We start from the raw sequence: 57,761 nt of genomic DNA, 5'->3' as shown, positions 1-57,761 counted from the left end.
GACACCCTGTGAGGTAGATGAAGATACTGGATTTATATCCCGCCCTCCACTCCGGAGAGTCTCAGAGCGGCTCACAATCTCCTTTATCTCCCTCCCCCACAACAGACACCCTGTGAGGTGGGTGGGGCTGAGAGAGCTCTCACAGCAGCTGCCCTTTCAAGGACAACCTCTGCCAGAGCTCTGGCTGACCCAAGGCCAATCCCAGCAGCTGCAAGTGGAAGAGTGGGGAATCAAACCGGGTTCTCCCAGATAAGAGTCTGCACACTTAACCACTACACCAAACTGGCTCAAATTACGCATTCAACATAAAACACAATTCAATAATTAAAACAGTTAAGAACAAGATATTAGTTTGGAACTATTTCAGTGGCGACGGCATTTCTTCCACTTCCGTGAATACAGATGCTGTGTCAATTAAACGCCAGCTGGAATAGGACAGTCTTGCAGGCCCTGAGGAATTGCACAAGGTTCCGCAGGGCCCTCACTTCCTCTGGCAGTTGATTCCACCACAGGGGGCTGCAACCGAGAAGGCCCTGTCTCTGGTGGATTTTAATTTGGCCTCCTTCGGCCTGGGGATTACTAGTACCCTCTGGTGAACATGTGGGGAGAGAACAGGTTGGGGGTCCTGAAAAGACAGGCCAGGGTCTGCAGCAAGCTGGTCTTCTTGCTTCCCACCGGCAGCTGGCTGCAAGAGGCATGGCAAGCCCCTGCCTTTGCAGGGCTGAGTGGGAGGGGAGAGAGAGGCGGGCCCAGCGGGAGCCCTAAGGGGAGCTCCTGGAGGGGGGGGCAGGGCCCCCAGAAGTCCCCCCCCACCTCGAAAGTCACAGGCATTTTAAATTGGTTCCTGTGGGTCAGCACATCGGTCTGCAGTAAGAGAACCAAGTGGCCTCAGCAGCAAAGTAAGACCAGCCAAGTTTTCTTCTAAGCGTTTGCGTGCAAAGCTTCTATTAAAAAAAATAGTGACTTTCAGCGGGTCTGCCTCCTCCGAGGCGTCTGACAGCCCCATGGGGCGGGGGGGGGGGATGCATCTGTCAACCGGGCAGGGGCAGCAGCAGGAGCGGGGCTCGCCGGGGGTGGCGCCGTTGCCGCAGCGCGCAGGGCGAGGGCTGCCGCCGAAGCTCAGCTAGGCTCCCCGTGGCCAGGGCGGCGGCTGCAGAGGGGCGGGGCGTCGGGGCGTCGGGCGGCTGCTGCTTGCGGCGGGCGGGAGCGCACGTGGGGCCGCGGGCAGGCGGCGGGGCGCACGGAGAGCGCGGCGGCTGCAGCATGGGAGGCCGCCTGCTGTGCTCTGCCCGGGCGCCGCTGCTGCTGCTGCAAGGCTGCCTCCTCCTCCTGCGCGCCGCGGACTGCAGCTTCTTCAGGCGTGAGTGTCCCGCCGCTGCATTGCGGCACCGCCCGCCCTGGGCCCCGGGGAGAGGGGGGGGGGAGATGCGGCGGGCAGGGCGCGGCGGGGCGGCTGCGCTGCAGTGGGGAGCGGGGGGGACGGGAGGAGGCATCGGGACCCTCGGCCCGAGTGGGGCGCTGGCTGCAGCCGGCGGTGACCTTCAGGAGGGACATATGAACCTCTGAAGCTGCCTTCTACTGAATCAGACCCTCTTTGGTCCATCCAAGTCAGCATTGTCTACTCAAACTGGCAGCGGCTCTCCAGGGTCTCCAGCTGAGGTTCTTCACGCCTATTTGCCTGGACCCCTTTTTAGTGGAGATGCCGGGGATTGAACCTGGGGCCTCCTGCTTCCCAAGCAGATGCTCTGCCCCTGAGCCACAGCCCCATTCATGGCTCTCCAGGGTCTCCAGCTGAGGTTTTTCACGCCAATTTGCCTGGACCCTTTTTTAGTGGAGATGCCGGGGATTGAACCTGGGGCCTCCTGCTTGCCAAGCAGATGCTCTGCCCCTGAGCCACAGCCCCATTCATGGCTCTCCAGGGTCTCCAGCTGAGGTTCTTCATGCCTATTTGCCTGGCCCTTTTTTGGAGATGACGGGGATTGAACCTGGGCCTCCTGCTTCCCAAGCAGATGCTCTGCCACTGAGCCACAGCCCCATTCATGGCTCTCCAGGGTCTCAAGCTGAGGTTTTTCACGCCTATTTGCCTGGACCCTTTTTAGTGGAGATGCCAGGGAGTGAACCTGGGGCCTCCTGCTTGCCAAGCAGATGCTCTACCCCTGAGCCACAGCCCCATTCATGGCTCTCCAGGGTCTCCAGCTGAGGTTTTCACGCCTACTTGCCTGGACCCTTTTCAGTTGGAGATGCCGGGGATTGAACCTGGGGCCTTCTGCTTCCCAAGCAGATGCTCTGCCACTGGGGGGGGGGGGGCGGCGCCTGTGGGACCAGACAAGGGGGGATCTGCAGGGTGGTGGCAGGTGGCGTCCAGGGCCAGGCTGTCAAGAGGGGACGGGCGCTGAAGGGTTTCCCTCTCCCGGCTGTCCAAATAAGAGATTTGCTTCCCTGCAGAGATGTGTCTTTCGTAGCGGCTTCGTGTTGAAGTTCCGAAAGGAAGGTTTGCCAAGATGGGCAAGGCAGCCCTTGGCTGAGGCTCTGACCGACCCTGAAGGGGAGGGGAGGGGGCCCTCGTTGGAACTGCCTCTGTCAGTGCTAAAAGGCTCTCCAGACGCCGGGGCGGCTGGCAGTTCCCCTCTGCTGTGCTCTGCCTGCCTGCCTGGAAGCCCAGCCTTCACTAAGGGGAGGGTTTGGGGAGGAGGTGCACCTGCCCACTAGTCACTGGGGCCCCCTCAGTTGTGTGAGGGAAGGAGAGGGACTGGCTCTCCCCACAGCAGAGCTGGTAGAGCCTGAGAGGGCCCGTATGCCCCCTCAGCCCCCTTAGGCTCTGCACAGGGAAGGGTTGATTTGGAGCTTCTGCACCTTCAGCCCCTAATCCCAACTGTTGGGAGAGAGAAGAACAGAGGCTGGTCTGCTTAGTTGTTGGTCTTGTAAAGACATTGTGAGCATGCTCAGAGACTCACACGCCTTTGTACAAGTGTGCAGTATTGTATGGTCTCTATGGCTCAAAAGCTCTCCTGTGGCAATTCCAGTGCTGCAGGGCGGGGAGGAAATAGTACTGAGTACAGCTTCTGTTCAGCACTTGTCACTTGAAGGAGGCAAAGGTGTCAACGAGAGAAGAAAATATGGTCATGGAGAGATCAGAGCATGTGGGGCGGGGAAGCAAGTCTTTTGGCGCCTCAGAGGTTGGTAGATTATTGGAGCAGAAATGTCGGTGAGCTGGGGGCGGGCCTGGGTGAGTTCAGCCCCAGAGAAGTGGGGACAAAAGCCAGCTTCAGAGCAGCCTCTCAGCTGCCCATGTGCCCCCCCCGCCCCCCCTTGCCCAGTTTGCACATTTGCACAGATGGTTCTTCGTGTAGCTTTCCATGGTGCTGAGAATGCCTCTGTGTCCAGTGGAGCATCCAGCATGGAAGTTTTCTTGGCACTTCCCTTCTCCCATCCCTCCATGGCTGCTGTCCCCTCTCTGCCCATAGCAGGCTTTTCGCAGGCTCTTTAGTTTTTAACCCATAATACCTATAGCCCTGTAATGTCATGACTTTATAATTATTTCAACATTGTTCTAGTTTCCAGCTTTCATATTATAAGAAAAGGGATTGCTAGTTTTTCTGGTTGAAGAGTTATAAGGAGAAATGAGTAGCCTGAACCTTTTCCGTATAGCACTCCAATGGAAAGGGCTAGTAATTTCCAACTTTGATTTTGTAAACAAAGTATGTTGTTGCATTAGAGAGCCAGTTTGCTGTAGTAGTTAAGTGCACAGGCTCTTATCTGGGAGAACCGGGTTTGATTCCCCACTCCTCCACTTGCAGCTGCTGGAATGGCCTTGGGTCAGCCATAGCTCTCGCAGGAGTAGTCCTTGAAAGGGCAGCTCCTGGGAGAGCTCTCTCAGCCCCACCTACCTCACAGGGTGTCTGTTGTAGGGGGAGGAGAAGGTAAAGGAGAGTGTGACTGCTCTTAGATTCAGAGTTTAGGGCGGGATATAAATCTAGTATTTTCTTCATCTAGATTGTTGTCATGTTACAGAGTACAGAACGTTTGCATTCTGTGAGGCAAGGGTTGTTATGGATTCCCTCCTTCCAATGTGTCACCCTGAGGAAGACTGAGTCCTCTTGGTCCACCTGCATTTATTTTAGTCATTGGGGCCTTTTCCTATGTGCTAGCTAAGAAGAGAGAAATATAACACAATACCCCTTCCAGATGTAAATGACTGAAGCAGTTCATTTTTACAGCTGAACTGCATCACAGTCTGGATTTATGGGGGGACGGACCATGCAAGAAAGATGCTGAGTGTTGGCTCCACCTCTTCCTGTCTGTGGTGGAAGCAGCAGTTGGAGATCTATGTTGCAGGGTCACTCTCTCCTGCATAGATTATTTTTCCCCCTTCCTGTTTACGTATGAAATGGATTCATGCTCTACAGCATTGTCCTGGGACTCGCCATTTATATTGCTGTCTGTTCTTCTTTGTTAACTGTTGAAATACTTACTTTGGCTAAAATTTAACTTAAAATATTTTCGATTTGCGTAATGCCTCTTCTTGCTACTTCCCAAGTTCTGTTCCAATGAACAGTAAGGTGGGGGAGATTGCCTGGCTCAGGGTTCCTCTCTGGCACCCACTGAGGCTGGAGGGAAGGCTGGCTTATGGCAGGCAGAGCCAACTTGTTGTATCTGCTGAACATGCCTCCAGATTCTTGTCCCAGCGGGTATGCAGTAGCGTTGAAGCATCCTTGATACCAAGTTCAGGCTCCATGTACAAGAATGAAAGCTCTTTCTTCAGTTTGTCTTTCTGCAGCTTTGGATAGACCTCCATTGTTTTGTGCAGTGCTTTTTGTGGGAACCTCATCTTGTGTGCTTCAAACAAGCTCCTGTGTGCCATCAACACCACACTTATTAGATGTCGGGTGAACTCATGCCATACTTTGGCATGTGAAATAATGATGTCAACATCTTCTGTTACTGGTTGATCCATGATTTCCTTGCTTTCCAACTGATCTCCAACTGCTGCTTCCACCACAGACAGGAAGAGGTGGAGCCAACACTCAGCATCTTTCTTGCATGGTCCGTCCCCCATAAATCCAGACTGTGATGCAATTCAGCTGTAAAAATGAACTGCTTCAGTCATTTACATCTGGAAGGGGTATTGTGTTATATTTCTCTCTTCTTAGCTAGGACACAGCTTCTGCCAGCTGTGACTCCTCAGGTAAGTCAGAACAAGCCTTTTACGAGCAGCGCCAGCTCGTGGACAAATAGCGCCCTAGGCAGGCGCCCCCCGGGCACACTCCGCTCTCCCCCCCCCCGCTGCCGTGGCCACCACCAGCCTCCTCCGGCTCACCGCCACACTTTGCTCGCTCCCCCTCCCCAGTTCGCCGTGACTGAAACAGCCCTACAGGCTTCTTGTAGCCTGCACCTGCACGTTTAACCAAGTAGGGCTGTAGTTGCGGTGAGTGGGGGGGGGGGCAAGCGAGCAGAGTGCATCGGTGGGGGGCAAGCGGAGCACATCAGTGGCGGTGGGCCGGAGGAGGCTGGCAGTAGCCGCGGCTGCGGGGGAGGAGTGGGAGGCAAACTAGCTAGTTGTCATGGGCGCCCCCTGCCTCTCGGTGCCCTGGGCAACCACCTAGTTTGCCTGTTTATGAGGTCTCTAACTGAGAGCATGCTCTCCTAATTGCTGCCAAGTTAATGACTCTTACCTGAAATTGACTGCAGAGAATATCCACATTAGGCATTATTTTCTGGAACAAGGACGAAAAACAGAGGAACTTCCCATCATCTTCTTTGAGTAGTTGAATACATCCCTGGCCTTACACACAGCACTGTGATAAAAACATCAGAATCCTATTTCCTTAAAGTCTTCAGTGCATGCCTGTCTTTCCTTCTTGAACACTTCTGGATGCTGAAGTTCCAAGGTGCCTGAGACAATCTGGGGAGTCATCTTTTCACAACTGCCTCCAGGGCTCCGTCTGTTTTGCTGAATGTGGAAAGAACATCGGGAACCTTGAATACCTTCACATCCTTGACTTGGGATGCAGCTTCTTGCATTATTAAGTCCAGTTGTTGTGCATAGCCATTAAGATATTGGACATCAAATCTTTTCTGGACTCCTCATTGCTATCCATGCATCATGCTTAAGTTTATCAACCTCTAGGAAGCACCTGGAGATCTCCTGCTATTACAGTTGATCTCTAGACAACCGAGATCATTTTCCACTTTGGAGGATGGCCTATGTAACATTGCAGCCTGCTGAGGTCCTTCTCGGTGCCCTGGGCAACCACCTAGTTTGCCTAGTGGACGAGCCGGCCCTGTTTATGAGGTCTCTAACTGAGAGCATGCTCTCCTAATTGCTGCCAAGTTAATGACTCTTACCTGAAATTGATTGCAGAGAATATCCACATTAGGCATTATTTTCTGGAACAAAGACAAAAAACAGAGGAGCTTCTCATCATCTTCTTTGAGTAGTTGAATAAATCCCTGGCCTTACGCACAGCACTGTGATAAAAACATCAGAATCCTATTTCCTTAAGGGAACCCCTGCCCTCCCCAAGGCCCACCCCCCAAATCTCCAGGTATTTCCCAGCCTAGAAGTGGCAACCATAAACAAATGCTTGTTCCTTTGGTACTCTGAGCAATGAGTTTCTGCTTTTTAGTCTTCTCAGAGAAAAAAATCATCCAGATGTTTGTGGAAACTCATGGCAGTTTCCTCAGCATGAGAATCCATCACAGAAGAGTTCCACTCTGAAGTCTTCACCTCTGATGGTGTGGCAAATCAGTGTGAGAGTACCTCTTCATCCTCAGTGGCTGTGAACTGAGTGCGTTTCAACTATGGTGTGAACTCCTGGTCAGTGTGAGCTTTGCAGTCAAGAAGTCCACTCTGAAAGACTTTATCGGAACACAGTGGCACTCTTCATGTGAAGTCCCCCCCCCTCGTGCTAAGCGAGAAGCCTTTGTTGTGCTGCAAACCTGTGAATGTTCTTTACTAGCAGAAAATGGTTGCCTCCTCTGGGGTCTGTTGAGTGAAAGGGGCAGGTGTAAAGCATGGGGTTGCCAGCTCTGGGTTGGAAAATACCTGGAGATTTTTTGTGGGTGGAGCTTGGGGAAGTCAGCGTTTGGAAAGGGGAGAGGTCTTAGTAAGCAGGGTGTATAGCTATAAAGCCCTTCAAAGCAGCTGTTTTCTCCAGGTGAACTGATAACTGGAGATTGGTTGTAATACTGGAAGATCACCCGTCTCCACCTGGAGGTTGGCAACCCTAATTGAAACGATGCTCTAGGATTTCTACAAAACTCTATGGTTTACTAGTTTCTTTTGGAGAAACAGAGTAACGGTTTTGGGATCTAACGTGTAGAGTTCCACAAGTGTTCATTTTGTCTCCAATGCACTTGAACAGTTTTTGTGTGAGGTTGCTGTAGCTTTGGAGTTTAGAGTTGTCAGTATGTTGATGATACCCAGTTCTGTGTTTGTCTAAGCTTCCAGGCTCTTATGCGATTGCTCAGGGCCTGTGGCTTTGAAGATATGGTGCTTCATTTGATGTTGTGGGATATAGCTGGCTGGAATTGTAAAATGCAAGTTCCTGATTTTATTAAATATTAACAATTTTTGACTGTATTCTTTTATAGGAAACGTGTTCTCCTAATGATGTTAATACTAGCGTATAAAACTCGTGCTAAAGGTTGATTTAAATACAAAAAGACAGGTTCTGGTGTAGAATTAAAGTGAGACAACAATGAATCACCAGAAAATATATAACTCCCACTCGGCAGAGTTTGTCCCTTCCAAGCTTAAGCCTCAGCACCTGCCCTTGGAAACAAATCTTAGTAAAAGGGTGTTGGTTCTTGCCTGACCTAAGCACTGACTTCTTCGCACTCTCCCTCTCACCCTTTGGCAGGGTATTGCTCGGATGAACTGGTTGGCCCCCTCTATGCTTGGAATCTTGGTGCCTCCTCTCGATCCAGCATCTTCCGTGCTGCCACTTTTGCTCGGCTGTATGGTGAGTTCAGCGTGCCCAGAGCCCAGGGAGAAGTAGACATCCCAGATCCTCCGTTTCTTCAATGTAATAGCATAAGCCTTACAGAATACAACAGGAGCTGATCTGAGTTTGACAGGAGTCTCCTAAAATTGACTTAATGCACAAAGGAGAGAGCATGTTGGTGGCGTTCATGCTCTAGACTTAACGGTGGCTGTATTTGCAATCAGATAGGTGGTCTCTAACCACTGGGTTATACATTTCGTTATCACTGCTAAGCAGTGCTAGATGGTTGAATTTCTGCCCTGAGTTCTTACTGCACAATGGTTGGCTACAGATGGCATGGCTATTTTTATCTGATCCTTCTAAAATGCCTCTGTGCGAGCCATCCTCTCCGGTGAGAGAGATTTTTAGACTAATTTCTTTTGTGCAAGGCAGTCCTTCCTTTTTTGATTTGATACTATTAGTATGGTGCAAAGTTGTCTTAATCCAGATCCTGCCCAAGGTCATCATTTCAAAGTTTGTTTTAAACTCGGGGTGGGGTGGAGGGCTAAGGGATGTTGTTTCGTGTCTGTGGGGTAGAGTCGGTGCCCAAAGGACACGTGGCTGAGGTCTGGGGCGAGGATGTCAAGCATGCATGTTTCTGCAGTGAGAGAGAGATGTGTGCCATGCTTCTGCCCTCCCTGCTTTCCCTCTTGTGTAGGGGTTGGCGGCTGGTCACCTGACCCCAACGACAAGCATCCTTGGCTCCAGATTGACCTGACCAAGAAGTGCCGCATCAATGCCATTGCCACACAGGGGACCTTCAACTCCTACAATTGGGTGACCCGCTACATCGTCTTCTATGGTGACCATCCCAATAACTGGAAGCCTTATTTCCAACAGGGGAGCAACTGGGTGAGAGAGTGGAGGCCTCGTCTGCCCTCTAGCAGCAATGCATGGGGCTTGAGGGTATTTCCCCCTCTGGGTGCTTGTCTCCATCCCTCAGGCTTCAGCAGGACACAGCATGTGCATGTACATGTGATGTGATGTGTTCCATGCTTCTGCAGTTGTGCCTCTCAAGGACTGGTTTTTAATATGGTATGTAGACATCCATGAATTCCTACAAAAATTATTCCATTTGGCAGTCACATGAGACGACGTGGAGACATACATCCACAATAACATGGTCAAAATATGCAAAAAATGCAGCTTTTAAATATAATTTTTTACTTAAAATAGTTGAAGTTGATTGCAGTATCCATTTATTTTTCTTAAAATAAAACTAATCCTATATAAAAGCATTCAAGAACTAAAGTTCAAAAAAACAAAAATCAGAATGGCTACTTAAGTGCAGAGGGATAGCCTCTAGCAAAGTGAAGATTTTAAGGAAAACAAAAATGCGAAGTAAGAAATGCATTCTAATTAAAGGGGGGGACCTCAAGTCCTCTGTCCATTAATTTGTTAATTTCATCTGTGGCTGTGCATTTTTTACAAAGACTGTTAAGTGTGCCTTGTGACTCTTCCAGACTAACTTTGAACCGTCTTTAGCAAGGAGGCTCACCCAAGACTCTCAAAGGATACTTTTCTTTGTGACTGTAGGCCAAGAATGTGGCACTACTTTCAGCCTTAGCAACTTGCTGTATTTCAATGTGGGATGGTGTGAACAGGCATTTTTCAAGCAGTAATGTGCAGTGTTTCCTTTTGGAGATATATAGCCACTACCAAAGTCAGTTCTTGCCACAGAGTTTCTTTATACAGAAACCTTTTAAGATTTTTCATTTTCCAAATTCCCTTTGCACAAGGATGGCAGAATTTTCTACCTAATTTGAGTCAGCAACTGCTAACATTGTGTTAATTCAAATAAGTGTCTATTTGCAGAGGCATGAGATTGCCAATGATTTCTTTTCTGGTAGAAAAAAACAGTTGTCTTTCTGTTTGTATCACATCCTTCCTACGGACAGAGTACAGGAAGGTTCTGGGTCTTGGTTCTTGCAGGATTCCTTGGCCTACTGGCAGCTTTTTCAGAGAAGCATGTACAGACAAAGAGAACTATTATAATAACTAGTGTAAAGAAATAGAACAACAAAAATGAAAGAACAAGAGCTCTCTTCCTGAAGATCTAAGAAATCAAAGGAAAATTTAAAGTGTGATTAGACATACTGAAAGATCAGCATGGGGAAACATTAACTGAACAGGACAAAATAAAGAAAAGATGGGAACAATACATTGAAGAACAATACAGAAAAGATGAAAGGATGATAAATTCCTTTCAAGAATAATCTTTTGAAGAAAAACCTACAGTTTTAGAAAGTGAAGTGAGAACTGCACTGAGAGCAATTGAGAGCAAATCACCAGGAGTCGATGGGATATCAATAGAGCTATTCCAAGCCACATAAACAAAGTCCATCAAAATCCTTAACAAGAATATGTCAATCAATATGGAAAACAAAACAATGGCCCAAAGACTGGAAACAATCTACATACATTCCAATTCTGAAAAAGGAGACAGCAAAGACTGCAGCAACTATGGCACCATCACATTAATTTCTCACTCATGTAATGTTACAACAACAAAAGCTGCTACCATATAAGGAATGTCGGATGTTCAAGCTGGATTCAGAGAAGGAACAGGCCAGGCACTAGAGATTGCAATTTACATTGGTTAACTAGAGTGTATGAGAGAATTTCAGAAGAAAATCAGCTTGTGTTTCATAGACTATAGCAAAGCTTTTGACTGTGTGGATCATGAAAAGTTATGGTTTGTTTTAAAAGAAATAGGTGTGCCACAGCATCTGATAGTTTTATTTATTTCTGCACATTTATATCCTTCTCCTGAAACAGCTTGGAGCGGCTGTTTTGATGCGCAGTCTGTACTTCAGACAAGAGGCTACTGTTAGGATAGAATATGGAGAAAGAGAATGATTTCCAGTTGGCAAAGGGGTCAGACAATATTGTGTTTTATCTCCCTGTCTTTTAAATTGATATGCAGAACATGTAATAAGGAGAGCTGGATTAGATTTAGATGAAAGTTTACATTGTAAACTTTATTCTGGATAGACATCAGTTAATATTTGCATTACTCTCTAAATTTAAACCTCTGGATAATTATCTGAAATTTGCAGATGTTGTACTACTGAAATATTTATTGGAAGATAATAAGAAGTCTGTAACTCAGGCAGTAGCAAAATACTGGGTTTTAGCCATAAATAAGCTGAAGTTTATAACAAAGTAGAAATGGTGAATAGTGCTATTTTAAGGTTTAACTTTGGTAGAGTTTGAATATGAATTTTATGTAGTCAGAAGTTGTGGTCTGTGACTACGAGATTTTGTATATTGTTATTGCTGGCCAGTTGACCCTAATAAATTGAAATCGAAATTGATATAGATGAAAGTGGAGCAAAAATTGGTGGGTTACTTTTGGCCCCACCAGCCAAAAGCAACCCGATACAAGAAAGGAGAGCCCTGGGCAAGTGAGGCCTGCTTGGGCTTGCTAGAGATCCAGCCAGCCCAGCCAGGCCTCACTCTCCTTGGCCGCCCCCCCTCCTTAGTCAAAAGGCCACCTGCCACCCAAAATCACATAAGGTAGTGTGAGCTTCTCCAGGGGTTAATGAGGGTGTTGGCAAAGCCCCTGGTGCCTGGCTGGCTGGTTGCTCTCCTAATCCAGGGATTGTTATGCAGCTGCATCTACTATTCAATGGACAAGGTAGGTGGGGAGGAGAGGGGGAACCCTCAGAAAGGTTCTGTGAGCTCCTGCTGAATTCAAGGCTTGCTTGCATCCATCATCAACAAAAAGGAAGACTGCAGCCAAGAAATCAGAAGGTGATTGAGATACCATCCTGCTGACAACTGGTTTCCAATAGCAACCCTTTGGGTCCAACCCACAAAACATTTGAACCAGTTCAAGGCATACCCACTTCTGCCTCCATGTGTCTCAACAAGATTAAATAATCACCTGAATAAAAGCCTGCAGATAAATCCAATAAGAGCATGGCCTTGTGTACACATAGAGTTCATCAACTAAAGATAGCAGAGCTGCTTCAGTCCTGCAGCTCAGCAGACTGTAGAGGTCTAGAGCAGATGAATTATCCAAGAAGACCTGGAGTTGGTCAGCTACTGCTCTTTCCATCATTTTCCCAGAAAGATTAGAGATAGGTTCTTGTAGTTCTTACCACTGGAGCTGTGTTGTGGAAATTTGAAGACATTCACCTAATTTAGTGTTTACACTTTCTGGGATTCTTTTGTAGGCATTGTTTTTGCTGTTAAATATCCTCTCACCTGGGAAGTGTTAGGACTGCTCTTGCCATGTTTTCATCCTTCTACTCCTTTTCATCCTTCTACTGATTGTTTATTTAAATGTCCTGTTGTATACTTTAAGAACATTTCCAGCACCCTTTGCTCAGGGTTTGTAGATATCATGTTTCTACATGAGAAATACCACTGACCTACAAGAGACCTGTTGTTGTTTTGTTTGCTTTTAGCCCTGGTTTAACCCTGAGATTTCATAATCTTTGCAAAAGTTTTTGAGGGACTTGAGGGGAACATTTTCTTCATGGGTAAATCAGGGAAATTAGGGTCACTTTGTGTCTGTGGTCAATACTGACGTTTTGCTGGCAAAAAGAAGCCTTTTCACATCTTACTTTTTGTCTTTTCCTCCCATATAGACATTCTTTGGCAATGTGAACGAGAGTGGTGTGATCCGCCATAACCTGCATCACCCAATCTTGGCTCGCTATCTCCGCATCGTTCCTGTGGCTTGGAATCCTCATGGTTCCATTGGCCTGCGGGTGGGCCTTTATGGCTGCTACTACCGTGAGTGATGCAGCTGCTGCATATATCAGGTTGCAATGCTTCTTTTGAAAAACTGCCACAACACAAAAATGTAAACACTTGGGGAGCTGCTGTGGGTGCATGGGGCATAAAATACCGGTTGGTTTCTTTTTTCCTCAGCAGAAAAAGGGAATCTGGGGAGAGTGGAAACATTTGTACCTTATTTTTAATTATCCATACCAAATCTGATTATTTGCTTTGGACTCTGACGTAGTACATTAAAAAGATCTCATCTGTCGTCATCATTCAGGTACAGAAGAAAGCTGGTTTTAGGGAAGCAGTTTGAGGAATTAATATGTTTTGCCCTTTCTTACAAAGGAGAAACATCTGATGCATCTGATTGATGCATTTCTGCCTAGATAAATAAATGAGCGGTCTTGATCTCAGTAATGAGGCAGTTATGCTGCAGATGATGTTGTTGGCCCATCTCCTGTAAAGGCAGCTGCTTAGTCCAGAACTTGCCATTGGTCAGGTTTTGACTGAAGTTCTGCAAATAACTGATGTGGTGTTTTCATAAAGCTCATTCCTTTGCCTGGGGCCTGTGAGGGCCTCTGGACTGCACACAGGACAAAAGGAAATTTTAAAAGGCCTCTGATCTTCATGTCCCCTCCTCCCAATCTCACTTTCCCCCAATTGTAAGTATGTATGTTGCAGCCTGACTGTTACCACACTGAAAGTGGATGCAGCCAAGGAGGGTAAAGGACTATACTTTTTTCCCCAACAGACACCAAACATATTTAAGTATTGATGTGTTCTGCATATCAAAACCTTAGTAATTAATCTAGAGAGTCCAAAGATACAGCAAAAAAAATTGCAGATCACTTACCTTTTGCAATATCCAGTGTCCTCCTTCAGCCCTCTAGGCCGGCCAGATGAAAGGATAAAATAACCACCTTTTCGTAGATCTTGGGTGAGGGATCTGTCCCTCCTGATCAAGTAGCCAAAGAGCTTCTGTTGCCTTATCCAGAAACATTATCAAAGTTCTTTCACCACCCCCTTGACGCAGGTCTGCTCAGGTCAAAACAGCTTTTCCCAGAGATAGTCTTCCTATTCACACATATATGTTTCCTAGGAGGGGAGAGAAGGGGGATGTTTATTTATCTATCCATTGTCTGCTCTGTAGCTCAATTAGCATTTGTAAGAAGGTGAAAAAGATACACCTCTGAGTCTCTGACTTCTTCTTGGCAGCCGAGAGGAAAACACACAGAGGAGAGCTTTACCCCTTCACATGCCTTTTAAAGAAGATCATTTCAAAGGAGTATTGCCTGGGGGGGGGGCTTAGCCCTCTCCGAAAAACTTCAGGGGGGGCTGCAGCCCCGGAGCCCCCCTTGTAATTTATGCCTATGGGGGGGTACCTCACAAGAAGAGGCGGTAGCAGTCTGATGGATCCAGCACCCCTGCAGGACAGTCTCCCTCCCACACCAGGCAGCAGCTGAGCATAGAAGCAGGGGCAGAAGGTTTGCCAGCCCAGGGCATTATGTACATACACACACACACACACCTTTATTGGCCAATCAACAATCACAACATAGATAAAACATCTTTTCATAAGCCTAGAGCATTAACTGGAGGCATGGGAGGACAGCAAGGGCTACTGGCTACCCCTATACAAACCCAGCTGTGGTCAAGCAAGGTAAGGAAGGGGTTAAGAGAGGAGCAAGGGCCCTGTGAGGAGGGAGGAACCATGCTGGGCTTGGCCTAGGGATTCAAAGTAGGGGATGAGGAGGGTTGGCTGAGCTGGCTGGCTAAGATGAAGTGGGGAAACCTCAAAGAGAAGATGGGGGCAAGATAAGGCTTGCAAACCGGAGGCAGTGGCACAGTTCAACCTCCTGAAGTTCTGAAGGGCCAGAAGCAGGTGGGTGGAGAGAACTGTGCTTCTGCTGTGTGGAGTTTGCTGAATCCAAATAAAAATGAGCAACACTGTGTCTGGTGAGTCTCTGCTCCCTGTGGAAATCAGATATGCTGTCTTGCTGCCCCCTGGGGGAGCCATAACCAGAAAGTGAAAAACAAAATAAAATACATAATCACATCTTAGACCAGTCCGCAGATAGTACTCCAAAATCGGTTACCTTCAGAAAGAAAGATGGCTGCCCAAGGCTGCCCATGTCTTTATGCAAGTTCAGCACTGGCCAGAGAGCCAGAGGAAACAGGCTTCGTTCTGGAGGTAGACCATCCTACTTGGGAGCTAGGAGACTGCTTGGAGCACCAGCTTTATTGGTAACAATATCTATTCTGTAGTTTGAAGCTTGAGTCCAGTGGCACCTTAACGACCAACAAAGTTTAACTCTGGACTCAAACTTTGCTCTGTTGCTTCAGATCGACGTGGCTACACACCAGAATGTTTGTGGTTTGTTCTCCCTGCAGAATCTGATGTCTTGTACTTTGATGGTGATGATGCAATTGCATACCAGTTCCGCACCAAAACTGTTCGCACAACCCAAGATATCCTTGGCTTCAACTTCAAGACAATGGAACGTGAAGGGGTCTTGATGTATGCGGAGGGGGCCCAGGGAGACTACATCAGCGTGGAGTTGCGGCAGGCCCGGCTGGTGCTTAACATGAGCCTAGGTGAGGATGTGGTGGTGGTGGGGTGACTCACTGCTAACCCAGTTACCAGGTTGGGGTGTGGGTTGTGGGGGAGGCAGCGTAATTGCCAATGCGAAAAACAGAAGGAGAAGCCTTGATTTGCTATAAGAGTAAAAGCAAGAAAAAACAGGGTTCTTTACTGATGTGCATGGACACCATTTATATTGTGATCTTCAGATCCCTGAGTTGTGAGAAGCATCCGCTTTGTGCCACAGGGCCTCATTCCCTTTGAATGAGTGAGAGCACTGAAATGTCTTTATAAAAACATAATCCATGCGTATTGGAATTAAATTTTAAAGCAGGCAGTGCATCTGTTATTTCAGTCTCTGATTCACTGCCACAGGAGGTGGTGGCGGCCACAAGCATGGCCGCCTTCCTTATAAGACCACATCGCAAAGCCGTGAGGGGAACTGGCGGGAGCCCCATGCCAAAATGTGCCCACAGAGCAACTGGTGGGAAATCAATTACGTGTGTGGGGGGGGGGGCAGAAGCCTGGGGGTGGAGCAAAGATATCGGTAATAGTTTTAAAGTAGAGAAGCACTGTTGCAATATGGTATTCCTGTTTAAAAGATAAGCAAATTTACCTCCTTCCTCAAGAAATGCTCCCTGTTTCTGTTCTCTTTCACTCATGACTTGGCCTGTCAACACAGAAAAGAGAAAGAACCAAAAGCAACTCTAGTTCCAGATTCTGTCACACAGGGAGAGACATCAGATCAGTCAACTAGGCCCTTCCAGGGTTTTGAACCTCTCTCTGTCTTTTCCTGGTTTTTCTAGGGACAGACTGAGGCACTTGTTAAAGCCACCAGTTAATCCATGCTTATTAATCCATGCTTATTTTCATGGGCGTCAAGGGTGTTGAGTGTCCTCCCCCATCATCTGTAGTGGGTCCCCTTAGCTACAGTTTCAGAAGGGTACTGCCTGGATCTCACCATCATGGCTGCCTCCGTGTGGTTAGGCAGTCCAACTGGAGCAGGGTGTTTTGGAGCATCTGCCCTATGTTGTCCCCTAACTGGCCACTGTCTGTGTTTTCATCTGCTTTGTTGAGTTGAATCTATGAATCTATGAAACTGCCTTATACTGAATCAGACCTTTGGTCCATCAAAGTCAGTATTGTCTTCTCAGACTGGCAGCGGCTCTCCAGGGTCTCAAGCTGAGGTTTTCCATACCTATTTGCCTGGACCCTTTTTTGGAGATGCCAGGGATTGAACCTGGGACCTTCTGCTTCCCAAGCAGATGCTCTACCACTGAGCCACCGTCCCTCCCCGTTCTTTGCCAGACCTGGTTTGATCCCTGGAATTTCCAGTTAAGGATCTGGCAGTAGGTGATTTGAAAAACATTTCTCTGCCTGAGAATCTGGAAAGCTGCTGTCAGTCTGAGTAGAGAAACACTGACTTTGATGAACCAAGGGTCTGATTGAGTTCAAGGCAGCTGTGTGTGTGTGCATTAGTCTTTTTGTGATCGCAAATGCATTTCAAGTTCCTTTACACCCAGGAATAGATGTGCTCCATGGGGAGCCAGCACCTGGATAAATGGTGTTCCTGCAATTTCTACTATGCTGGAATTTTTATCTTGGTCAATCCAGAGAAGATCTGGATCTGGTTGCAATAACGACAACACCTCCACATTTCTCTCCCCCACAGTCAACACATTGGGTGGGTTTGAGGATAAGTAAGAAGAAATTTGCCTGTACTTTTTTTGTACAGAAGATCTTCTGTGTGTGGTTGTTTTGTCGTTTTCAAAGGAGAGTAGGAATCAGATGGTCTGCCTTTGTTTTTTCTTCTCTGTTGTTGTTGGAAAACTGCAGAACTAATTAGTCAAATTACTCTTGAGTTGCCATGTTATCAGAGGTTGGGTGTTCAGCCAATAATTGAGTATAAGAATAAGCTCAAACTGTTCCAAATCAGCTAAGAGTCCAAATACTTTCGTTAGAGCCAGTTAAAATTATTTTTGGAGAATGCAAACGGGTAAAATCACAGAGCATCTAAATAGCAGTGTTACCTCATTGCCATCTTGTCCCCCCCCCGCCAAAAAAAAGCATTCTTTGTGATATCTCTCTCTGTCTCACAACACAGCTGGCTGTGCTTCTGGAATTGGCTTCTGTTCAGCTTTGTTTTCCTTGGCTGCAAAATCTACAGCTACATTTGGGGCACATACTTTGTTTTCCAGACCTGTAAACCTCACTGCTTGGCTACTACTGCTTAGCCACCATCTTGGAAGCAACACTGTGGACTACTAGTGCAGACTTTCTTGGCTGAGGAGAGTTCCGCTGGCCTAGTGGATGACCAAAGAGAAGGCCTGGCAGTGACATGTTGAGGGGACTCTCAGAGGCACCTCATAAGAACATAAGAGAAGCCATGTTGGATCAGGCCAATGGCCCATCCAGTCCAACACTCTGTGTCACAGAAAAACATAAGAGAAGCCATGTTGGATCAGGCCAGTGGCCCATCCAGTCCAACACTCTGTGTCACATAAGAACATAAGAGAAGCCATGTTGGATCAGGCCAGTGGCCCCTCCAGTCCAACACTCTGTGTCACATAAGAACATAAGAGAAGCCCTGTTGGATCAGGCCAATGGCCCATCCAGTCCAACACTCTGTGTCACAGAAAAACATAAGAGAAGCCATGTTGGATCAGGCCAGTGGCCCATCCAGTCCAACACTCTGTGTCACATAAGAACATAAGAGAAGCCATGTTGGATCAGGCCAGTGGCCCCTCCAGTCCAACACTCTGTGTCACATAAGAACATAAGAGAAGCCCTGTTGGATCAGGCCAATGGCCCATCCAGTCCAACACTCTGTGTCACATGAGAACATAAGAGAAGCCCTGTTGGATCAGGCCAATGGCCCATCCAGTCCAACACTCTGTGTCACATAAGAACATAAGAGAAGCCTAGTTGGATCAGGCCAATGGCCCATCCAGTCCAACACTGTGTCACAGAAGAACATAAGAGAAGCCCTGTTGGATCAGGCCAGTGGCCCATCCAGTCCAACACTCTGCGTCACATAAGAACATAAGAGAAGCCATGTTGGATCAGGCCAATGGCCCATCCAGTCCAACACTGTGTCACAGAAGAACATAAGAGAAGCCCTGTTGGATCAGGCCAGTGGCCCATCCAGTCCAACACTCTGCGTCACATAAGAACATAAGAGAAGCCATGTTGGATCAGGCCAATGGCCCATCCAGTCCAACACTGTGTCACAGAAGAACATAAGAGAAGCCATGTTGGATCAGGCCAATGGCCCATCCAGTCCAACACTCTGTGTCACATGAGAACATAAGAGAAGCCCTGTTGGATCAGGCCAGTGGCCCATCCAGTCCAACACTCTGCGTCACATAAGAACATAAGAGAAGCCATGTTGGATCAGGCCAATGGCCCATCCAGTCCAACACTGTGTCACAGAAGAACATAAGAGAAGCCCTGTTGGATCAGGCCAGTGGCCCATCCAGTCCAACACTCTGCGTCACATAAGAACATAAGAGAAGCCATGTTGGATCAGGCCAACGGCCCATCCAGTCCAACACTCTGTGTCACACAGTGGCAAAAAAAATTATATATACACACACACTGTGGCTAATAGCCACTGATGGACCTCTGCTCCATATCAATGGCCTCATCAGTGGCCAGTCTCTGCTTTCCTGTTCACACCATCACTTGTGTCGCACTGATCCCTGTCTCCCTCCCCTAGGCAACAGCCTACTCAACACCAGTGGAGGGGAGACTACAATGACTCTGGGGAGCCTCCTGGATGACCAGCACTGGCACCAGTTTCGCCTTGACCGCTACCGGCAATTTGTCAACTTCAGCCTAGATGGAGAAGTGCTGCGGTTCCGCCTCAATGGGGCATTTGAACAGCTTGACCTGGATACTGAGGTTGTGCTTGGGGCTGGGTGAGATGGTACCCCCGCCAGACCAGTAGCTCTTGTCTCCTGCCTCTCTGTTCTGGCCTGTTCTTGGACAGCTGCTCAAACTGTTTGGGCATGCATGATCTCAGGGAGCAAGGAGTCTGAAACAAGGTCAGCCCTTCCTTCTCCTGTGCCCTTTAATGTCCCCCTGACGTCTCCCAGCCCAGGAGACTTGGACCTCCTCTGGTCTGCTATTAGGGGGAGGCCTGTGCTGAACTGATCCACCATCTCTGTCCCCACTTGACCCCCAACTGAACTGAACCACCATCTCTCCCTCTGACTTTTGTGCAGATCTTCTTTGGAGGGGTGATTAATCATAAGAAACAACGTCTTGCCTATCGACCCAACTTCCGTGGCTGCATGGAAAACATTGCCTACAACTTGATCTTTATTAGTAACTTGGCATTGCGCCGCTGGCCTAACATCCATTTCGAGGTTAGGGCGAATGTGGGGTGGGGCTGGGGCAAAGGGCAATGGTGGGGTCAGGAGGGGCATCCCTGCAAGGTGTGCTGCAGAGCCCCCTGCCCCCCCCCAGATAGCACCAGCTCCCTGCTGCAAAGCAGCTGGCAGGAGTTCATGGAGCGGGGAGATGAAGATGTAGGGTAAAGCCTAATGCACCTGCATGGAGAAAAGTAGGAGTAGGGAAATCACCCAAATGCCACATTCCGTGACTAGAATAGCTGTCATGTGACGGCTTATTTTGCAGAACTTATCCTCATTCTGTTATGAGTTGGTGGGAAACGAGGCAATATTCAAGGACGGTCACAGCCACAACACTGGCTAAAAGCTGGCCTTTCCAAAAATTGCAGATTTGCAATATTTAGTCATAAATATAGGATAATAAATGGCACATTTGCCAAGCATATCACAGTTGTTGAAGCACCCGATGCAGTCTACCCTGCTTGCTCTGGCTGAAGAGCCTCTTGCTTTCTCCTCCCCTCTCACTGCTGACTCTTTCCTTGCAGGGTCGTGTGGGCAGTTATTGTCGAGACAACCTCTTGTTCCCCTTCACCTTTGCCGGGGTCAATAACTACCTGGAGGTGCCAGGCTATCCCCGGAGTAACTCCTTGTCCGTCAGATTTGATTTCCGCACGTGGGACTTCGTGGGACTGCTGCTTTACACGCCCTTTGCAGATGACATGGGCTGGCTTGAAATGGTGCTGAGTGACGGGCAAGTGAATGTCACCATTGCTCAGCCCAAATCCGAAACAAAAGCCAAGAAGCTGGAGTTTGCAGCAGGTATGAGGAAAGGAAAACGTTAAGGTAGCCCCATGAGACTTCCATGAGGGGTGTGATGGGATTGCCCAGAGCTGGGTACTGGTTGATTAGGAGAGGGGATGGTAATCTGAGTCCCATGTGGAGTGAGATATAGGATTTCTGGAATCTGTGCAGCCACTTAGATATATAAAGCCAGTTTGGTGCAGTGGTTAAGTGTGCGGACTCTTATCTGGGAGAACCGGGTTTGATTCCCCACTCCTCCACTTGAACCTGCTAGCATGGCCTTGGGTCAGCCATAGCCCTGGCAGAGGTTGTCCTTGAAAGGGCAGCTGCTGTGAGAGCCCTCTCCAGCCCCACCCACCTCACAGGGTGTCTGTTGTGGGGGAGTAAGGTAAAGGAGATTGTGAGCCGCTCTGAGACTCTTCGTAATGGAGGGCGGGATATAAATGCAATATCTACTTCTTCTTCTGTTGAAAGTGCCTTTTCATACTTTTACAGTCACCATTAACCCAGCTATTTCTCTTCAGGGAATGTCCTATCGAGATTCTTTTATTTTTTTTTGTATATATAAAATGAAGTTTAAACATCAAGAATTTAAAAGTAACGTAATGGAGGGCGGGATATAAATGCAATATCTACCTCACAGGGTGTCTGTTGTGGGGGAGGAAGGGAAAGGAGATTGTGAGCCGCTCTGAGACTCTTCAGAGTGGAGGGCGGGATATAAATCCAATATCTTCTTCTTCTTCTGTTGAAAGTGCCTTTTCATACTTTTACAGTCACCATTAACCCAGCTATTTCTCTTCAGGGAATGTCCTATCGAGATTCTTTTATTTTTTTTTGTATATATAAAATGAAGTTTAAACATCAAGAATTTAAAAGTAACTACAATAGGAGCGCTCCAAGAGTTGATGGAGCTAAAGAAAATGTACAAAGAAATGATTAAGACAGGGTCAGATGGCCCTTAACAAGGAATGGGGATATCTCATCTCAGCTCTCAATAATAATGACAGTAAGGCCTTCTGGTCTATCGTCAACGCTACTATAAACTCAGTGTCTAAAATCCCATGCTGTATTGCACCTTTGACGTGGAAAACCTATTTTGATGCTAATGGGCCTGGTACACCTGCTAATATTCCTCTTGACGCAACAGTGTTTTGGCCTAAGGTAGCGATTAAGGAAGGCATTTGCCTTATCAAGGGCTTAAAATTAGGAAAAGCTCCAGACTCTGATGTCATCCCTAACGAGCTATTCAAGGCTGATCCATTTTGGTGGGCCGCAGTCCTGGCCCCCCACTTCACTCAAATTAACATCAGTGGACAATACCAGATTCATGGAAACATTCCAAATTGTCCCAATATTTAAAAAAAGATCCAGAAGCGACCCATCCTGTTATTGACCAATTAGCCTTCTCTCTACTCTGGGAAAACTATATTCTCTCTTTTTTTTTCCTTCTTGAAGAAAAGCGAATTGCAATGCCCCTAAAGAATGCCTTAAAGGCATCCCAGATTATTTGCACAGGTGTGTCCTTATCCAAGTTCTTTTCGAAAAACATTTTAATTTCTTCTTTGGCTTCTTCTAGAAAGGCATCTTCTTTTAGAATTTGTAAGTTCAAAGTCCATCTAGGTCTTCCTACAAAATTTGTCAAGGTGATTTGTAATGGGCTTTGATCTGCAGGCCGCTGAAGTGGATGTTGTGCACTTGAGCGGGGGCACCGCTGAAGTGGATGCATGCCCAGCAGCTCGTACTATGAGTTCTGCGCCCCCCAGGGGAGGTATTCCTTGCATACATCAGGGGCCGGCAGCAGGGCAACACCAGGGGTGCTCTAGGGGGTGTCTTTCGGGCTTGGTCTGGCCGCTCCCAGACACACATTCCAGCCGCTGTCTAGGACAGCAAACTCCTGCAGTTGGCACTTCCTGCTCGTCTGCGCATGTCTCTGCCCACCTGCCTGCCATTGGCAGAGTCTCTGACAGTGGGAGGGAGTGGGAGGATTGACGGCCTCTTAGGAGTGGGCTTTCTGCCCTCTCACCCGATCACATGCAACGGGCTGGCCAATCCCGTGGTCGCGCACGAGCCTGCGCCTCCCCCACCCCCACCTCGGCAACGGGCTAATGGTGTGCGCCTGGGTGGAATCCCCATGGTGATGGGTTCTCTCTCGCTCGTCGGGCCACTGTTCCCCCTCCAAGCGTGGCATAATCTGCCCTTTGGAAGCCAATGAGCAGCGCCATAGATCCGCCCACACTCGAGTGGCCGGCCACCACATATGTCTGGATTGGGCTGCCTGTTCCAATCCCAGAGTGTTCAGAAGCTATGTAATATTGTCTTTTCTTCTTCCTGGTCTTCTTCCCACAAGTCTTTGCGTTTCTCCTCCGCTTCCTGCTTCTTCCCACAAGTCTCTGTGTATCAGCTTCGGATGTTAGCAAATTGCCATTTTATTCAGTGGAGAAGGGAAGCATTACTCGTGCTAAACCTCCAAGCCAAGCCAGACCCAGTCCACTCCAATTCTCACTCCGTCAAACCTCCACTGTAACACATCTCAGTCCACCCTCTGTCTCTCCATCTTCCCTGGACCCTCCAAAGCCCTTTCTTCAAAGGAGAGGCAGCCGCGTTATCGCTCAGAACTGCCTCTTCCTTCTTTGCCCTTCTAACCAAAATTGACGACTCTTTTCTCTCCGTTCCTGTCTCTTTAACCACTAGCTTTCTCCCTCTTTTGTTGCCTTCCTCTCTTTCCTCTCCACCACCTTCCTCCAATGTTTTCGCCCCACAGTTCTCCAGTCTTCCGATCTGCTTGCTCCCTCTACGAATTCTTTTTGGTAATAATTGGCCTTTCGTCTTTATTTGTTTACTAGATTTTCTGTCTTCCCGGTTATCAAATACTGCATTAAAGTCCCCAATTACACAGATGTTTTCGTAATCATACAGCTGTAGAGTTTGTTGTAATTTATTGTAAAAAGGTTCCTGATTTTCATTTGGTGCATATACATTTACAATTAGTATTTTTTGCTCATTTCTTTGTATTTCAACAAATAAGACCTCGCAGCTTCTGCCACATGAACACATCTCGATTTACATCTCTCATTTATATACCGTATTTGCCGGCGTACAAGACGACTGGGCGTATAAGACGACCCCCCCCCACTTGGTGGCATGTTTTTCAGGGCAAAAAAGTCATCTTATAGCCGGCAAATACGGTAAGTATCTCTGCAGAGCCTGCTGGGTTAACTCTCTGACCCGGATCTGTCCATCCTTACAGGGAACCACTATCCCTGTCTTGCCAAAATACACTCACTTTCATCTCATCGACCCTCCTTCTCCTCAGGTGCTTCCCCTCAGGCGGCGGCAAAAGCAGGAAGGGGGGAAAGAAAAGGCAGGGGGGGAGGAGAAAAAAGCCACACAGGCTGCGCTGAGGGGGCGCGAGAGCGGCAGTTGGTGCCCTCGCGCCTCTCCGGGGAGGGGAGAAGAACCCCGCCGCTCAATGCCCGCCCCCGTGGCGACGGCTTCGCCTCGTTCCCCGCGCCCCCTCTGCTGCTCCTTCGCCTTCTCCTCAGCCCTTGCGAACGCGCTGCCGCGCTGTGGGAAATCGGCGGAGGGGGCGGTGGGGAAGAGGAACGGAGGGAGGTGCTGAGAAGGGCCGAACAGGGCGGGTTGGTTTCCTCGCGGCCGCTCCAGGAGAGCCCAGCCCGGCTCTTAAAGGGGCCGCCGCCCCGCGAGGAACGCCTGGAGAGGGCAACGGCCGCCACTCCCCTCGCTCGCCTCCCGCCCGCCGTGGAGTTTTCTCTCTTCCTTATCCTCACCTCCAATAAACTAAATGGTGAAGTGCGGGGCTAAAAGAGGCCGGTGGTGAGCATGCTTGCTCAAAAGTCAGTGTTCCTGGAGGAGATTCAGCACAGACTGGCTCAAGAGCAGCAGGCGAGGCTGGTGGCACCTTTAAGACCAAGGAAGTTTGATTCTGCGCCCAAGTTTTCATGCGCAAGCACACTTGGGCAGATATTTGCCGGCGTACAAGACGACTGGGCGTATAAGATGACCCCCCCACTTGGAGGCATGTTTTTCAGGCCAAAAAAGTCGCCTTATACGCCGGCAAATACGGTACATAGCCACCCCTTTTTTTTCTTTTTAGAATCCAACGCCATGTATAGCTTTCCAAGCTTTTTATTTTCTAAAAGATGTTTTATCTTTTTCTCCAATATGGACTTCTTGGAGATATCAGCTTTCATGTTTGATATTTGCAAGAACGTTTTCCTTCTTTTCTGCGGTATATTGAGACCATTAATGTTCACCAAAAGTAATTTCAACTGGCTACTATCCATTATGTTTAATTTCTTTACTACCCTCTTTATACTGCTTCCTCTTCTTTTGCAATCTTGTCTCCATAGGTCTCCCTGCTTCCCCCCTCTTCCTCAGAGTTCTTTTCCTCTTCTGAGGTTTCTTCTGTAGAACATCTCTCTCCATTCTTATTACCTATTTTGCCCTTATTATGCACCTTTCTTCTTTGTTCTTGCTCTTTTTAATGTTGTTTCTCTCCATAAACTCTTCTAACTTGAATATAGAGTCAATTTTATATCTTCGTTCATGATATGTGAATAGTAACCCCTCCGGGAAGAGCTATCTATAAGGAATTGATTTCTCCTGTAAGAATTCTGATAGTCCTATCTTCTCTTTCTCACTTGCCATGGAATTTCTTGTAAAATTCTTATATTTTGGTCATCTATTTTTAGAGTTTGGTCTTTAAAGGCATTCCATACTGTTTCTTTAATCTGCCTTCTACTAAATTTCACATGGACCTTTCTAGGAAGGGAGGTCTCATGGATCTACACCTGAAGAGGAAGCTGGGAAGTGAGGGAGAAACTATGGTCATTCATAGTCTTCCCAAGTGTGCTGAATTTCTTCTGTTCCCCCTGCCCAGGGTATCGTCTTAATGATGGCTTCTGGCATTCGGTATCCTTGAAGGTGCATGAAACCTCAGCTGTCATAACCATTGATGACCAGAATGATGCCAGCTTCCGTGTTGACCGAAACATTCAGCTGCGCACAGGCAACCGCTACTTCTTTGGAGGTGAGAGAGCGCCATGTTGGGAAAATGAGGGTGGTGGGTATGCAAAGGCTGGTGGTGAGAATTGTTGTGAAGAGAGACTTAAAGAGTGGACTCTGGGGTGGTTCAGAGTGGTGGGGGAGTATCATGTTGCAGGCCCAATCAGGACTGGGCCACTGAAGCATTTCAGTGTCTTTAAAATGATAACATTCTTAAGGAAACCCCCATGTTAAATTGGGCCCTGAGACCACAGAGAAGTCCAGGGCACTGCCTAGTTCATGTATGGGTCATTTTAATCCATTTACTCAGATGGATTTTGACAAGATCTTGAGATCTAAGAAGGCTGCCACCTGTAGCATGAATCCCTTTTCATCTTGAAGAATTGATTAATACAACCAACTTCATTTAGTCCAGAAGATGGCTTCCTCTTAGGCTATGTGGATCCACGCCGTGATTACCTTGAGGCTAAGACTATTGTATGCTACTTGGGTCTGCCCTTAAAGACAAATCAGAAATGCCATTTGAATCAGAACACCCTAGCCTGGTTACTAACAGGCGTGACTAGGCAGAACATGCATGTAACTTCCATTCTGTAGTCACTCTATTAATTATGAATTAGTTACTGAGTTCAGTTCTAGGTTCTGGCTGTCACCTACAGAACAGTAAATGGCCTTGAACATACCCATCTGCAGGACGGAGATGCAACATTTCCAGAAATTTTGAAGCTGCGGGGGTGGGTGGAGATTTTTTTTAGGTGGGGGAATGGAAATGTATGCAATACTTAGACCAATTTTGCACTTCACATTTGCCTCACTTACCCTGCATGGCTGCGCTTTCCTGGTTGTTGCAACCCTTTTTGATTGATTTCGCATTTGAACATTTTCAGTGCCGCTGCTCGCAATCCGCCCTGCATATTACCACCCCATAGCAGCACCATGGGCATGCTTTCCTTCCATTCCCCCTCCCATCACTTCCTCTTTCCCCTCCCTCTTTTCCCTTTCCCCTCCAACACGAGTGGTTGCTAGCTATTGCATTGTAACGTGAAAGTGGAATTTAAAAAACAAAAAAGAACTGTGTAAAAAAGGGGGGGTAACACAAAAGGAACAACGCGAAACAACTCAGAGCAAAATAAACAGAGCATTCTATGTCATAGCAGAAGAAGAGAGTATATCCTGCCAGTGAACATGTATCGTCGGGAAAATGGAAGGCAGCACTGAAAAGATTGTGTCAAGCAGACGGATTCAATGACGAGTTGGATACAAAGACTACGTTTATTGATAGACCGTTACTTTGGCTCAAGCCTTTGCTTGAGAAGACTGAAGCTAGCTTATCAACTTCGACTCGTCATTGAATCCGTCCGCTTGACAATTTGAGAAGATTGAAGCTAATACATTGATACATAAGTTTTAAGGTACACTTCAAAGGAATTCCTAAGGCGAGGGGAAGCAGGGGAGCATTCACACATAGCCACAAAAGATACATTCCCAGGGTGTTTATCAGACATTTGGCCTTGTATTACCCAGATGGCTTTTCCTCCCTTAGGAGGATTCATGGGAAGGTGCTGATTACTTTGCTCTCAGTAATTACCAGTCATAAAGCAGAGAGGGGCCAGGGAAGGATAATAAACTAGCAGCATTTGGTTCATTATGATTTTACCCAGGCCTGTTTGTGACAGGCCAAGAACCCATCAGATTGCCCCACCTTAGGATTTCAGTTCTAATTCTAGCTATCACATTGTAACTTGAAAGTAGAATGTTAAAAATAAAGGCTGTGTTAAAAGGGGGGTGCAGGCTAGTATGGCACTGCCTCATCAGTAATTTATAACACAATCAGTAATTTTTTTGGAAAAAAACGGCAGCACTACCAACATTTTTGAGCATTGATGGCTGCTCAATTGCTATGTGCACTTATTGTTCTGAGATCAGCGAAGAATAGGGGTCCAGCAGCAGTGAGTGACATCAAGAGAGAGGCAGGAACATGGGTGGGTGAAGATGTGGACATTTCAAATCTTTACCCCTAGTCAAATGAGTTTCACACAGGAGAACACAGGCACAGCTATGAGGCAAAGGGAAACTTCTGGGAAAAACATGACCAGGAAGCCATGGAGGGAAAATGAGTAAGTTCTGGGTTAGAGAGCGGGCGTGTAGTAACTAGAGTGAAATTGACAAGGAGGTCCGGAGCAGATAGAAAACTGAGAGTGGAACAAGTGTTTATGCAAAATCGGTCTTAGTTTCCTCTCAAATCAAAATGCCTCAGGAAATGAGTTGTTTACAATTTAGCATATAAAATTGTACTATTTGGCATATTACTGTGCTTACTAAAAGCCAGCATAGGTTTCTCAAGAACAAATCATGTCAGACTAACCTTGTCTCTTTTTTTGAGAAAGTAACTACCTTGCTGAATTAGGGAATGCTGTAAACATCATTTATCTTGATTTCAGTAAGGCTTTTGATAAGGGTCCACATACTATTCTTGTTGACAAGTTGTTAAAATGTGGTTTGAAGGATCCTGTTACCTTTAGGTGGATGACAGGTTGCACCGAAAGAGTGCTTGTGAATGGTTCCTCATCCTCTTGGAGAGAAGTGACAAGTGGAGTGCCTCAGGGATCTGTCCTGGGGCCTGTTTTGTTCAATATCTTTATAAATGATTTGGATGAAGGAATAGAAAGGAAAGGAAAGGTGCCCTGTGCAAGCACTAGTCTTTTCCGACTCTGGGGTGACGTTGCTTTCAAAACGTTTTCACAGCAGACTTATGGGGTGGTTCGCCATTGCCTTCCCCAGTCATCTACACTTTCCCCCCAGTAAGCTGGGTACTCATTTTACCAACCTCGGAAGGATGGAAGGCTTAGTCAACCTTGAGCCGGCTTCCTGAAAACCCAGCTTCCTCCGGGAATTGAACTCAGGTCGTGAGCAGAGCTTAGGACTGCAGTACTGCAGCTTTAACACTCTGCGCCATGGGGATCTTCCCGAAGGAATAGAGGGAATGCTTATTAAATTTGCAGATGGGAGGGAAGACAAAGGCAAATGCAGTGGAAGACAGAAACAGAATCTTTATAGGCTGGAAAACTGGGCTGAAACCAATAAAATGAATTTTAACAGGAACAAATGTGAAGTTCTGCATTTAGGTAGGAAAAATTCAATGCATGGTTATAGGATGAGGGAGACTTGTCTTAGCAGTAGTGTGTGTGAAGAGGATCTAGGGGTCTTAGTGGACCATATACTGAACATGAGTCAACAGTGTGATGCAGTCACCAGATCACGTGAAGTGATGGTATTGCTTTACTCTGCTCTGGTAAGACCTCGAGTATTTTGGGCACCACATTTTAAGAAGGATATAGGCAAGCTGGAACGAGTCCAGAGGAGGGCGACAAAGATGGTGTGGGGTCTGGAGACCAAGTCCTATGAAGAAAAGTTGAAGGAGCTGGGCGTGTTTAGCCTGGAGAGGAGGTGGCTGAGAGGCGATCACCATCTTCAAGTACTTGAAGGGCTGTCGTATAGAGGATGGTGCGGAATTGTTTTCTGTGGCCCCGGAAGGTAGGACCAGAACCAGTGGGTTGAAATTAAATCAAGTGTTTCCTGCTCAGCATTAGGAAGAACTTCCTGACAGTTAGAGCGGTTCCTCAGTGGAACACGCTTCCTCAGGAGGTAGTGGGCTTTCCTTCCTTGGAGGTTTTTAAACAGAAGCTAGATGGCTATCTGACAGCAATAATAGCAATCTGTATTCTCGGTGCTTGCGGGGGGCACATTGGGAGGGCTTCTAACCCCACTGGTGGACCTCCTGATGGCACTTGGGGTTTTTTTGGCCACTGTGTGATACCGAGTGTTGGACTGGATGGATCCAACATGGCTTCTGTTACGGTCTTACCTTCTTAGGATCTTGTGAATCTTTTATATGGTCACAATAAATAAAATTGTCACAATATTTGATTATTAAGCTAAACGTTATAACACTAAAAAGGCTCAACTCTTTAATCATGTATTATTATCAAACACAGAGATATTAGATTCAGATAATCATGTATCAACCACATTAGAGATATTAGATTAGAGAGATTACTTATGCATCTTGATTCTAACTAGCCCTTCCTGGCAACCAGCTCTCCCCACCCCACCTAAATGTAACGCTTGAGGGGGTCTGTTTCACCATATCTGAAGAAGTGTGTGTGGACATGAAAGCTTATACCCAAAATCAATGTTCACTCTAAGCTGTTGAGTCTTGTGAGCAAAAATTCTATTTTGTGAGCTACTACATAAATTCTATTTTGTGAGCTACTACATTGTTTTGCTCTGGGGTCATCCTTCCTGAGCTAAGACAAAAATGTGTGAGCTGGAGGCTAAAAAAGTGTGAGCTAACTCACACTAACTCAGCTTAGAGGGAACACTGCCCAAAATTAAACTTTGGTGGTCTTAAAGGTGCCACTGGACTCAAACTTTTCTTCTATTAGAGATATTAATTATGACCAAATTATTTACTTTTAAACACAACATCTTGAAAATACTGTATATGTCTAACAGGCTTTTTACAGTGTTCCCCAACTATTTCTCAATGTTTCCATTTTAAAAAATTGAGAAAGTCCTCAGACTTTTGATGTTGTACATTTGGAATGAGTGAAAGGATCTGTAGTTGAAAATGAACTATTCTATAGGATATTTTTCAGCAGTACCCCAAATAGCCCAATTATCCTTTTGAAAAACTTGAAAAAGTCCTCAGACTTTTCATGCCTCAAGAAGCATTTTACTCATTGAAAAAGGGGTGATAATTCATAGGGGTTTCTTTTCAGTGTTCCCCTAAATTTTCTGATTTTTTCAGTGGAAAAATTGAAAAAAGGCCTTGGAAAAAACAGGGAGAAAGTTTTCCCCTCAGAATTTTCCAGTTTCTTCACAGGCCTCCACATCTCTACTACAAGACTATGATTCTCTGTGACAGCTTCACTCATTGGAGCAAGCTTTCTAAGGATGCCACCCAGCAAATTGGCAAGATCTACAGCTGCCTGCTGAAGGACATTCCTGGGGATGGTGTAAGGACCCCACCCCCTCCTCTAGCTGAGACCCTTTTGGTCAGTGGGACCCCCCTTCTTATTTTGATTTAACGGGCACCCCCTTTTAGAGCCTAAGTGCCAGGGGACCTATGAGGAAAGGTTGAAGGAGCTGGGTGTGTTCAGTCTGGAGAGGAGACAACTGAGAGGTGATAGGATCACCATCTTCAAGTACTTGAAGGGCTGTCATATAGAGCAGGGGTGGCCAACGGTAGCTCTCCAGATGCTTTTTGCCTACAACTCCCATCAGCCCCAGCCAGCATGGCCCTCCCTCCCTCCCTTAATGCGGAAACTGCAGCTGATTCCACCAGACCTTTAAAAACACCCACATATCCCAGCAGCAGTTCTTAAGAAGACAATGCCCAACCACTCCTGCAGGTGGGGTGAAGGAGTGTCAACAAACATACCTCAACTGCAACGCTGACTCTTCCACAGAGGGGAACCCCAATCTGCAACAATCCCAGCCAGCAAGCCGGGCCCCAGGAAGCCGCGGCACAGTGCAGCTCAGCCCCCTGAGCCCAGCCGGCCAGTGGGGCACCAGGAGGCTGCTGCACAAGCGCTGCTCGACCCTTTGAACCCAGCTGGCCAGCCAGGTGCTGGGAGGCCACCACGCAAGCATGTCTGGGCCCTTTGAGCCCAGCCAGCCAGCCAGCCAGGCACCAGGGAAGCTGCCAGGGCTGAGCCAGAACACTGTCTAAGGCAGCTGGAACACTGCCTGAGCCAGACAGAACAGTGTTACGGTGCGTTCTGGCTCCAAAAAAGCCCTGAATGTTACAATCTCCCTCAGCTCAAGTGGTATATTTTTTTCTCAAGGAAAAAAAACCCTTCCAATGTTAAGCTTCTAGGTAAGGCAATGGGAACAATTTCCAAGGGACTTTACTTCATCAAGGCAATGGGAACAATTTCCAGCTATTGACAGTTAAGTATTGCTAATCCAATCCAGCCAGGGATAAAGGCAGCCTTTTAAAGCTGCTTTCCCCTTCCCTGGGTCCAGTGTGGGTAACAGTGGCTCCCACCGCATTGGACAGCCTGACTGAGGAGATGAGGAAGTTTTCTGCTCTTATAGCATTCCACAGAATGTGCAAAGCAGTAATATTTGAGAGGATTAAATTTGATAAATGTATTGGGAAGAAAGAACTGTAGCAGGATGAACAGTCCAAGAGGGCACCTTTATAATGCAATAAGGTTGAAGTGCATGCAATGGATATTGTAGGTATCCGCTGCTCTTACTGCATTATCTTTACTTTATGCTGTGCTTTGCTTTTACTGCATTATGTTTACCTTGTGATCCACTTTCTGTTTATTCCGTTATACACCTTAGAGTTGCCAACTCCAGTTGGGAGATTCCCGGAGATTTGGGAATGGAGTCTGGAGAGGGCAGGAATTCAGGGGAGGGGGATATAATGCCATAGAGTCCATCCTCCAATTCAGCCATTTCTGCTACAGTGTAGAGGAAATTCATCTCTGTAGTGTGGAGATTAGTTGTAATACTGAGAGTTTGCCAGGCCCCACCTGGTGGTTGGCAACCCTAGTTTACATTGTTTTCTGATTCTGTAATCCTAGTGCTATTGGGAGAGCCGGTTTGGTGTAGTGGTTAAGTGTGCGGACTCTTATCTGGGAGAACCGGGTTTGATTCCCCACTCCTCCACTTGCACCTGCTGGAATTGCCTTGGGTCAGCCATAGCTCTCTTATCTGGGGGAACCGGGTTTGATTCCCCACTCCTCCACTTGCAGCTGCTGGAATGGCCTTGGGTCAGCCATAGCTCTGGCAGAGGTTGTCCTTGAAAGGGCAGCTGCTGTGAGAGCCCTCTCCAGCCCCACCCACCTCACAGGGTGACTGTTGTGGGGGAGGAAGGGAAAGGAGATTGTGAGCCGCTCTGAGACTCTTCGGAGTGGAGGGCGGGATATAAATCCAATATCTTCTTCTTCTTCTTCATCTTCTTCTTATTGCACTGTTCATTGGTTGTCTTATGCTTTCTGATCGCGCTGCTTTATATCCTGTAATCCACCATCAGTCTCAGTGAGAAAACAAACTATAAAGTAAAGTAAATGAAAATAAGTAAATAAATGACCTATTTATGGAAATTTCAGTTGTAATCAAGAAAAAGTACGGAGATGTGATTAATGATAATGTGATTTGTCTTGACCTGGATTTCATCAGATCCAAGATTCTGTTGCTCGTTACAGCTCAAACCTGGAACTGGCAAATAGAGTCCCATGAAATGAAGGCAGGGGACCTTTCTCTTGCCCTGGATAACTTAAGGCCATTTCTACCCATTTGTGATTAAGGGGACAAGGACAGGGATGCTCTGTAGACAGACTTGACCCTAGGACCTGCTTTGAATGGTGGTGAGCACTGTGTTTCTTTTTGGGGCTCAAACATCGGCTGGGCTGTTGTCTTGTTGTGTTCTAGGCTGCCCCAAGCCAGCTTTACGGACCGGCTGCCTCTCCAACCAGACGGCCTTCCACGGCTGCATGCAGACGGTCAGTGTGGACGGGAAGGCCATTGAATTAGACATGATTCGCCAGCATCGCCTGGGCAAGTACTTTGAGGTGTACTTCAACGTTTGTGGCATCACAGATAGGTATGCTTGCTGGGAAAATAGTTCTAGTTTGGAAACGTTGTGGCTTGAGTTGTTGGGGGAGGAGGATCACAACCTAGGACCCTACCCAAATGGGCGGATCCTCAGAAGTTGCCTTGTAGAAGCCCAAAGCATGAGCTGATGGCACCTTGTGCTTTTTCTGTAGCTATGCAGGTCTCTGTCTAGGCAGTGCCTTGATGAGAGACACTGGGAACCCCAGAAACAACATCTTGTGCTCACTGCAGGACGTGTGGGATACAATGTGATAGCCAGATGCTGGGGTCAGAGATGGAGAAGAATGACAACAGAATCATAGAGCTGAAAGGGTCAACTTGTCTAACCCCCTGCACAAGGCAGGGAATTCACAAATACCTCACAGAATCAGCATCGCTGTAAGATGTCCGTCTGGCCTCTGTTTAAAAGCCTCCAAAGAAGGACATCTCCCACAGCACATTTCTGTTTCCCTGTGAAGCAGGAGGGTGACCTGCTCTCTTCTCCATCCAGGCAGGGGGTAAGGTCACTGATTCCTCAGTGGGAAGTCTAGGGTTCCCAGTCTCCAGGTGGTGGCTGGAGAACTCCTGGAATTGCAACTGGTCTCCAGAAAGTGGACTCCTGGAGAAAGTGACTGCTTTAGAAAATGGACTCTGTAGCATTATACCACAGTGAGATCCCTCCCTGCCCTTTCCAAGCTCCACCCCCACAGTCTTCAGGAATTTCTTAACCCAGACTTGCAACCCCAGGAAGGGCTCCCCCATTCTTCCAAACCAGGACTAATCCCCAACACCCCCCTCTGAGGAATGCCACCAGGGCAAAAACTGGAAAAACAGCAAAATGATAACTGGATGTGGGCAGGGGGAGATTCAGGGTAGTTCTACCCTGGGTATCCCTACTCCCATTTCCACCTATGTTGTGTCACACAGCAGGGGACCAGGAAGGGCCTCTACTGGCTGCCACCACCCTGGTAAGGGTCTGTCTGGGAGGCCCAGAGCACCCAGCCGACCCTTCTGCCTTCCTTCTCAGCAAGCACCTTTTATCTGTGACTGAAGAGACAGACATATAGACATATGAAGCTGCCTTCTACTGAATCAGACCCTTGGTCCATCAAAGTCAGTATTGTCTACTCAGACTGCCAGCGGCTCTCCAGGGTCTCAAGCTGAGGTTTTTCACACCTATTTGAGGATCCAGGCAGTTTAACAATAGCTTATTTATTATAAATGCTCAAACTATAGTGGGCAGGCAGTAAAACATTTAGTGCAGCAGTGAAATAAGAAACAGTAAAGGTTGGTGTAAATAAGCAAATAAGTGTCTGACTAAACATTCCCTTCCACCCTTGAGTGAGGCACCCTCCTGCTACAGCTTCCCCAGAGATAACATTCCTGTCTGCAGCCTCTCCAGAGAGAACCTTTCTCCCTGCAGCCTTTTCCTGTCTGTGACTTAGCCCTTTTATGCACTCCTCCCAGGTCCCACCCCTCTTGGGTTAGTTTTCCCTCCAAAACCTCTGCCACCCAGTCAGAGGGACACAAGGGATTCTGGGAGATGTAGGCTCATGAGCCACTCCTAGGCAGTCTCATTTGGAATACTGTGTACAATTCTGGTCACCGCACCTCAGAAAGGATATTATAGCATTGGAAAAAGTCCAGAAAAGGGCAACTAGAATGTTTAAAGGGCTGGAACACTTTTCCTATGAAGAAAGGTTAAAACTCTTGGGGCTCTTTAGCTTGGAGAAACGTCGACTGCGGGGTGACATGATAGAGGTTTACAAGATTCTGCATGGGATGGAGAAAGTAGGGAAAGAATACAAGAACTCGTGGGCATCCGATGAAATTGCTGAGCAGACAGGTTAAAATGGATAAAAGGAAGTACTTCTTCACCCAAAGGGTGATTAACATGTGGAATTCGCTGCCACAAGAGGTGGTGGCGGCTACAAGCATAGCCAGCTTCAAGAGGGGGTTAGATAAAAATATGGAGCAGAGGTCCATCAGTGGCTATTAGCCACAGTGTGTGTGTGTGTGTGTGTGTAGGTAGGTAGGTAGGTAGATAGATAGATAGATAGATAGATAGATAGATAGATAGATAGATAGATAGATAGATAGATAGATAGATAGATAGATAGATAGATAGATAGATAGATAGATAGATAGATAGATAGATAGAGATAGAGATATAAATTTTTTGGCCACTGTGTGACACAGAGTGTTGGACTGGATGGGCCATTGGCCTGATCCAACATGGCTTCTCTTATGTTCTTATGTTCTAAGCAACCTATTTTTACTTGGGTAAATTATTAGGGACTTGGATAAATTACGGACAAGTTACTTAAATATATTATTAGGGACTGTGATCTATACTACTGTGTATAGTTTGCTGAAACTAGGATCCTTCTATGTAATTTTTGCATCATTTAGCATAAATAAAATTCTGTGACTGATTCTTATGAACCCAGTTCATCATCTCACTATTTCCATACATGAAAAGCTCATGTCCAGGCCTCTATTATTCCAATACCAAAAATTATTTATTTATTTATCTGCATTATTTGCCTTTCTTACTGGGATTCAAGGCAAATTACACAAAGTGAGTGAATGTGATTAACAGGATGGGGCATTGTGAATAGGATCAGGGTTTAGAACCAACCAGAAATCTAAAAATAGATGTGAAACAAAGTGCAAGTATTAGCAGCACATGAAATTATGCAAAATTACAAAGTAGAATCCAATTTACAGCAAGCTATATACGGTAATATTGACCATGGACCCTCATCTTTTATTCAAGTAACTTTGTGAATCACTTTTGTATTATGCAGCCCTTTGTTTGTGTAGAAAAGCCCTCTTAAAAATTCAGTTTTGCATAGTTCAAAGACAGTCAGGAGAGCAGGATTTTGTCTTCTTTTGTCTCATGGACCACTCTGTGGCACAATCTTCAGGCACTCCGCTCCATAAGGTGGCGGCTACAACGAAGAAGACACTTGTACGGGAAGTTATTGATTTTGCCCATTTGCAGGTTGGCAGCTGCAGAAGGCCCTGCTCTGAGTGAAGCTGTCATGGGGAGCATGATGTGAGGATCCAAGGCCGTGAAGTGCTTTGTCTGTGATACCCAGTACCTTAAATTGAACCCAGTAATTGATGGGCAGCCAGTGGAGTGGCTGCAGAATGCAAGTAATACGCATGCTGTGTCTGCTCCTGAAAACTGCTGAGCCACAGCCTTCTGCGCCAACTAGAGTTTCTGAGTTGACTCTGAGAGGAGTCCAATATACAGAACATTATAGTAGTCTAGTCTCTATATTACTTTGGTGTGGATCCAGGTGTCAGATCAGCCATATTAAGGTAAGGGGCCACCGTACAAGCTGGGCTGAGTTGAAAGAGGTTTTTTGGAGCTGCATTAACTTATTCCTTCAGCAGTAACACGGGGTCCAATATAACCCCAAGGCTCTGCCAATGTCCCTGATACCTTCCATATATTTTAATCTTCCTTCCATGTACTATACTAGATAAGTTAACTGCAAATATAACTGCAACTTCTTTCACCTCTCACTCTATCAATTCTTTCTCCCTTTTCTCTCAGTACTGTACAAGGGATAAGCAGCTGAAAGAAACAAAAAATGATATTTGGGGGATTTAGATTTCAGAAAGGGCATAAATGCCAGTATTCAAGGGTATACCAGGAGGCCCTATCTTCAATACTGATTTCCTCCCACTCCAATTCTTTTAGGTGTACTCCCAACATGTGTGAACATGGCAGTCGCTGTATCCAGTCCTGGGATGACTTCCACTGCATCTGTGACTTGACAGGTTACAAAGGGGAGACCTGCCACAAACGTGAGAAATTTTTTAGCTACCAGGATAGGGTGGGGGAGGACCAGGAGGCTTGCTCTGCTCACTGACCTTTTACTTCCTTACTCTTGCAGCGGTTTACAAGGAAACATGCGATGCCTATCGACTAAGCGGCAAAGTATCTGGCAACTACACAATTGACCCAGATGGAAGTGGACCCCTAAAGCCTTTTGTTGTCTACTGTGATATTCAAGGTATGGAGGAAATGCCCTGAAAAACATGCCTCCAAGTGGGGGGGTCGTCTTATACTCCGGGTGCACTTCAGTTGGGATAGACATAGCTGCCCATAGTGGCCTCCCGATGCCCGCTCACCTCATTCTACATACCGTCCAGTATCGCGCGGTATCCAGCGCGGCCACGGCGGGTCATCAGCGTGGCTGCAGCGAGCATCAGCAGCGAGACAGGGGTGCCAGCCTTTTCGGCGTGACCAGCCCGTTCTGCTTGGCAGGAAGCAGCGGCGTTCCGGCCCGCCCCTTGTCTACGCAGAGCTTGCACATGCGCACTTGCGCACTAGTGCCAGTCACAGGGAGATGCAGGGGCGGGCCGGAGGCGCTGCGGCCGCGCTGCGGCTGTACAATGGTGTGCGGAAGAGGGGGTAGTCTTATATGGCGAGTATATAACAAACTCTATATTTTGAGTGGAAATGTTGGGGAGTCGTCTTATACGCCGGCAAATACGGTAGTTTTAGAACGTAAGCTTTTGTGTGCATGCCCACTTCTTCAGATGAGGGGTGCATGCACACGAAAGCTTACGCTCTGAATAAAACTAAGTTGGTCTTAAAGGTGCAGTTGACTCTTATTTTGAAGGAAATTTCCTTGTTCTTAGCAGCTGTTTTAAGCCACAGCGTAGTCTAAATTTCAGGGCACATTACATTTCTCCATATTTTTAAAAAAAAACAGTCAAACCAGCAGAGAGATTAGAAATTAGAATTTTATAAATTCTAGAGACTGTACTTATAGTGCTGTTTCCTGGCTAGATGTTCAGTTGGACTAAGGGAAGGTCTGCTCTAAAACTGCTGGGATACTAATAAAATACATGAGCTGATGCAGGGCAGGCTTTGCCATTAGGCAAAATAGGCATTTGCCTAGGGTGGTGGCCCTTGGGAAATGCGGAGTTGGGCACCCCCCACGTGACTTGGGTTATACCTGAGCTTTTTTTGAGTGGAATGGACAGTAGGAGGAGGCCCCCGCAGTGCCTTCCTTCCACCCTGGCAGCGTGCACAAAAGGTGGGAAGCACCACTGCTGTCAGCTGAGCAGGACTCCTTGCTACCCCCGCAGCAGCATCCTACAGCCTCCTTCCATGTGCGTGCATGTGTGAGAGGTGCGGTGTGACTCACAAGGAGGCGCTGCTGTCAGACGATGGAGGTTCAAAGTAAACGTTTATTTGATATCTCAAGGTTCTGAACACGGTAGCATTGGAACTGATAGCATTTGGCGGGAAAGGCACAGCTTTAAACCGTTTACATCAAAGGGTTCCTAAACAATACTACATTCTCACACTTCTGAACTATAAGTAACCCCTTCCCTGCTCCTTATCGCTTGTGGTTCTTCTTCTCACGGAGGAGCCCTGCTGGCTCTCCTTGAGGCATGCTGTCTTCAAAGAACTGTTGCTTTTGTTAGTACTATGCAAAGGAATCCACAGCAGGGATTACTAACATCTCTAAAGCTACTTTGATATGCAAGGTCTCTGTTTCATGGTTAGTAACAACTGTTCAAAATGGAGTTAGTCAGGTCAAGCTAAACATTGCATTTCAGTAAGTTTTATTCTCACATAATATCAAAACTCTCCAATGTCTGACAGCTGCCAATGATCAGGGTGAGGGAAGGGAGGGAGCCCCGAGTCGCCCCAACCAAGCGGCAAAGCGACGGCTGGACAGAGCCGGAGCACAAAACTTCGTGGCCAGGGAAAACTGATTAGTGTGCTGGTCCCCAAAATCCCTTTTGTGTGCTAGTCAACTTCACTCAGGAGCGACTCTGGGCTCCAGCTTACTTGATGTGGGGTTTTCCCCAGCCCAACCATGACGCTTTGCCCCTGCAAGGTGCCCACCAATCAACACACCTTCGTTTCATCAAAGGCATTTATTGATAAGCAAGACATGACAGTCAGACAGAGTCTTGCTAAAACTAAAGTCAGAGGGCTGTGCTCACCTAGATATACCTGGGGTCCATCCATGACATAGTTTAAATGCAAAAGCACCAAAACCCACCAGTCACCTCCCCTCCCCCATGGCATGTCATCCCTACCCCCGATTTTCTTGAAGCAAGCTGGCAGTGTCTCTGTGAACTAGATAATACGACCTTGAGTGTCTAGTTCCAGGATGGAAAGATACATGATGAGTTGCATACACAATAATACAGTGTGTGAGAACAAAGAGATAACAGCCAAGCAGGACCCTCAGAGGTTACAGGCAAGAACAGCTTCCCCCAGCCTCAGCCCATGGCAAGAGGCACTCTTGACATTCTGCCCCCCCCCCCCAAAAAAACCCCCCAGGCCTTCCAGGTTTTTGAAGGTAGCATTGATGGAAAGACTTGATGAATCTGGAGGCATTCATGTCCACTTTTCATATCATTCAGCCTCACTGATGGGGAAATGAGTCCATTTGACCAAATAATACACTTCCCCTCGTTTTACTTTTTAGTCAAGGATGTTCTCAATTTCGTGATGAACCTGACCCCGGATCAAGAACAGGGAGGGAGTCGTCACTGGGGATCTCCAAGGGTCCAGGATCCTTCTTCAATAGACTGTGGGGTGGATGTTTTAGAGATTTAGGTAATATAAGTTCAACAGTCACCTGTCCTGTAATACGTAAAGCAGTTTTTCAGAGTTAACCCGGCTGAATGAGTAGGATTTGGGTGCAAGAGTGTTTGCTGTTTCTTGGTTTAAGATGCCCTTCCAAATCTGCATTAGCTGGATGTTGGGGAGAAAAACGTTTTAGATGCCTCACGAAAGGCGATTTGCTGCTTTGGGATTCAACGCTCAGTCACCTGCATGTTCGCCGGCTGCCACCCCCACCCTCAGAGCTGCCTGCTGCAGCTGGAAATTAGCTTTTGAAAACTTCAGCAGGCCCTAATGACAGATTTTTTTACGTTGTCTTTGTTTTGGCCCAAATGTAGAGAGCAGAAGCAGTTCTGCAGAATACACACACTGGAACTTCAGCTATGGATTGTCCTTTTGTCTTATACAGAGGATCGGGCGTGGACCACCGTGTGGCACAATCGGTACTGGGCCACCCGGGTGACTGGATACAGTCCAGAAAAGCCCTTCCTGGGCTCCGTAGACTACTGGAATGCCTCCTGGGGCGAGGTGTCAGCCCTGGCCAATGCCTCCGAGTACTGCGAGCAGCGGATAGAATTCAATTGTTACCTGTCCCGCCTGCTCAACACGCAGAGTGAGTGGGCATCTTGTTGTCTCTGTGGATTTTCTTGCTAGCACACAGATTCTGGGATGCATACAGCCAAATCGTGACTTGGAAAAATATTCAGACTCCGTAGATAACTGATGGTTGATGTGCACAGTTCTTTCTGCTTTTCTTTCAGTTGGAGAAAGCAAAGGGCATTTTGAAACACCACTGAGCTTTCCTGTCAACATTAGAAATCATTCAGGCCTATTGTGGCTTTTGAAGGCATTTTTTCAGACCTTGTCTTTCTGGTTTTTTTACCATACCTCCTTCATACCAAACCTTTAATGGCATAATAGAGTCAGATAAAAATACACAGAATATAAAAATTTAAACATTGGAGATAAAATCAAAATAAAACCGAGCTTACAGATACATTCAAACATGGTCAGAATTAAATTTAAGGATGTCAGCCAGAAATTTTGCCACAGCCTCACTAACCACCCCCTCAGTATCACTCAATAAATAATAACAGGGTGGCAGAATAGACAAATCTGGAGAAAAGGAAAGCTTGCCAAATAAATCTTTACGGAGGTTATGGTAAAAAGAACAATCAAGCAATATATGCTGGATTGAGTCAGGGGTATTCGCTCCACAGGAGCAAAGTCTGTCGGCTAAAGGGACTTTTTTAAATTACCTACACATAAAATTTCCCAATTACATAAATTATTTAATAAAAATAAAAGTTTAGAATAATAAAGCATTTCAACTTGAATTCCAACATGGAACTTTAAAAATAATTTGGATCAAAATTTAACAGTTGTGAGTCCAGGAAACTAAATAAAACTTCTCCGTTATGATAATTATTTACGTTTCAATACTATTATAACTGCCAAGTATTTCACTACTGGGCTAGTAATTTCAGGGTCAATATCTGCCAGTAAGTAAGAGGTCACCCATGGCTCCAATGGAAGATGGTATTTGGAGAAGATTGGATGGTATTTGGAGAAGATCTGCCAGTAGGACCTAAAAGCTAACCAATGAAGGCAAAGCAAAAAGAGGTGTGTCAGACTCTCGATTTCCCCAGGTGCACAGGCATAAAGCCTTTCTGAATAAGGAATTCGTGTAAAACATCCCATTAATTCTTCAGATAGCAGGGCATTTAGTTTTGCAAGAGTAAAAGCAAACCTAGGAAAAGGGATGGTAAGATAACTTAAATATGCGGGAAGAGTCAATGAAGGAGGGATACCTAGTGCTAGAGGGGAGCTTACATGCCTGGCATGTGGGGCTGTACTGGCTCTGTCCCAGTTGGACGCCTTCAATCTAATCTACCTCCATGCCTCTTACTGAGTGATACTCTTAAGTGATACTTGAAAGAGGGAGGTCAAGAAGTTCCAGCTTCTTATCTATCTGCCTTGACCAAATATTTCTTTATTTATCCTCCTTCAGTAGATGTATTAGACTTCCAGGCGATGGGGTACACACCCTTTCATTTAGCCCCTTCTTTATTTAGCATACATTTCTCCTTCCCATGGTTTCTCCCTCCTCCATGTTGCCTTCATATCTGCAACCGTGTGAGGTAAGGTGAAGATACACAATAGGCTACACAGAGGAATGAAATTGCAACCAAATAAATTAAAACCACTCTGTGAAAAATATATTTACCAAATATGATTCATACAAGGAAAAAAGTGCGATTCAGCAACCTCATCATTTTACACACTGCATGTGCATATTTATGCACACACACACACACACATATATATATATAAGTCCAAATCATAAATAAATCCAAGACATGAATCCAAAAAGAGCGGTTTTGATTTATTTGGTTGCAACCATGTGAGGTAAGGCATGTGTGACTGGCCTGAGGTCAGCCGATGAGCTTCAGAACTCCAGTACCATAACTGTGACCACCACAAAGGCCCTTCCCAGCTCTTCTCCAGCACTGTAACTACGACAACTGGGCAGGCTTTCTACAGCCATAACAATTTAAAATCTACCTTTGGTGTGAGAGCTGAAATTCTTAGGAGACTGAATAATGTTTGTGCCCCACAATCTCAGAACTGATGAATACATGCCTTGATCTGTCCTTCCACAGCTCCACCCCAACCTATCCTTTCTCTTTACTTCTTGCTGCCTTTCAGCTGGGATGCCCCTGAGCTTCTGGATGGGGCGGAATTCTGAGCGCCATTACTACTGGGGGGGCTCCCCTCCAGGGCTGGGCCGCTGTGCTTGCGGCATGGAGAAGAACTGTGCGGACCCCCGTTTCTACTGCAACTGCGATGCTGATCACGCCATGTGGTGAGTGGGGATCTCCCTTTAATTAGGGCCAGGGTGATAAGAAGAAGATATTGAAGATATTGGATTTATATCCTGCCCTCCACTCCGAAGAGTCTCAGAGCGGCTCACAATCTCCTTTCCCTTCCTCCCCCCACAACAGACACCCTGTGAGGTAGATGAAGATATTGGATTTATATCCCGCCCTCCACTCCGAAGAGTCTCAGAGCGGCTCACAATCTCCTTTCCCTTCCTCCCCCACAACAGACACCCTGTGAGGTAGATGAAGATATTGGATTTATATCCCGCCCTCCACTCCGAAGAGTCTCAGAGCGGCTCACAATCTCCTTTCCCTTCCTCCCCCCCCACAACAGACACCCTGTGAGGTAGATGAAGATATTGGATTTATATCCCACCCTCCACTCCAAAGAGTCTCAGAGCGGCTCACAATCTCCTTTCCCTTCCTCCCCCCACAACAGACACTCTGTGAAGTAGATGAAGATATTGGATTTATATCCCGCCCTCCACTCCGAAGAGTCTCAGAGCGGCTCACAATCTCCTTTCCCTTCCTCCCCCACAACAGACACCCTGTGAGGTAGATGAAGATAGTGGATTTATATCCCGCCCTCCACTCCGAAGAGTCTCAGAGCGGCTCACAATCTCCTTTCCCTTCCTCCCCCACAACAGACACCCTGTGAGGTAGATGAAGATAGTGGATTTATATCCCGCCCTCCACTCCGAAGAGTCTCAGAGCGGCTCACAATCTCCTTTCCCTTCCTCCCCCACAACAGACACCCTGTGAGGTGGGTGGGGCTGGAGAGGGCTCTCACAGCAGCTGCCCTTTCAAGGACAACCTCTGCCAGAGCTATGGCTGACCCAAGGCCATGCTAGCAGGTGCAAGTGGAGGAGTGGGGAATCAAACCCGGTTCTCCCAGATAAGAGTCCGCACACTTAACCACTACACCAAACTGGGGAACCTGGCTCTGACTTGTCAGGCCCTGTTTTCCACACCTGCTTCCTCTGTATTCCAGGCGGACAGATAAGGGGCTGCTGAATTTTGTAGACCACCTTCCAATTACTCAGGTTGTGGTGACTGACACAAACCGCACGGGATCAGCAGCCCAGTTTACACTGGGACCGTTACGTTGCTATGGAGACCGTGAGTAGCAGGTGGGGTGGGGAGAAGATATGGCTATGTGGCTCTGCCAGAAATGGGCAGGAGCCCTTTGGGATAGTACACCGGACCCTTCCCGTAATACCCCTTTCATGGCTTCACAGGCAACTCCTGGAACACAGTCTCCTTCACCAACGGAACAGCTTTGCTCTTCCCCACCTTCCAGGTTAACTACAGTCTCGATATTAGCTTCTTCTTCAAGACTTCTGCCCCAACAGGCACTTTTCTGGAGAATGTGGGCCGAAGGAACTACATCCGTGTGGAGCTCAACAGTATGGAGTTCTGAGTTCATGGGGGTGGGGGTGAAAGCAATGTAACAGCAGGCTTCTTTAATATATTTATTGATGCCTCTAATTCAAAAATCTGGGTAAAAATAAGTGTTTTGTCCTGGCACCTAAAGGAAAGGTACCAGACAAGTCTCAAAGGCAGACTGTGCCAGGCGTGAGGAGCCACCACAAGAAATACCCTGTCTCTAGTCATTGTCCACCTCGGCTCTGAAGGTGTGGTTGCAGAGAACAGGGTTTGACAGGTGGGTCCTAACTGGTGGGCTGGAAAGGATGGGAGGAGACAGTCCGTCAGGTGCTCTGGCCCCAAGCCTTAAATGTAAGAACCAGCACTTTGAATTGTGCTTGGAAAACAGTCAGTTAACCAGTGATTTTTCAGCACGGGGGTAATACGATCCCAGTAACCAACTTTTGGCAATACCTTGCTTGTAGTTTCCAGTGATGACTTAAGGTGGGAAATATTGTAATACTGGATGACTTCGACTATCCTTGCATTGATAGGGCCAATCTGTGTTTTAGTAATACTGTAGACATAAAGTTTCTGGATATCATAAATGTCTGCATGGGAGCAGTTGACTATACAGCTGACTAAAGGTGTAGCAGCTGTGGAATTTGGTTCTGAGCAGAGCTCAAGATGCAGGTATTGTTATACTGATAGCAGCAGTGACCACGGTGCTACTAAGTTCAGCATTTATGTTAATGGAAAGGTGTTCCCAAAATCTAAAACAATCACTTTTCCTCAAAAGGGGGAACTTTGAAAATACAATTAGAGGATCTGTCAGAAGGATGAGATTTATTGCCGCTGGATGGAGGGATGGCCATCTGTATAGATTCTTTTACAAGGTGGGGTGTAGAGAGATTCATGGAGGGCCGGTCCATCAGTGGCTGATATCCATGGTGAGCAAAGGGAATCTCCACATTCAGAGGCCGTAAAGCTCTGCAACCCTGCACTAGAAGGCAACATGAGGTAAGGCCGTGAGCCCTGTTTATTCAGCCTCTGGGTCTGTTGATTGACCATTCTATGGAACGGGATGCTGAACTGGATGGACCACTGGTCTGATCCAGTAGGGCTCTTTTAATGTTCTTCTGATCCTTTTATCAATTTTGGTTTACATGCCAGCTCCACGCATTACTGGAATTGAGATATGGCCACCATTGTCCTTTCAGATTGATTATTGTAATGCAGGTTGCGTGGAGCTGCTCTTGAACCCTTTCCAGAAACTTTAGCTAGTTTAAAATGCTGCTTTGGTCCTTTGATGCAACAGAGTGAAAGTAAGCATGCAACCTCAGGAGTCTGGCGACTTAAGTGGTTCTCAGGTTATTTCTAGACTCAGTTCAATTTAAAGTTCAAAAAACTCTGAGCTCAAGTACCCAAGGGAAAGAATGGATGTCTGCTGCCCTCCTGTTCTCCTTCAGTGGGGGAAGGCATCCCAACTGGTCACATCACATCTCCTCTCGCTCTAGGCAGGGCTATGCAGATTTGTGTATCATGGGACAGTGAGGTTGTCCCTCCAGTTTGAATAGCCCTGCCACTCTAGGAGGATGTTAGAGTCTAGCTCTACTTACCTGAAGAGAAATAAAGCTTACCTTGTATGGCAGTTTGAAGTTTTTCAACACTGATGGAGAACATTCCCGTTGAAAAGCTCCAAAGCTCTGGACAGACGGGGGGGGGGGGAGATTGCAATAAGGACAAGCTATCCCTGTCCAAGGCCTTGGGCAAAGAGGAAAGGCAGAGGGTAACCACGGGCGTTTTCGCACTGACCTTACGCCGGAGCGACGTCCCTCTTCACCGCGCAGCGTCTGCACGGATTTCGCACTAATTGCTCCGCAGAACCCGGAAGAGCCGCAAAGTCCCGCGGCTTTTGCGTCACAAATGTAAACCGCCAAAAACCAGTTTACATTTGCGACGCAAAAGCTGTGGGACTTTGCGGCTCTTCCGGGTTCTGCGGAGCAATTAGTGCGAAATCCACGCAGACGCTGCGCGGTGAAGAGGGACGTCGCTCCGGCGTGAGGTCAGTGTGAAAACGCCCCACGAGTCCTTCATCGCAGCTGGGTGAAAGGTTGGAAAATTCTGAGACTTTGGATCCTTCCCTGACTACAATGACCTCATCCACTTTAGACACTCAACTAGCAAGCATCTACCTGCCATCAGACCAAAACCAAGAAACTAATAATGACCAAACTATATCAAAAATGGACAGACTTGATTACACTTGCGTAACTACTAGGTGTTTTCTTCGCAACAATAGACCTAGTGACTTGGGCAGATTTTCATGCGAGAGTCCATCACAGCGGACTCTGATTTCATTCCAGAAGGACGTAAGAGAAAGATGACACAAGAGCATCCTTCTGACCTCAGTACTGAAAAGTCAATGTCATCTCCCAACTTGAACCAAGGAGTTCCCATTTTCTAGTTGCCTCACATCGTAGTAACAATGAATGCCAGTCTGAAGGGATGGGGAGTCCGCTGCCTGCACAGGGTGGTTCAAGGAAAGCGGACTCCAAAAGCAAAAGAGAACAGTATAAACTGGCTTGAGCGCAGAGTGATAGAACTTGCATTGTTTGCCTTTCAAAAGTTAAGAAAAAATTTGTCCTAGTTTGAACAGACAGCATCATGGCGAAAGGATACATAAACCGTTGGGGGGAACCAGAGTTCTACTCCTTCACCAGGAATCTATTCAGATATTTCAGTAGGCAGAGAAACATCTGATAGGTCTGAAAACTCAGCATGTCCAAGGCATATTGAACACACAGGTGGACTGGCTAAGCCAGAAAGATGTAGACCATGCAGAATGGTCCATGAATGACCAAGCGTTTCATTACTTTGGGGCTCCAGAAATGGACCTTTTTTGCTGATTCGCTGATATGGAGGCAGAATGGGGCTTTTGCTGACACCAGCCCAGCCTTGCTGTGGGTCTCTCTCTCTCTAATGGGACGTTCATATGAACATATGAAGCTGCCTTATACTGAATCAGACCCTTGGTCCATCAAAGTCAGTATTGTCTTCTCAGACTGGCAGCGGCTCTCCAGGGTCTCAAGCTGAGGTTTTTCACACCTATTTGCCTGGACCCTTTCTAGTGGGATATGCCGGGGATTGAACCTGGGACCTTCTGCTTCCCAAGCAGATGCTCCACCACTGAGCCACCGTCCCTCCCCTGAGCCACCGCCCCTCCCCTAGTTACATCACAGGATTCCTTTCAGGGACAAGTAGAGAGCACCTTCTTCTGCAATGCTTTTAGTGGGGGAATCTGAGCTCCGTGCTGAGAAGTCTGGACTTGCGTTGTTTTTAGTAGTAATTGGATAGCTTTACTGGTGTTCCTGCCCTGACCCAAATGATCCAGGCTAGCCTGATCACATTAGGTCTTGGAAGCTAAGCAGGGTTGGCTCTGGCTCGTATTTGGATGGGTGACCACCAAGGAATTCCAGGGTGTCTCTGCAGAGGACAGCAATGGCAAACCATCTCTGTTTGTCTCCTGCCTTGAAAACCCTCTGGGACAGCTGCAGGTTGATGGCACGCAACACACAACACGCGTGGTTGTTCCTGTCGAGTCTTTTCACTGTTGTAAACTGCCCTGATGGGACAAAAAAATGTGTAAATATGTTTTTTATTTATGTGGCAAATACTCATGCAGGACTGGGTAGAGAATGTTGCTTTTGAACTCTGGAGTGGTTTTGGCCAGGGCACCAAGAAGGGAGAGGCATAGGGTAGTGTGAACATCTTGGGATTTAGCAATTCAGTATCTTTTCCCGTCTTAAGAACAAATAATTTTAAAAAGCTCTTCAGGAAAACTTTTGGTCAGTGGCCAAGGGAACAAAATTCCACACTACCCTTTGGGAGTCCCCAACAAGAGTCTTCCTTGTTTGACGTCACAGTTGATCATGGAGTTGAGGGGAGCAGGCAGGTTGGAGACCGGAAGCCATGCCTTTTCAGCTCTTTTTTTGAGCAGGAACGCACAGGAATGCAGTTCCAGCTGGCTTGGCATTGGAGTGTGGCCTAACATGCAAATGAGTTCCTGCTGGGCTTTTTCTACATAAAAAGCCCTGACTCTCCACATGGCAATTATTGTTGTTCAAGATGACCCCCAAAGTGTCTTTATTTTCCTGCTCTTTTCCAGCTTCCCGGGATTTGGTCTTTGCATATGACATTGGGAATGGCGATGAGAATTTGACGGTGCACTCGGAGATGCCTTTCCACGATAACGAGTGGCACGAGGTCAAGGCAGAAATCAACGTCAAGTTAGCCCGGCTGCGAGTCGACCGGATGCCCTGGGTGGTGAGAAAAGCCCCGCCTCAGAGCTTTGTCCACATGAACCTCACCAGACCCCTCTACGTGGGTAAGTGGTGATCAGCTGGAGGCAGAACTCTGTGTGTGTGTGGGGGGGGGTGGCTACATGGCTGTTAAGAACTTCCATATGGCATATTAAGCCATTTGTTTGTTTGTTTGTTTAGGGTATGTCTATGATGCTTCTTCACAGCTATGCTTGAGTTGCTTGCAGTTAAATAGTCATAATGTATAGCTCTCTATTCCAGGAAAGTCTGTACAGTACCACACATCACAATATAGTGCCTCCATGTAAAACTGTCCTCTGAGATGACCTCATACATAACGGCCCCAAGCACCCTGGAAACCCAGGCCGGTATCCAGGCTGCCCCCCCCCTGCCCCGCCGCAAGTTCTTAGCAAACACCAAGTTCCCTGTGTTGAACCCTCGAGGAGCCTGGACCACCTCTGGAACCTCTTGCAGGTCTGCGGCGTGTCCAGTGAGGTGCCGCAGGGCTCAGTTTCGGGTCCTGTACTTTTCAATATTTTTTAATCAGTGATCTCATTGAGGGTGTGGAGGGGCTTCTCATTAAATTTGCAGACAACACCAAATTGGGAGGAGCAGCGAACACACCAGCAGATAGAGATAGAATTCAACAAGATCTGAACATGCTGGAAAAGTGGGCGGAAGTGAACAAGATGCAGTTTAACAAGGATAAGTGCCAAGTTCTACATCTCGGTAACAAAAATGAGAAACACACATACTGGATGGGAGATACACTTCTGGGTAGCAGTGTGTGTGAACAAGATCTTGGGGTACAGGTGGACCATAAGTTCGATATGAGCAGCCAGTGTGATGCAGCGACCAAAAAAGGCTACATCACATCTTGGGGTGGATCAACGGAGGCATAACTTCTAGATTGCAAAATGTCATAGTCCCGCTGTATACTGCATTGGCCAGGCCACATCGGGAGGCCTCACTTCAAGAAGGATGTGGACAGAATGGAGCGGGTGCAGTGGAGAGCAATGAGGACGATCAGGGACTTGGAGACCAAACCCTGTGAGGAAGGGCTGAGGGACTTGGGAATGTTCAGTCTGAAGAAGAAGCCGAGGGGGGACATGATTCTTCTCTTGAAGGATTTGAAGGGTTGTCAGAGGTGGGCAGGGAGCTATTCCTGTTGACATAATAGAGGTTAACAAGATTACTGGATATTAGGAAAAAATCTTTTTTACAGTAAGAGTTGTTCAACAATTGAATTAACCATCAAGGGAGGTGGTGAGCTCCCCCTCATTGGCAATCTTTAAGTAACAGCTAGATGAACACTGGTGAGGGATGATCTAGGGTGATCCTGCATTAAGCAGGGGGTTGGACTAGATGGCCTGTATGGCGCCTTCCAACTCTATGATTCTGTTATTGACAAAACAAAATTAAGAAGAGCCAGAATCGTGATGCCCCTGTTTAAATCGATTGTGCAGCCTCATTTGGAATACTGTGTACAAGTCTGGTCACCACACCTTGAAAAAGATGTTATAGCATAGGGAAAAGAGCAGAAAAGGGCGACTAGAAGATTAAAAGGTTGCAACACTTTCTCTATGAAGAAAGGATAAAGTACTTGGGGCTCCTTTAGCTTGGAGAAATGACAACTGAAGGGTGACATGATAGAGGTTAACAAGATTATGCATGGGATAGAGAAAGAAGTATTTTCACCTTTCTCACAATATAAGAACTCATGGGCACTCAGTGAAATCTCTGAACAGTTGGGTTAGAACAGATAAAAGGAAGTCCTTCTTCACCCAAAGGGTGATTAACGCATGGCATTCACTGCCACAGGAGGTGGTGGCAACTACAAGCATTGCCAGCTTCAAGAGGGGATTGGATAAGCATATGGAGCTTCTCTTATTCTTCTCTTATGTTATCATATGTTTAGAGTGCATTATGCTGGCTAATGTTAGAAGGTTTTGCTTCCTACTATCAAAAGACTTCTTTACTTCCTATGTAAATGCAGTTATAAATAATACGCAAGTCTTAATAGCTTAGTTTTTCTTCCTGTAAAATATTTGAATTCTATTCAACCATGTGGCGGCCTTTAAGTTGTAATTTTAATGGTCAATTCTAAGGAAGTAACTATAGAGGAAAACTCACTAAGAATATCTTCTGAAGAAAATTAACAATGGAACACGCTTACTTCTGGATGCTCATTGGTTCATTACAGAAGAGCCAGTTTGGTGTAGTGGTTAAGTGTGCAGACTCTTATCTGGGAGATCCTAGTTTGATTCCCCACTCCTCCACTTGCAGCTGCTGGAATGGCCTTGGGTCAGCCATAGCTCTGGCAGAGGTTGTCCTTGAAAGGGCAGCTGCTGTGAGAGCCCTCTCCAGCCCCACCCACCTCACAGGGTGTCTGTTGTGGGGGAGGAAGGGAAAGGAGATTGTGAGCCGCTCTGAGACTCTTCGGAGTGGAGGGCGGGATATAAATCCAATATCTTCTTCTTCTTCTTCTTCTCTTCTGTAGCTCTACAAGGCTGGAACTTTCTTTAATTTAAATTACAGGATCATTGCTTTGTTGTGATGCCTTTGTTGTCTACTGAACACATAAGGACTGTATTCACAGAAATGAACAGAGATTAAACAAATTAGTTGAGGATAACTGTCTGTATTAGCCGTTATGACTTTAATGAAGCCTGCCGGCTCAGAGGCTGCAGCCGTGCTTAAAGCTTCTGGGCTGGATGCATTTTTGCTCTTTGACACAGCTCTCTCTGTCCTCTCACAGGCTCTGCTATCTACTCTCTGCGTCCCTTCTTGGGCTGCCTGCGAGGCCTGCGCATGAATGGGGTGACCCTCAATCTGGAGGGGAAGGCCAACGAGAGCCTCGGAGTCCTGGTGAACTGCACGGGACATTGCCGCCGCCCCTTGGTGCCCTGCCAGAACTATGGCACCTGTGTGGAGCACTACAACCACTACACCTGCAATTGCAGTGTCTCTGCTTATGAAGGGCGTTTTTGCAACCAAGGTGAGAGCTTGTAGCAAGGATGGGGAGAAGGGGAGTTGGGCGGCTGCAAACCCCAACAGCCAGGCACACCCTGGGTAATGCTGCTCCCAGCGACTTCTGCTGTGTCCCCTTACTGTCTTTTGCAGATATCGGTGCCTACTTTGAGCAAGGAAGCTGGGTGCAATACAACATCATGACGATGCCCTTGCGTGCGGTGCAGGAATTTTCCAACATTGTCCGCCAACCACTTCAGCCGTTGCCTGGCTACAACCTGACCGGGGAGATAGTTGGTCTTAGCTTCCGTACCTCTTCCGCCCCAGCTGTCCTGCTTTACGTTAGCACCTTTGTGAATGATTACCTGGCCATTTTGCTCCGAGATGATGGTGAGGATTGCTGGAGGCAGCCCAGCTCCTGTCTGTTCTGCCCTGTTCGTTTGGTCTGTGCCTTGGTAGAGCCTGTCCCATGATTGCTCCTTATCCCCTTTCTCTTTGTGTCATCTGTCCTGTCAATGAGCCTGTAGGTAGAAAGGGTGAGAGCCCCTCCTCCTTGTATTGGCACCTCTCATACATACCCAAATCAGGAGGAGCATAGAATCGGAAGGGACCTCCAGGGCCATCTAGTCCAACCCCCTGCACAACAGAGGAACTTCACAAATACATCCCCAGTGACTCCGGCTGCCAGGGCCATTGCCAGAGTTCCTGGTGCCCTAGGCACTGCCCCTGCCCTGGGCAAACCCAGGAAGGTGAAGGCAGTGCAGCGGTCTGTGCACACACACTTCTGCCCTGTCCCACCACTCTCACCTTCTCAGGTCTACGCAGACCTGGGAAGTTGAGAGTGGCAGGGTGGCACATGCACATGGGGTGGTGTGAGCACACACAGCTGCACTGCCCTGCCACTCTCACGAAAACGAGAGCAGTGGGGTGGGGGGAGGGGCACCCAGCGGCGCCCCTGTAGGCAAGGTGGCCACCTACCTGGCCTACTCCTACACGCTGGGCCTGCCTGCTGCATGCCCAGAAGATGGCAAAAAAAAAAAAGCTCCAGGATCCCTTGCCAAATGGACCTGGAGAAAAGTTGCTGACTGACCCCAAAGTTATCAAAGATTTCAGGTTTTCATGGCTGGTAACATCATTAGGGTTTGTAGAATCTTTCGGGCTCAATTGCCGTGTTCTACTGGAGAAAGTTTTTCTTCCAGACGTTTCGTTCTCGGCTGCGGGAACGAAACTATGGGCACATCCACAAACCTATTGCCCTTTCACCACACCCCCTCCAGCCTAGAAATAGCAGCTCTCCAGCAGCCCTGGCCTCACTCAATGCACAGCAGCCAAGAAGGTCAGAGCGCCTGCTCCGGCTGCAGCGCCACTGAGGATGTTCTCCGCAGCCGAGAACGAAACGTCTGGAAGAAAAACTTTCTCCAGAAGAACACGGCACTTGAGCCCGAAAGATTCTACAAACCCTAATGACCCCAAAGTGTCAATCAGCATTTCCTTTGGAGTGTAAGAAGGGGTATGTGTCAAGAAACTTGTAGACATAACTGATACTATGGACATGATTTACTTGAACTTCCACATGTCAGCTCTGGAACTATCCTCAACACAGCAGACTTCACTCTTTGTAGGAAAAGTTAACTTTATTGATAGACAGGTAACAGGCATGGAGGTACGCATCAGATTTGGCTCACCTGGGGAGAGGTCAGTTCTTGATACCCTGTATGGGGCCGTCACAGAGCCCACCAAAAGTACTAGCTTAAAGCCCGTCAAAAGCAATAGCCCAACAATATAAAACAGGAGTCAAATTGCACCTTTAAGACCAACCAGTTTTTATTTATATATAATATAAAGTTAAATATAAAGTTCAAGCAGCTTCTGCGAGGAGATAACACGGCTTTGAGACATAGGCACCAGTCCCCTGCAGGGAAGAACGGTTACATGCGACGTTACTGAGAGGATAGCAAAGCAGGCTCAGCTGCACTCCCCCCAACATTCCCAGAGGAAAGAACGGAACATCTAAGCATGGATGACACAGTACAGAAAAAAGGAAAATGGCGCTTGACACCACAAAGTTTTTGACATAGGCCCTCACCTGAGTAAATTTAGCAGTCAAGGAATAAGAAGACAGATATTTCTGCCTATTTGGTACCTAGCAAACCAGGAGGGGGAGAACAGGAATCAGAGTGTTCTTCACAGTGAAGGGAAAAAAGCAGAAGCCGGTAATGACAGCCTCTATTGGAACTAGGTCTGCTTAATGTGCTCCAGGATGAGGTGAGCGCATCCCAAACTGTGGGGGGCACCCAGTTCTTCAGGATTGTGAAAATGCATCAGAACAAGCTCTCCAGAATGGCCAAGTTCTGTGTGAATGGCCAGCAGATTAACACAGGAAGTTCAGTGTAAGTGTAATGTGATGTACTTTCAGGCGGGGGGTGGGGGTGGAAATCTCACTTGAAATTCCAATTGTGACTGAGCAGTAAATCAGCATAAAACCTCAATGAATTCCATGGTATGTACTTGGTGTGTGTGTGTGGGGGGGGGAGAAATGGCCAGTCTCATCAAACCTTGATATACCTAGGTGGCATGGCCACCGTTTGGCCACTATGAATAGTTCTGTTGCTGTCAAAAAGCTGGGTGCAGAAAAGGGCATTAAAAGACAAGCTAAATAAAGTGCTAGGTCATCCCAGTCCAGAAAAATTAAAACAAAAAGGGCCAGCATCACAGAGATTTAGAGAGATTTTTCTCTGTCACAAGACCAGAGCTCCGAATTGTGCAATGGATAGGGGTGGGCTCCCAAGTGCAGATGTCGCCATACCAGCAGCATAGGGAATTCCCTGTGGGTGGAGGTGGTCATGATCCTTGGCTTTGATATTTGGGGTGGAATGCTGGCGGGGGTGGGGTGGTGGTAGGTTTGCTAACAGAGTTTGCCAGCAGCTCTCCTTCCCAGCTGGCAACTTCACTCCCCTCCCTTCGCTGCCCTTTGGCGAGGGAAGAGCTGCCTCAGTCTCCCATGTGCCTGTCGATGTTTCCCCTTCCTTGCAGGCATCCTGCAGCTGCGTTACCAGCTGGGCACCCTTCCATACGTCTATTCCCTAAGCACCCGTTCAGTAGCTGATGGGCAACCACACCGGGTCAACATCACACGTGTGAATCGGACCTTGTACACGCAGGTGAGTGGGGCTGGGAGGAGGGAAGGAGAAGACGTAGCCTGGGACTCTGACTGTGTGGGGAAGGGAGTGAGCAGTCAGGCCCCTCAGTCAGCTTCAGAGTCTCTCTTCCTTTTTCCTGTCTCTAGCTGGATTATTTCCCTGTTATGGTGCAGCACTTCTCTGCCTTTGTGGACAGCAAACTAGACTCCCCCAAGGCACTCTTTCTGGGCCGTTTCATGGGTGAGCAACCGCCTTCCCATCACACCCCCACTGGGCTCAGGCTCTTTTGCACATGTCGGTTCTTTTCTTCTTCACCTCCTCCTCTCACCATTGTGAGCTCTTTCCTTGCTGCTCGTGCCCCTCCAGACCTGCTGTGCTTCACAGAGCCCGGCCTTAGCTGCTCTTCCTTTGCCCGCTGGTTCTTGCAACGCCTCCCTTCGCACCATTGCCTACACATCCTTTTGCATTTCTTGAGTACCACGCCACCTCCCCTGTGGGCTTTACATGACATGAATGAAGACGAAACAAATTGTTTTGTGGATGCTGTGGCTATTATGTAGGTCGTGCAAATCATGCAAATTACATGCTTCATTTGGATCACGCCCTCTTCTCCTGCTGCTGACCATGGAACTCTGACCCAGGAATGTGCTCTGCTAACTGCACCAGTCTGGATTTTCACCAGTTCCTGCCCATCTCCTTCTCAGCCCTTATGGCTAGAAATGTGCATGCTCCCAGCTTCCAAATGTTAACCTTTTTGTCAACACTTTTTTCCCCTGGCCCACAGAGACAGGTGTGATTGACCCTGAGATCCAGAGGTACAACACACCAGGTTTCACGGGTTGCCTCTCAGGAGTGAAATTCAACAGCCTTGTGCCTCTCAAAGCCATCTTTCGACCCAACAGCAACCCTGTCAACCCCTATCGCATCCATGGGCGTCTGATGGAGTCCAACTGTGCCTCCATGCCTTCAGCTTACGTTGAAATGCCTCCAGAACTGGACCCTTGGTATATCGACCCAGGTAAGAGGGCAGGGCAGGAGGGCCCGATCTGGGAAACCCACCTTTGACTTTGAGATCAGTGGGAGTCCAGCTGCACTTCCTCTGTGGCCAGGAAGCCACGTAGCATCAGAAACGCTCTCCAGCATTTCTGGTGGCTCATTAAAAACGAATGAGGAAGCACAGCCGAACTCCCACGGATCTGGGAGTCAAAGGTGGGTTTTCCAGAACCCTGGACTGCCTGGGTGCCTTCCTACACTGCTGGGGATTTTTCTTGGTCATCTGGGTCAGACACAGCAGGTTATCCCAGCAGGCTTGTATTGCAAGTGCTGGCTCTGGCGTACAATACAGCCCCCTTTCCTGGGAGCCACCCCCGCTAGGACTCAGGCTGGTTCCTCCAGGGAGCATGCAGCTGGACAGCTTCCTCAAGGACCCGGGCCAGCCGCAGGACATGTTCTGCCCTGGTAGGGCCTCTGATGTGGCACTTCTCAGCAAGATGGGATTCTTGCACCCTTCCCAGCCTGGCAAAAGGCAGAGCAAAACGGGGGGGGGGGGGGGGGTCGTAGCATCCCTATTGGCTCCAGCCTTTAGGCGGAAGCTAGTGGGGGCCTTTGTTCCTGCTTCTGTGTGAAAGTTCCTTGTGTCTTCTGTTCTTCTAGCGGACTTCCTGTATATCCATGATGATGGCTGGGTGGCAGTTGTCGTTGGAGGTAAGTGAGCGAGCAAGGGAAAGAGGGAGAGGCTGGACCAGGTGGGAGCTTCCTTGGCTAGAGAAAGCCCTGCCAGATGGCCTCGGCAGCAGCCGGGCCCTGGCTCCGAGGTGTGCTTGTGCTGCCTTCTTTCCTCACCACGTCTTCTTTCCCCCTCCCAGTTGTCATTTTCCTGCTGCTGCTGCTGGCTGCTATCCTCATCTTGATGTACCTGCATCATCACCGCTATAAGGGCTCCTACCACACCAACGAGCCCAAGGCCATCCAAGACTACAACAGCGGAGGGAGCAGCATCAGCAGCGGCAGCGGAGGAGGGACTTCCACCCCGACTGCCAAACCAGGAGTCTCCCGGAAGGATCAAAACCTTCCACAGATCCTGGAAGAGGCCAAGCCAGAATAGCGGAACAGATCGTGCAGGACGCCTCCTCCAGCTCCTTGGCAAGCCCAGCCAAATGGAACTGCTTGCTGGAAGCCAACTTTTCTCCCCACCCCCCTCCAACATACACGACGGCCCGTCTGTTACTTTGCATTGTCTCACCTGCACACTCTGAGAAAGGTGGTCTCTTCTTCCGGTTTGATCTAGTGTCCACTGGCAACGGTCAGATCCATAGCCTTCTGCTGCCTTTTGTGGAATTGCCAGGTTCCTACCCCTTTCTCTTTCCTCGTGGGGGCAGAGGGAGAGAATCAAGTGGTGCGGAAGCAGTTGCCAAAAAATGAGACTTGATTTTCACACAAGTATGAATGAATCCTCTACTCCTCTTCCCCTTGGGGCTGCTTAATGTCTTCCATCAACCCAGGCAGGATGTAGAGGGGAGGGAGGGGGGGGGGGACCGTTTCAAGCAGCCCTGCTCCCCGTTTACATGGGACTTCTTTCCAGCCAAACTTGAGAGCACCTTCCAATTTGAAGAGAGATGTGACTGTCAATATTGCACTTTTTTTTTATTTTTAGGAAACAAAGAAAATGCAACGCAAAATCCATGCTGGCCTTTTCACGTTACTCTCTTAAGCACATAGTCTTCCTGCTTAATTGCTTAGCACCAAAAAAAGTAAGCCTTTAGTCAAGCAATGCAATATATAGAGTATTTAGAGCCTGGCACGTTATATTGTGCCCCGAGAGAGAGAGATCGGTGTGCAATATAGTCTCTACCTGCCAATAGATGTGTGCAGCTGTAGCGCATGGAAGAATCACTTGCACTTTTGCTCCACTTGCTGCTTTCATAAATCAGGGTGTTGAGACTCTTACGTTATTTGTACTTGGTTCCTTCCCTTTTTTTCTTTTGTTGTGGGTTAGTGCATTAGACAAACTAGGGTTTTTTAATTGTCACTTTGTATAAAATCACAAAAGCAGAAATGTTAAATGTCTCATGTTCTGTTTTAAAAGTGAGTTTGTTTGTTTGTAGTTCTGTTGTACAGGGAGAGGAAGGTTTGTGCTTGGCGATTTGCCTCTTCCTTTTGAAGTTCGGAGTAAGATACCAGGGCAGAGGCAAAATGTATTTATTTTATCCAAAGGCTATTCTGAGGGACCTAACTTTTTTTTAAAAAAAGAAACGAAAAGAAAGACCTATCCGGTTGAACAAAATGTGGTTACCCAAATTAAAAAACAAACGAACAGAGGTTGATGGGTTGTTCTGTGGTCCTGCATCATGAAAGAGGGGAGGCGCTGCCAGTAT

The 57,761-nt window shown here is 47.4% G+C and overlaps 1 protein-coding gene across 1 annotated transcript; it reads left to right on the top strand.

Annotated features, from left to right (window-relative positions):
* The first annotated feature begins 3,199 nt into the window (after positions 1-3,199).
* On the top strand, positions 3,200-56,504 carry CNTNAP1 (contactin associated protein 1). Its single transcript, XM_060255279.1, has 25 exons — positions 3,200-3,226; positions 5,155-5,185; positions 7,863-7,964; positions 8,644-8,837; positions 12,584-12,731; positions 15,114-15,317; positions 19,022-19,206; positions 19,530-19,673; positions 20,204-20,477; positions 25,360-25,509; positions 32,934-33,105; positions 36,811-36,917; positions 37,007-37,126; positions 40,118-40,321; positions 42,418-42,574; positions 43,582-43,709; positions 43,829-43,996; positions 48,124-48,342; positions 51,036-51,275; positions 51,401-51,637; positions 54,281-54,408; positions 54,534-54,627; positions 55,172-55,405; positions 56,041-56,091; positions 56,253-56,504. Exons 1-25 carry the CDS (start codon positions 3,200-3,202, stop codon positions 56,489-56,491), a joined length of 3,957 nt encoding a protein of 1,318 aa, XP_060111262.1. The 3' UTR covers positions 56,492-56,504.
* Positions 56,505-57,761: the final 1,257 nt, after the last annotated feature.

Source organism: Heteronotia binoei, chromosome 15 (assembly GCF_032191835.1).
Source record: "Heteronotia binoei isolate CCM8104 ecotype False Entrance Well chromosome 15, APGP_CSIRO_Hbin_v1, whole genome shotgun sequence".
NCBI lineage: Eukaryota > Metazoa > Chordata > Lepidosauria > Squamata > Gekkonidae > Heteronotia > Heteronotia binoei.
The sequence above is the reverse complement of the archived record's forward strand: the minus strand, read 5'-3'. Positions and strand labels throughout refer to the sequence as shown.

Bases quoted from the DNA above. Each gene is read 5' to 3' on its own strand.
- CNTNAP1 (XM_060255279.1), top strand. From the start codon at position 3,200: ATGTCGGTGAGCTGGGGGCGGGCCTGG. The intron at 19,207-19,529 runs GTTGTGCTTGGG...ACTTTTGTGCAG, and splicing joins AGCTTGACCTGGATACTGAG to ATCTTCTTTGGAGGGGTGAT. The intron at 55,406-56,040 runs GTAAGAGGGCAG...CTGTTCTTCTAG, and splicing joins CCCTTGGTATATCGACCCAG to CGGACTTCCTGTATATCCAT.